The 72089-nt window shown below is 40.5% G+C and overlaps 3 protein-coding genes across 4 annotated transcripts; 2 read left to right on the top strand and 1 right to left on the bottom strand.

The window, feature by feature from the left end:
* The first annotated feature begins 26618 nt into the window (after window positions 1-26618).
* Window positions 26619-36106, top strand: LOC107791752 (2-isopropylmalate synthase B). The gene is made up of 12 exons (XM_016613884.2): window positions 26619-27407; window positions 28402-28615; window positions 28699-28779; window positions 30480-30572; window positions 30662-30748; window positions 32046-32146; window positions 32602-32635; window positions 32712-32786; window positions 33629-33712; window positions 33824-33958; window positions 34759-34904; window positions 35659-36106. Exons 1-12 carry the CDS (start codon window positions 26767-26769, stop codon window positions 35786-35788), a joined length of 1821 nt encoding a protein of 606 aa, XP_016469370.1. The 5' UTR covers window positions 26619-26766; the 3' UTR covers window positions 35789-36106.
* A 3589-nt stretch (window positions 36107-39695) lies between these two features.
* Window positions 39696-40373, top strand: LOC142163160 (uncharacterized). Its single transcript, XM_075220417.1, has one exon. The coding sequence runs from the start codon at window positions 39696-39698 to the stop codon at window positions 40371-40373; it is 678 nt and encodes a 225-aa protein (XP_075076518.1).
* Window positions 40374-42583: 2210 nt separating this feature from the next.
* LOC107791754 (uncharacterized) lies at window positions 42584-53422 on the bottom strand. 2 transcript variants are annotated; one of them, XM_016613885.2, is made up of 4 exons: window positions 53039-53422; window positions 50531-50589; window positions 43454-43635; window positions 42584-42840 (listed from the first exon to the last, which is right to left on the bottom strand). In XM_016613885.2, exons 1-4 carry the CDS (start codon window positions 53193-53195, stop codon window positions 42687-42689), a joined length of 552 nt encoding a protein of 183 aa, XP_016469371.2. In that variant the 5' UTR covers window positions 53196-53422; the 3' UTR covers window positions 42584-42686. The 2 variants fall into 2 exon arrangements, with proteins under 2 accessions (XP_016469371.2, XP_075075459.1); XM_075219358.1 differs by lacking the exons at window positions 42584-42840; window positions 43454-43635 and adding an exon at window positions 43642-49970 and having other exon boundaries at window positions 53039-53121.
* Window positions 53423-72089: the final 18667 nt, after the last annotated feature.

Below are 72089 nucleotides of genomic sequence, written 5' to 3'. Positions count from 1 at the left end.
ATGAGGTAAGTAGTGTAGGATGACAAATAGTGCTTCAACCTACCCAAGTTAGGGCGCAACATGTCCTCTCAAGGTAAGTGTACTTAACCTCATAAGATGTGAACTTCTTGCTGAGATAATAAATGGCCTGCTCCTTCCTACCTGTGAAGTCATGCTAACCCAACACACAACCAAACGAATTATCCAAAATCGTCAAATATAGAATCAAAGGTCTCCCCGGTTCTGGTGGCACCAACACAGGTGGGTTTGAAAAATACCCCTTTATCTTATCAAATGCTTCTTGACACTCATCTGTCCACTTGACCACAGCATCTTTCTTCAATAGTTTGAAGATAAGCTCACAAGTTGTCATAAGCTGAGCAATAAACCTGCTGATGTAATTCAACCTCCCTAATAAACTCATCACCTCAGTTTTGTTCCTTGGAGTGGCAATTCTTGGATAGCTTTGATCTTTGACGGGTCATTCAATACCTCGATAGCTGACTATGAATCCCAACAATTTTCCAGATGGCACACCAAATGCGCATTTTGCAGGATTGAGCTTAAGATTGTACCTGCGAAGCCTTTGGAAGAACTTTCTCAAATCCTTGACATGGTCAGACTGCTTTCTAGACTTTATGATCACATCATCCACATAAACCTCGATCTCTTTGTATATTATGTCGTGGAATATGGCTGTCATTGACCTCATGTAAGTTGCCCCAGTATTTTTCAAACCGAAAGGCATGACCCTGTAGAAGTATGTTCCCCATAGCGTGATGAATGCTATCTTCTCTGCATCTTCCTCATCCATTAGGATCTGGTGATAGCTCGCATAGCAATCCACAAAGGACCCAATCTCATGTTTGGCGCAATTGTCAATCAGAATGTGGATATTTGGCAGTGGAAAGTTGTCCTTAGGGCTCGTCTTGTTGAGATCACGGTAATCAACACACACCCTGATCTTGCCATCCTTCTTTGGCACAGGTACTACATTGGCTAACCAAGTGGGATACTGAATGTCCCGAATGACTTTTGCATCAAACTGCTTGGTGACCTCTTCTTTGATCTTCACACTCATATCAGCCTTAAATTTCCTCAGCTTCTACTTGACAGGGGGGAATGCCGGGTCAATGGGCAATTTTTGAACCACCAAGTCAGTGCTTAAACCCGGCATGTCATCATATGACCATGCAAAGACGTCATTGTACTCAAACAATGCTTTAATTATCTCCTCCCTGAGTTGAGGTTCAAGATGGACACTTATCTTGGTTTCTTTGATATTATCTGATTGCTTCTGTATCACTTAGGTTGGGCTTGGGTTTTTCTTCAAAATGACTTAGTTCTTTACTAATATCTTTAAAGGCCTCATCCTCGTTGTATTCCGATTCATCATCACACTGTATTTATTGAATTATTATCTCAGAATTGGATTGACTTTTAAGACTGGGCCGAAGATTCCTCATGCATGTCATGTCATTTAAACCAGCATAAAAAGAACTGTACAAGGGAGAAAAGAAAAACAAAATAAAACTATCAAGAAGGAAGAAAAAACGACATTGCATTTCCTTAAAATTGAAAGATAACAAGGTTTATACATCCAAACGGACGGAACATAGAATTTGAATTACAACCCTGGAATAATCCAGATAAACTAAAAGAAATCAAAGCAAACTACCAAAACTCCTTCCTGGTGGGGAGAGGAGTAGCTTCCCAATTGTCAATCTTTGCACTGGGCCCAACGAATTGCACATCCGCCTTGCTAGAACCCTCTCCAGCTTCCACCATGTTCACCTCGTCGAATAATTTCTCAAACCTTTCAAGCAACTCCTTATCAGGACCAACCACAGAACTGGGAACTATTGTTGCTGGGCGTTTTTTGCTGCCGGGCCTAACAAATGATCTAGAGAGCTGTGGGATGGGCTTTGGGAGGACCTAGGCCCTCTGTTTCAACTTTCTGGATCTTTTTATGTCCGCAATTGTGGGCTTGAACCCCAAACCAAATGTATCCAAGTTTTTAGGGAGGGACACCGGATGTACGATACCTTGCAGAGATGCACCCAAACCTTTGCCCGGTACAAAACCATTTTTCAACTTTTCAACGGCTACCATGACTGATGCAGCAGCTACCCTCAGAGTTGGAACGCACTTCCCTTCTAGAATTTTCTCTACCGATACCGTGTCAAAAACCTGATAAACCCATGGCCCCTTGTCGTCTTCAAACTCTATGAACGGAACAATGGCATCATTGTGGGCACACAAATTATCCTCGCCGTGCACAACAATTTCATGTCTATCCCATTCAAACTTGACCATTTGATGCAGAGTGGACGGGACCGCTTTGGCAGTATGAATCCAGGGTCGACCTAACAGCAGATTGTAAAAAAATAGCCACATTGAGCACCTGGAACTCCATGGTAAATTCAACTGGCCCTATTGTAAGCTCAAGCACTATGTCCCCGACTGAATCTTTCCCTCCACCGTCGAATCCCCGAACGCAGATACTGTTCTTGTGAATTCTTTCACCATCCACCTTCATTTTATTCAGAGTGGAGAGAGGGCAAATGTTCACACTAGAACCATTGTCGACCAGTACCCTAGTAACCACGGAATCTTCGCATTTCACCGTGAGATAGAGGGCTTTATTATGCTCAGTACCCTCCATGGGTAACTCATCATCAAAAAAAGTGACTCTATTTACCGCAAATATATTGTTAGCTATCTTTTCCGAGTGGTTTACTGAGATTTTATCAGGAACGTGGGCCTCATTCAGGATCTTCATCAAAGCCCGCCGGTGCTCGTCTGAATGGATCAATAATGACAATAGTGAAATATGAGCCGGTGTCTTCCTCAACTGCTCCACAATAGAATAGTCCTGCACTTTCATCTTTCTCAAGAATTCTTCTACTTCTTCCTCGGTCACAGCTTTCTTCATTAGCACCGGGTTGTATTTGGAGATCTTAGCTTTTCTCAACTCTTCGAGGGCAAAGCATCTCCCCGATCGAGTCAAACCATGGGTCTCACAAACTTCTTCTTTAACCTCTTTCCCCTTGTAAGTCACTGTCACCCGTTCATAATTCCATGGTACCGCCTTGCTGTTGACTATCAGTAATTGAGTTACCGGCTTGATAATGACAGGATCTGTGCGGGCACCCTCCACAATTACAACAGTCTTGTTCGCCACTCCTGGAACCACCACTTTTGCTCTTTCTTGTTTTACTGCTACATCACTTGGGGTCCCCTTCTTGACCACCACAGATGGTTCGTTGTTTGCCCCGCTCAACCTGATCACTAATTTCTCACTTGTTGACTTTTCAACCGGCCTGGCTTCACTGGATCGAATCATCATGACGGTCTACGAAGGCTTCTTGGGCTCACCTTCCCTATGCACTATCTTGATCATATTTATCTCAAGATGGGCCGGCAACGGATTCTGGTTGATATTGAGCGCCTCCGGAGCTTGGACCTCGATCCGATTAGTATCACTTAGCTCTTGAATAGCTGCTTTCAATTGCCAGCACTTCTCTGTGTCGTGCCCCAAAGCACCAGAACAATATTCGCAAGTCACAGAGTGGTGAGGATTTGGCAGTTTTGGCTCGATCGGACTCAGCATACCCAATTGTCTCAACTTGTGGAACAAATTGGTATAGGATTCTCCCAATGGAGTGAAGGTTTTCTTCTTCTGCAACCTCTCGTTCTTAAATACTTGGTTGGGCCGAAAACCTGATCCATGAGGTTTTCGGTAGGCTCTTAGGGGTGGATAGGCATTTTGTAGAGCTAGGTACATATTTTGTGGGACTGGTGCACACCATTGTGCATGGGCCGGAGGCTGGCTGTATGTTTGGGCATGGTGGACAGAAAAATAGGGGTCTGGTAATGGGTAGTAGTGTTGTGGTGGGCTATATGGGGTATGGGGGTAGGTTTGGTGGTGAGGTCGAGGCTAGTCATAGTAATGTGATGGGCCCTTGGGTCCAAACCAAGCTCCTGAATCAATCGTTGCTACATCCTCTTTCTTCTTCTTTCCAATTACTCCCCCAGTTCCGCTTTGAATGGCCTGAGCGGTTTCCTTAATAGCCGAATAACTCATGATTTTATTTGTCTTGAGCCCTTCTTCTACTATGCCGCCCATCTTTACCACTTCATTGAAGGACTTACCTATAGCTGATACCAGATGACCGTAATAAGTAGGTTCTAAGGCCTGTAGAAAATAATCCACCATTTCACTTTCTTTCATTGGAGGGTCAACCCTTGTTGCATGTTCTCTCCACCTAAAACCATACTCCCTAAAACTCTCATTTTGCTTTTTCTCAAGTTTTGTCAAAGACAGACGATCCGAAATAATCTCGAGATTGTACTGGAAGTGGCAAGCAAATGCCTGGGCTAGATCATCCCATGTGTACCATCTTCCGTGATCCTGTCGAGTATACCATTCTAGCGCTGATCCACTCAGAATCTGACTAAAATACGCCATTAGCAGCTTGTCTTTCCCGCCAGCTCCCCTCATTTTGCTACAAAAACCTCTCAAATGTGCCACTGGATCACCATGCCCATCATACAAATCAAACTTGGGCATCTTAAACCCTGCCGGCAATTGCACATCTAGAAACAGACACAGGTCTTTGTAGGCCACACTTACTTGACCTCCCAATCCTCGCATGTCTCTGAATGACTATTCCAGGCTTTTAAACATCTCCTCTTGTTCGGGATTTTTGGATGGTTTTCCAGTTTCCGTAGGGAGGTCAAAATGAGGAGTGTAGGAATAGGGTACGGGAACCTTGAAAGTGGGCTCCGGGGGGTAATACTAGTTGTCGTGAGTCTGGAACAGAGGCTCACTAGAGGATCGGTGTAATGCAGCAGGTAGGGGTGCCACAAAAATAGGAGTGGCTGGTGGAGGAGGGTACGGGACTTGTTTGGGCGGTGGAGCTTGTAATGTATGGGAAGTGGTGCCATAGCATTGTTGGTAGTGGGGAAAGGCCAGAGATGAGTTCACAGTGGGAGGTTCCTGGGTCTGAGCCAATGGCGGGATAAAATCAGGGTTGGCGGGGTAAATTGGCGGTGGGTGCCCTTTTGCCCATGCTAGGTACATTTCAGCCATCTGCTGTTTCAGCTTATACAACTCATCTTTCAGATTAACCTCCGATTCTTCCACCTCTTTTGACAGATCGACAATACTTGCCTCAAGTTCCTGGTTGGCCATGTTCAGCTTGTTTTTGGACCGGGTGTTGTAGGAGTGAGTTGCCAGAATGCCAATCAAACTAACCACCTGCCTGAACTATAATTTCATCAATAACAAACTTGTTAGCAATTAGGGCTTTAACAGATAAGCAACCACACATTTGAGGAGTGAATGCACCTAGGCAGTTAACCGTTTCTATTATGCATTTGATTGGTTGCTTGCGTCATCCCGGCTTTTCTTTATTTCTATTTGCAACTTCTCTTTTCTCTCTTTTTTTCTTTTTCATTCTTGCCTTTCCTTGCTTGGTCTCTCTTTGTTTTTATTCTCTCATGACTCTTTATTGCTTTGCCATTTTTTCCTTCTCACTGTTCCTTATTTTCTCTCTTCCTTTTCTTTTCGCTCTTATTTTTCCTCTCTTTTTCTTTTCCTCATCTTTTTTTTATCACTCTTTTTTCTTTCTTTTGGTTATGGTCGAATCCTATGGAGATTGCCTACATATCATGACCCCGCATGAATTAGACCGAGCGTAGTTCTGGGGATAAGTGTAAAAATAAAATATTTTGGGATTTTCAAATTTTCATAAAAAGCGAATGCTTTGAGTACAACGACTCAAAAGCTAACAGACTCAAAAAGACACTAACAGACTTTGATGAAAATACAAACTCAAACAGAAAAATGAAAATACAGACTCGAAAACAGACTAACAGACTTCAATGAAAACAACAAATACATCAACGCCTCAACTGCTCCTAGGGCCCGCGGGACATCATTCGGTCTCGCCACGGGCCTACGCGTTAAATCCCCTTGAAGGTGGTAGAGATCTTCCATTATTTGGCGAACAAAGGTCATCGCAGTGGCAAAGAACATGGATCTAGTCATATTCTCACAACTACTACATTTCATCGCGATGTAGTTGGCGATCCTTCTGACTCTCTCTCTTATGACACCCTTTTCTTGCAACAAACGCCCAATCTGCTGGGCCCTGGCTTCCAAAGTTTCTTCGTCTACATGATTCTGTTCTTGAAGTTGTTGCAAATCTCTTTCTAACTATGCCATCGTTGCGTAACAGTGTTCCCTTTCTGGCTTAAAGTCTTTTGCCTGTTTGATCATTTTGTTCTCAAAGATGGTAACCCTTTTCTTCAAATCCACAATCTCATTGTCATATTTCTCTTTTAACTGTTTAACCAAGTGCGCTCGTTCTTCCACATTCTTAGCCAATTTTGTTTGAGCCCTGGCTAGTTCACCCTCTGCTTTGTTCAAATCAAAACCATACTCATCCACCTTCTGCCTAAGGTTCTTTATAAGCTTTTCATCCTTTGTACTTCTGGCGGGATTTTCAGCTGCTGTTTTCATTTCTCGAATCTGGGCTCGAAGGGCCTCATTTTCTTTGGCTAGCTTTTTCTTTTCACCCTCATCCGCCGCGGCTTGCAAACCATTCTTGAATTGGAGATCCCTGACTTGCTTTTCCAGCTTTCCTATTGTGGCCATGTACTCATTCTCCTTGGCCAACCAAGCCTATTGTTCTTGGGACGCCTCAACGAATTCCTGAATGTGAGGCTTTTTGCTGGTCTTTCAGGATCAACCCTTGTGGTGTTCTTCTTTCTATACCAGGCAAAATAGGCGGGTGAGACCTCACCCCTAGATAGGTCACGCACTCGAGTGTTTACTGTCAAATACTAGCTCTCGTTCCAAATAGAACGAACTGTTTCTTCATGAAATTGGCTGTCGGAGCTAACCTCAACGGCATAAACACTAAGATCTTCATCTGGGTGCATCACCTGACACCTTCCCAACTGTCTCATCACCCGGTATGGAGCATAAGGCTGAATGCCTTGAAGACCCATTAGGAGGAAGTAAGGACCGGTGACGGGCATACACACAATTTCTTCAATAGGAAGCCAACCCAGTGTCCATTCTATTTGCCCTGCAGTGATGGAGCGCAAGCAGGATACCCAATCTCCAAACCCTTCTGGTAACTTGAACCCTAAAATCCTTGTGTCGAACTCTTCAATGCAACTTTTCTCTGCGGACCCATAACTCATATACTGGGGGCGGTGACACAGGTGTTCGATCATCCACATCTGTAATAGCAAATTGCATCCCTCGAAGAAATCTGCCCCAGCCTTACATGCTGTGAGAGCTCGATATATCTCAGATACTATCATAGGGGCAAGGGTGATCTTAGCGTTGGTAATCAAGACTTTGACGACTCCAGCCACCCACAGATCGATATTCCCCTCTTTCCGGGGGAAACACCACGAGGCCTAAGAAAGCTACCATGAAAGCGAAACGCCTATGCTCATCCCATTTCGCTCGGTTCCCTTTGCTACAAACCCCGCTTTCCGGGTTGTTGAATCCTCCTACATGCCCGTACCTCTGGTATATAAAACGTAGAATGGAAAAACCATCCTCCAACTCGGAGTACGAGACTCCCTTGCTTATTTTTAGCAAATCCATGAATTTGTGAGAGTTAACGGCTCTTGGAGCGATCAGATACTTATGCCTCAGACCTTCAGTACTTCCCATATAACCTGTTATCTCTTCCAAGGTGGACGTGAGTTCAAAATCTGAGAAATGCAAGACGTTGTGATCTGGGTCTCAAAATGTAACCAACGCCTTTATGATGTTTCCTCCAGGCCTTATCTTCAATAACCCGGCGAGGCCTCCCAAATGAAGATTGACCTTATCTTGCTCTGATTTACCCAGATCCTCCCACCACATATGCAACTCCAAAGGGATCTTGTTCATGACTGTTATTGGCAAACTTTGACTCGTGCTCATTCTGCACATTTATTAGGGTGATTAAGCAAACTCAAGACTCATTTGACTCGAAAACAAAGTTAACACTGTTTTTCTCTCTTTTCTTTTCAAATTTTCATTTCAAAATAAAACCCGGTTTTGCAAATACGGCCTTTCAGCACTTCCGGGGAGAAGATTTTAAGGTTGTGCTTGCTAACCGGCCAAAATGTCAAAAAAGAGGCCAAAGGTGGTTGTTCTTGCAAAAATAGTCTTTCGGCGTCCTTTTGGGGACATTCGACTATTTTCGACAAGAATGGCTTCACCTTACTTATTTCCAATAAAGTAAGAAAATTTTGATGCCTTTTGGGCTATTTTTATAAAAAAGGAAGTTGGACCCGATGGGGGTTGCCTACGTATCCCATATCCGGTGAGAATCAAACTGGCGTAGTTCGAGCAATTTAAAACAAAAAAACCAACTTTTTTTCTTCTCTCTCTTTTTTTTCAAAATAAAACAAATTTTTTTTTTTCAAAATTTCGGCAAAGTTTTAGTACCATTTGGACATTGGTTTTTCCAAAAACAAGCAATTATCTCTCTTAGCCCTCACATTGACTTTCCTTCTCTCAACCTTTCCCCTATAAGCCGGTCAACATGCAAATCCAAAGCAAATGAATGCACAATTAGCAAGTAGGATGCATCAGGGTGGTCTTTTTCATTTCGGGTACACCTGTCCTAGACAGACCCAACCCTTGTGTTGAGTCTCCAAAGTCAAATACACATGATGCAGATAAGCGTTCCTACTAGGTATCCGGCATGAGGCTGAGTTATTCTAGGTTTAAAACCTGGGTGCATTGTTCTAGACCTGGCTTACCCGAGCGGACAACTCGAGCCGAGGGGGGGCTGCGTACTGGTAACCAAAAGATCATCCAGCTTTGCAACTTGTCCGAACCTCATTCTATTTGGGATATGACACTAACAGAAAGAAGTCACGACCAGCGTGCACTCCTCGGGAGAGAGAAGAGAGGGGTTTCGTAGCAGTTTATGTACAGTTCAGATAATATCAAAGCGGTAAAGGCAACATTTAGCACATTAGGCCCAATCATGTAATAAAATCAGATTATAAATAAAGCCAAATATAACAATTATTCTAAGCTCGAATTCTTGAACCCTGAACCAGAGATTCTGGGTTCGATCCCCAGCAGAGTCACCAGAGCTGTCACATCTCCTTTTTTTTCCTACATCCCCCGAAAGGGAGGTATATAAGGTAGTTTTTTCCAATTTAAAGTGACAAGCGAAACGAGATTATTTTATTAAAAATTCAGAGTCGCCACTCGGCATAATTATGGTGTCCCAAGTCACTGGTTCAAATCCCGAGTCGAGGAAAAGGTTGACTCTGTATTACATTCCGCAAACTAGAAATTCGGGTAAGGAATTCTGTTAACCCGGGAGAAGGTGTTAGGAATTCCCGAGTTCCGTGGTTCAAGAACGGTCGCTAAACTGTTATAATTGGCTTAACTATCTGATTTTAAATACTTTTGAACCTATGTGCATTTTTACTCTTAAAACCTCTTATATTCATTTTTTAGGAAGATTGCAACATTATTTAAAATATATTTCGAACCACATCGCATAAATGTACCCGCAGTCCGCAACACGTTTTATCTAACGTTGAGATTTGGATTTGGGTCACATAAATGCGCACCCAAGTTTAGGAAGGTAAATTATTAAAATGACGCGCCTAAAGCAACTACGCATTTGCAACTTCGCGAAGGCCATGGAAATTCAATTAGATGGCACGCCTCGAATTCTAAGGATTAAAACAAAATTAATTAAGCGAGGGTCATGCAATTGTCATTTTTGTTTGACATGGTGCACCTCGAATTATTCTAACCAAGTTTCTAAATTAACTCATGAGGGCCATAAATTGTTATGTATTAAGTGATACGGCTCACCTCAACTATTTAAAGCACTTAACTATTTAAAAAACACTAAGGGTGTTAGGATTCTTCTTATCTTAGAAAATTGGGAACTTAGTTATGGTAATCAATGTTAACAATGAATGGTCAGCGTCTAATAACAAAACCCAGGATTAAACACACCTATGCCTGGACGCCCACTTTGACAGGCTCGGTAGGTTGAATAACTGGGCTCCCAATGAAGTCCAATTTGGTCGCCTAACCGTGGAGGAGATGTAGTGGCAATTGGGCCAAGACGATAGCCCAACACATGATTAATCAGGTACGGTTGCAACGAACTGTATTACTTAAGGAAATCTGGCATTGAGCCATTACTGAGAAAGTTTTAATTCAAATGCATTTAAAACCATAAATTCACATATGAATTATAAGACAGCCCTATTTGCAATAACACCTTTTCAGAAATTATCCACCACTTAGTATCAAAAGAATTCGAGAATTATAATTCAAACTAAGTCCTGACCAACACACTCGAATGAAGTCATACGATTCAAGCTTTAGAGGAAAATCATGTGAGGAATCAAGTTAACTTTGAGAAATAAGCCAGAGATGAACAAACAAGTGCAAATTCCATTTGATATTCCACTACTTTTCCAAAAGGCTCAGTACACTCTCGAAAGAAAAACTAACGTAAGATTAAGAACTTTATTAACACAGATTCTAAGCCATACAGGGGCAGATTTAAACATGACCATTTTCTTAAACTAAAATCAACAAACCCACGATTTAGAGTTAACATGCGTCTGAACACACAACTATGAATTCACAGACCACAAACCAAATGGTTCTAACTAATTAAATCAAACCAGAACCCTTATCTATTACTGGTGCCACCAAGTCTAAACCACTCTAGAATCATTCATATCCCAACAGAACCCAATTCAGCATTTGAAAAGGCTGACAATAGCTTCAATTAAGATTCAAAGCAAAGGGGATACAAGATATATCCAAACTTAACTAAATTAATGTTTAACAAACTCCATAAGAGTTCAAAATCATGAAAAAGATTCAATTATACAGTACCATACTTTAACTATGAGACATTGAATAGGACATCTAAACTTTAACCCATGATTTCATAGAAAGGTAAAGCTATACTACAATAGAAGAAACAAGCTAATATTATGCTCCAAACCGCCAGATTTCCATATCAAACATGAAGCAGACTTTACATAGGTGGAATTAAGAAATATACCTGAAAAATAGAGGAAAACAAGAAGAAAATGAGGGTCAGTAGACACAGCACAGCAGATCAACAAGCAGACTCCAATAGAACAGTGACCCAGTAGGCCAACTAGCTTCCAAACCCAGCTCTTACTCCAAATTCAAACCATTTCAGCTCCAGATGAATCAAAGATGGTTTCAGAAATTGAAAAATTCCAAAAGTCACAGAAAAGAACTTAATGGTATAGTGATTTTACTGAAGTTTTTGCAACCGTTCTTATTTTCTTTGATTTTTCTCCTTCAATTTTCTATCCATTCCAAAAACCCATTCAACTCCCATTAGCAATGCCTTTATAGGTAAGCTTTTAGGGCAGCCCCAAGGGTTCAATTTTACTCAGAACCCCCTTTCCAATTAATATTTTTGCTACTTGGTCCCTAAATTTCTGACTTGTTGGCCAAGTAAACCTATTTTCAGCTTCTAAGAAGCTTCCTAAGGCTGTTATTGAAAGATTCCCTAAGTGAACCACCCAAATTACCCCTTAGTTACCCCTATTATTTACTGTAGGATACCAGGCGGGTAAAAGTTTGACCCAAAGTTCCTATTCTAAAGCTGGGCTAGCCAGATTGGGTCAAGTCCCTTTGTCGGGCCTCTAATTTTCAGAGTCCCCTTATCAACAATCCATGATTCCCAATTTGAAAGGCTGACCCAACATTCCTTAAGAGAAAACCGGGACCCCATTCTTTTAAAACTCAAACAACAACAAACAAGAAATTGACTAACTAAGACCTAATTAACTAAGTGATTTTAACGAACCAGAAATTCATCATGCTTAACAAACTAAAACAGAGTTCTCAAAGAAAGGGAAGAAAGGAGAAAAAAAATACTGAATGGAGGAACAGCCTGAACTCCAAAGACGAATTTAATTCCACCAGATTATTATGAAACTAAGGTAAAGAAAAGGGAGAAGGAGGATAGTAAGATGATAGCAGAAAGAAAACCTAAAGGAGAAAGGGCCTTACCGGATTGAACCTTGAAACTAGACGGAAACACAGGGACTTAACCAAACTTATGTCGATCCTTTGTTCTTTATCAAGAACAAACAAATCGGCATCAGTTTCGTCGAGTCCGGACCTCAAGATTTGAAGGAATAGCACTGCATGCTAACAGGCTCAACGGAAGATGATTTTGAACTTTTGGGGTTGAATTCGGATTTAAGATTCGACGAGTTCAACGTTGATTCAAGGGGTATGGGTTAGGGATTTGGAGAGAGGAGATCATGGGGGCTTCAGGGTGTTAGTTTGGGGTTGTTTGGTGGTGGCGCTGCCAAGTTTATGATGATGGAGAAGAGAGGCGGCGGGTAGGGTTTTGGAGGGGTCTATAAGGTGGGGTGTTATGAGAGAGGCGATGGAGAGGGGGAGAGACGATTCAGACACTTATATATTAAGTGTCCCTCACTTCTAAAAAGTTAGATCAGGCAAACCTCGACGGCTGGGATCACATTTTCACTAAACGGCGTCGTTTGGGAGGTGATGGGTGGGGATCGGGTAATAGGGCGGGTTTTGGGCCATGCTAAACGGGTTTCAGGGGGGGAATGTTTGGGCCTGGGCTAACTCTAAAGACTTGGCCCAAAAATCCATTTCTTCAATTCCCTCTCCTTTCTTTTCAAATTAATTCCTTTTCTTCTTCTTTTTTTTTTCAAAATTAATTCTTTTTATTTCTTTTTTTTTTCAAAAATCAAAATTAAAATTAAAAGGTGCAAAATAACTATTTTTGTGACTTTTTTTTATAAAACAACTAATTTGCTGATTAATCCAAAAATGTAAAATTAAATCCTAAATGCAAATGTCAAGTATTTTTGTATTTTTCATTAATTAAATAAAAATGCACAGACAAATGCAAACAATTAATAGAAAATGCCACAAAAATCCATAAAATTGCAAATAATGAAAAGCAATTTGTTTTCTTGAATTTATGGGAGTAATTCATATAGGGTAAAAATCACGTGCACACAGATGTCCTTACCAAATTTATCTACTGAAAGATCCCGTGATCATCCCAGAACCCGATGTCACAAGTGCATGAGCATCTACCAGTGAATGAAATAAAATACAGTGACTGTCCGGAATACAAGTGGACAGAAATGAAAATGCAATACAATACTCTGAAGGAGACTTTGCTGGCTACGGTCATCTCGATAAATGCAACTCACCTGAGTCTCCGTATCAACCATGCCGCTATACCACTAGCCACACATAAACCTGTGCAACAAAAATGCACAGCAAGTGTAGTATGAGTACGAAAATAATGTGTACCCAATGAGTATCCCGTCTAATCTCGAAGAAGTAGAGACGAGAGATCGACTTCGACATTTACTAGAGGTCCAATAGTAATATATTATTAATGCGAGAAATCATGGATTTATTAAGAACAATAGTAATTTCAAATAAGTCACGAAACTGGTAAGAGTTCCTTTTTATTAAAAGTCTCCGGATTCATAATCCATTAATTAACAATTATCTCAAGTCGGGGAGAGCAAATATCAATATCAATAACTATCAAGGCAAGCAATACAAGCATGCGCAAATCATGCCGAGGTCGTACGGCCCGATCCAATAATATTTAAGCTGTGCACTGCCAGAGAGTCGAATGACGCAAACCATAGATGCATCTATTTAATCTGCCGAGGCGTTCGGCCCGCTCCAGAATTTAAACACGCACAGACAATCAATCAAGAAATCATCAGGAAACAATTATCCAAAGAAAACCAATTCTCTTTTAACAATTTAGAAAAAATGAAGTTTAATTCTTTTTAGAAATCCATTTACCAATTCGATAGGATTTAAGCAATCAACTGTCAATAAAGTTGCAGATATTCCAAGTATAGCATGTTTTTGGGTCCTAGACTACCTGGACAATAGCATAATAGTAGCTACCCACGGACTCTCGTCACCTCGTGCATAACGTATCCTCCACAAATAGGAGCACATAACCAATTATTTCACCTATGGGGACAATTCCCTCTTACAAGGTTAGAAAGGAGAATCACCTCACTCCGAAGATTCATAACCGGCATTCCACGCTCTTCCGAAGACTCAAATCGATGCACAATGCTCCAAAACTAGCCAATAATTATGCAAATCCATTAATATATGTTCAATTCCTCATTACAATCCAATTTATAACTATTCCTAACCCCGACCGAAAAGTTAACAAAATTGCCCTTGGGCCCACGTGCCCGGATTCCAAAAAATTTCGAAGATAAAGTTTACCCATAGCTTCACGAACTCAAATATATGATTTTCTCTTAATTTCATACCCAAAATCGTGGTCAAATTCCAAGAATATCAATTTTCTAGGTTTCCCCTCAAACCCCAAGTTTCTACCAACTTCCCTGTCCAAATCCGTATATAATCATGTATTTAACTAAAAACTAGCATAAATTACTTACCTCATGCTTGGTGGTGAAAATGGCACCTCAAAGTTGCTCCAAAATCGGCTCCAATGGAAGAAATGGGGTTGATATGAACTCAACCCCCGATTTAAAAGAACCTCACTGCCTCCAGCGTTTCCGCACCTGCGGTCTCACAGGTGCGAATCAAACGCCGCTTCTGCGGTCCAGGGCTCCCAGCCCATTCCACTTCTGCGCCCTCTTCTCCGCAGATGCGGTCCCACTTCTACGCCAAAATGACCGCATCTGCGGTCCCAGCCTAGCCGCCCATTTCTACATCTACAGTACGAAGGCTGCTTCTGTGGCTCCGCACCTGTGGCCCTAGTCTCGCAGGTGCGGTTACACCAGCAACAAGCAACTTTAGCCCTTTCAAAAATTCCATTTTCGATCCGTTAACCACCCAGAATCCACCCGAGGCCCCCGAGACCCCAACCAATCATACCAACCAGTCCCAAAACACATTACGGAGTTGCTCGAGGCTTCAAATCATATCCAGCAGCGCTAAAATTATGAATCGACCTCCAATCCAAGCTTAATGAACTTTAGAATTTCAAACTTCTTCATTCGATGCCAAAACATATCAAATCACGTTCGATTGACCTCAAATTTTGCACACTAGTCATATTCGAAATTACAGACCTATTTCAACTTTCGGAATCGGAATCCGACCCCGATATCAAAAGGTCCACTTCCTGTCAAACTTCTCAGAAAACCTTCAAATTTATATATTTAGTCAAATGACTCCAAAATAACCTACTGACCTCCGAATTCACTTTAGATTGCGCTCCCAATTCTAGAATCACCATACGGAGCTATTCCGAGACTCAAAATCTCAAACGGACATTGATAACCCTGAAATGCACTTAAATCCAAAGTTATGAGATTCTTCCAAAAATGCTAACTTCCATAATATTCGCTGAAACGTTCCTGGGTCTTCCAAAACCCAGTTCGACATATGTCCAAGTCCGAAATCATCATACGAACATGTTGGGACCTTCTAATCCTTATTCCGAGGTCGTTTACTCAAAAATCCAATCTTAGCTAGTTCTTTCAATTTAAAGCTTCCGAAATGAGAATTCTCTTTCCAAATCAACTCCGAACTTCCCGGAATTCAATTTCGACCGCGCGCAAAAGTCATAATACCTGAAGTGAAGCTGCTCATGGTCCCAAACTGCTGAACGACGTGCTAGAGCTCAAAATGACCGGTCGGGTCTTTACATTCTCTCCCACTTAAACATATGTTCGTCCTCGAACGTGCTAAGAACTGTGTTGGAGTTGTCCGAAATCACTGTTTAACACCTCGAGCACCTACCCATGCTACCACAACTCAGTTGGGCACCCTAGCTCGATCAATTTGAAGATACCCTTTTTCACTTAGGCAAATAAGCCTTAGAGCCTATTCCAACATCCAAAATTCTCTGCCTGGCCTGTTCCAACATACGCTCACCGAATCAATAACTACACGCAACACCAAAACATGACTGCATACCTTAGCTGAATTCACACCTTGCACCACTTTCCTCACAGGACCACAATAACATTCTCTGATCTATTTAGTCAAAATTCCATGAATCTGATGCCCTCATTGCACCTCATGACATACATAGGTCTTGCTCTAACTCTTACAATACCGCCATGACGGAAAAGATGTGTAGAAATTCATAACCAACTGCCGAATCAACAATTCATTGGGTTTATACTCCTGACAAGAGCCATCACTTCATTCTGAACCAAATAATGGTCTTTGCTCTTTAATATACTTCATATAATCCGACTGCACTGTTCCTAGATCCAATAACCTCGTCTCACTTAGTACGAACTGCTCAGGCAATAAGCCACCCCGGACATGATCAAAAGTCTCATATGATGCCGCAATGTGCCGATAGGCTACCAATTCGAACGTGATACAAAGGAAAACGAACTCTGGAAGGAACTACTCAACTCACGCACTAATATGGACTTTCCTTAGAAAATGGGAAACAAAGCATACAAAAATAGCATATAGAAAATTGTACTCATCATTACACAGTTGCGGCGTGCAACCCAATCCAAATAACATACCCATGGCGGCGCGCCACCCGATCCACACATAGAATTCACATAAGGTGATATACATCGAGCTAAATCGCTCATCACAACAAATACCGAATATCGGTCACAAGCACGCTAAGTGTATAATACCATCCCTGGGGAGACATATAGCGTTATAAGCTACAAACTCAAGCACAACTGAGGTGCGATATACGATCTGAATCTCAAGAGCCATTCTGCTCATATAACATCATCTATACGCAGAACCTCAACACATAAGAATTCACCAAGCCGTCTCATGATCACACGGCGCAATACATCATTACATGAAATAGCTGACGACGAAATAACACACCGACTACTCTTCCATAAGGAGCGCATGGCTGAAATGAACACATCTGGCCTGATATAGAGCCCATTCACATTTAAATCCATCCACAAACCTCAAGCTGATTCTGATCACACCGAACCAGGCTAATAACCTTTCAAAGGTCCATAATCACCCCCTTTTTCTCATAACACTAGAACAACCATCATAACCGGAGTAATCCTCCACAGTCCGCAACCTAATAAACCGTGTGCCTTCCAGGCATCAATTCTCAATTTACGACATCACTACATTCTTCATATTTGATTTAACTCTTCAATCAATCAAGTGGCTACATGCCACACTAATATAACCTTCACGTGGGGCACGCTCCCACAACCTTCCGTAACAGCTAACGGGTCTGTACATCCAAACCACCGGTCGTACTAACGCTGAAAAGTGATCAAGAATCCTTAACCAGGATGCAAAGCTTTTTTCACAAAGCACCAATCTCAGGTGACGCTGAGGACAATACCAACTTACTTTAAACATCGAAACTCCCTTCCTGCTCATCCGAGCCCGTAACATCCTTGTCAACACCGAACTGCAACCTTGATCCTTACTTCAATTTCCATACCACTTACTGCACCCATCATGCCAATATGCGGTAGAACACGATTTTCATCATAACTCTGGAACCACTAATAGGTTAACGCTTCATCATATAAAAACTTTTCACTTAACTCACTTCAGGAGAACCATAGCAAAACACAGGCGAATTCTCATAACCGTAGAATATACAAACCTCTAAGTAGTGGTCTAAGCCACCATAGCCCTTCCGGGATCCGCCTACACATGACAGGCCATAGTAGAAGAATATTTCTGAATAATATCAATTACGGTGGCCGACAATCCTCACACGCACCATCACACACGCTGAAGGAATTGATCACTACTAGCAATATGCCAGTTCAACTATGGCTAATCAACCTATCTTCTTTCCAATTTATTTTTGATGGCCTTTGAAATAATAATAACACCATTCAACACATAGTACACTCCATCCACACTCGTCCTGAGTGACCTTGAATCACGAGACCATGCTGTCTCAAATCCCACGAACCATTTCATACCCCCCAAATGCTACACTACAAGTCAAAACATCATAGGACATTCTGTTCCTCTTCTTATAAGCTGCTACAAAGCTTGCTTCTTAACGGTACCTATAGGCTAGAAATCATTAGGAACCACACTTTACCTCTTTGAATCCACTAGGGCCGTTCTTGAGAGCCACCTGCTATGACTTGGCCCCGAATACAATCAACTCCATAAATCTTCTAGCACATGAATACCCTCTCAACGAAGCACCTGGCAGAATCACTTCCCTTGAAACCCGCACCTATACAAGGTATAAATCCTGAATCCTTCCCCAAGTCTGAACATAAGCCAATAAGGTCAACCATAGCACACCTTTAACAATTCTTTTGCTCAAATTACCACTTATGTTCTTTTCCCGTAGCTGAAATAACTCGTCAATATGCTAATAACCAGAAACCTCGCAAGTAGTTAACCATGCAACCCAATCATAGGCGGTGGGACTCTCCCACTTGGCTTGAAGCCACTTATTACATAACTCTGGAATTCACCAGGATTCTTTATCTTTTATTGACATAACCTTGTGCAATCAACCACTAAAATTCTCAGAATCCTTCTGTAAAAACCCCTTTTTATACTCTGAATCATCAACCACATTCGCACGACTGATCTTTTTGCTGTATAACCAATAGAATTCTTCACAGAAGCTTCGCCAACCATATGACCGTTGATCTACTCACTGGAGATAACCCACCTGTGGAATTTACGTGCTGACATCTTCTAACACTCCTGCACGGGGTACAATCACTACGACATCAATAACCCATCCTGAGTCCGAGCTCACTCTCTAGCTGCACAAGTCCATTCACCCCTCGTGGACATCAATTAAATGTGCGGCAACATCCTTTCAATTCAAAGTTAGGTTGTATCCTTCTTCATTTCAAGCAGCTCCTTTCCGTTATATCAAATCTCCTGCCGCATAGTAGCCCATACTTCAAATTAAGTCCGTAGACCCAGCCACTGAATCCACATACTGCTCTGCCAATCTCCCACTTTGGGCGGACTCACTTCATTAAGAAACTACTCTACCTCCACTTCTTACACCGGGCCTTCTGGAAGTTTAACTGCTGCAGGACACTCCCCACACATCCTTCCTCATCCTTTGCTGCTCAGCTAATGCCTTAGATCGAAATTTATCTCAGTAGAGTTTGAACCAATAGACCGTCATTCACTTTTAAACCTTTCCGAAGATCATCTTTCTCGAGCCGTCAATATTAGGAATACACATTCAATCCTGGACCACCGCACCCCGTGATCTCTGACAGTCGTTTCTCCAATATTATTCCACAATACTCGGCCAAAGGCGAATTGAAGAAAACCATAACACCAACGAACTTAACATATTCAATCACGGACGACGAAACCACGTCGCAGATGAAAATCCCATCACACTTGAAATCACTAAGTCTTGTTAATTCATCACTCCAAATCTGGACATCCTTAGGCCAATTGCTTTTCCTCCGCCGGAAATGAAATATCAGCTGTCTGAATCGTGCACTGAGTAGACTTCCTTTCAAATCATCTACTGCCTCAACACATAGGCAAGTATCCTACTATCAAGTCAATATTGTGCGATAACTAATCGTGAGCATCATAGCAAACTGTGCATAGCCTCCAAGCTCTTAGAAGCACAACTACCAAGCTGAAATGATAGAAAATCCTTCCGCAAGGCGACGATAATAGCCCAACCAACTATACTGGGAGAAACATCTCGTACCACATCTGTAGTACCATTACAATTCTTCAATTCTCGATTTATAACAAGCGCTTCATGTTGCATAAGATTGAGTAGGAAAGAAACAAAGGCATGAGCCTCAAAGGAATCAAACCGCGCGATGATAAACCAAGAAGGGAAGTACTCCTAACAGCCCTGTAGCCTCTCGAAGATAAGTGCAGACGTCTCCGCACCGATCCGCAAGACTCTACTAGACTCGCTCATGACTCGTGAGACCTAAGGGAACCTAGTGCTATGATACCATGTTATCACGACCCAAAATCCACGAAGGGTCATGATGGCGTCGGACACTACTGTCAGGCAAGCCAACCACGATTTACTAGCAATTTCTCATTTTAATTATTTTGAAATCACTTCCTTTAAACAAATAAATAATAAATAATAAACTTCTCTGGATAAATGAGGATGACTTTACCAAATTTATCTACTGAAAGATCCTGTGATCATCCCAGAACCCGGTGTCACAAGTGCATGAGCAACTACCAGTGAATGAAATAAAATATAGTGACTGTCCGGAATACAAGTGGACAGAAATGAAACTGCAATACAATAGTCTGAAGGAGACTTTGTTGGCTACGGTCGTCTCGATAAATGCAACTCACTTGAGTCTCCGTATCAACCATGCCGCTATGCCACTAGCCACACATAAACATGTGCAACAAAAATGCACAGCAAGTGTAGTATGAGTACGAAAATAACGTGTACCCAATGAGTATCCCGTCTAATCTCGAAGAAGTAGAGACGAGAGGTCGACTTCGACATTTACTAGTGGTCCAATAGTAATATATTATTAATGCAAGAAATCATGGATTTATTAAGAACAACAGTAATTTCAAATAAGTCACGAAACTAGTAAGAGTTCCTTTTTATTAAAAGTCTCCGGATTCATAATCCATTAATTAATAATTATCTCAAGTCAGGGAGAACAAATATCAATATCAATAACTTTCAAGGCAAGCAATACAAGCATGTGCAAATCATGTCAAGGTATCCAACAATATTTAAATTGTGCACTGCCAGAGGGTCGAATGGCCCGAACCATAGATGCATCTATTTAATCTGTCGAGGCGTTCGGCCCGTTCCAGAATTTAAACACGCACAGACAATCAATCAAGAAGTCATCAGGAAATAATTATCCAAAGAAAACCAATTCTCTTTTAACAATTTAGAAAAAATGAAGTTTAATTCTTTTTAGAAATCCATTTACCAATTCGATAGGATTTAAGCAATCAACTGTCAATAAGGTTACAGATATTCCAAGTATAGTATGCTTTTGGGTCCTAGACTACCTGGACAATAGCATAATAGTAGCTACGCACGGACTCTCGTCACCTCGTGCATACGTAGCCCCCACAAATAGGAGCACAAAACCAATTATTTCACCTATGGGGACAATTCCCTCTTACAAGGTTAGAAAGGAGACTCACCGCGCTCCGAAGATCCATAACCGGCATTCTACGCTCTTCCGAAGACTCAAATCGATGCACAATTCTCCAAAACTAGCCAATAATTATGCAAATCCATTAATATATGTTCAATTCCTCATTACAATCCAATTTATAACTATTCCTAACCCCGATCGAAAAGTTAACAAAATTGCCCTTGGGCCCACGTGCCCGGATTCCAAAATTTTTTGAAGATAAAGTTTACCCATAGCTTCACAAACTCAAATATATGATTTTTTTCCTAATTTCATACCCAAAATCGTGGTCAAATTCCAAGAATATCAATTTTCTAGGTTTCCCCTCAAACCCCAAGTTTCTACCAACTTCCCTGTCCAAATCCGTATATAATCATGTATTTAACTAAAAACTAGCATAAATTACTTAAATCATGCTTGGTGGTGAAAATGGCACCTCAAAGTTGCTCCAAAATCGGCTCCAATGGAAGAAATGGGGTTGATATGAACTCAACCCCCGATTTAAAAGAACCTCACTGCCTCCAGCGTTTCCGCACCTGCGGTCTCACAAGTGCGAATCAAACGCCGCTTCTGCGGTCCAGGGCTCCCAGCCTATTCCGCTTCTGCGCCCTCTCCTCCGCAGATGCGGTCCCGCATCTGCGCCAAAACGACCGCATCTACGGTCCCATCCTAGCCATCCATTTTTGCTTTTGCGGCACGAAGGCCGCTTCGGCGGCTCCGCACCTATGGCCCTAGTCTCGTAGGTGTGGTTACACCAGCAACTTCAGCCCTTTCCAAAATTCTATTTTCGAATCATTAACCACCCGGAATCCACCCGAGACCCCAACCAATCATACCAACCAGTCCCAAAACACATTACGGACTTGCTCGAGGCCTCAAATCATATCCAACAGCGCTAAAATCATGAATCGACCTCCAATCCAAGCTTAATGAACTTTAGAATTTCAAACTTCTTCATTCGATGCCAAAACATATCGAATCAAGTCCGATTGACCTCAAATTTTGCACACAAGTCATACTCGATATTACGGGCCTACTCCAACTTTCGGAATCGGAATCCGACCCCGATATCAAAAAGTCCACTTCCGGTCAAACTTCTCAAAAAACCTTCAAATTTCTATCTTTAGCCAAATGACTCCAAAATGACCTACGTACCTCCGAATTCACTTTCGATCGCGCTCCCAATTCCAGAATCACCATATGGAGCTATTCCCAGACTCGGAATCTCAAACGGACATTGATAACCCTGAAATGCACTTAAATTCAAACTTATGAGATTCTTCCAAACATGCTAATTTCCACAATAGGAGCTGAAACATTCCCGGGTCTTCCAAAACCCAGTCCGGACATACACCCAAGTTCGAAATCATCATACGAACCTCCTGGGACCTTTGAATCCCGATTCCGAGGTCGTTTACTCAAAAATCCAATCTTAGCTAATTCTTTCAACTTAAAGCTTCCGAAATGAGAATTCTCTTTCCAAATCAACTCCAAACTTCCCGGAATTCAATTCCGACCGCGCGCACAAGTCATAATACCTTAAGTGAAGCTGCTCATGGCCTCAAACTGCTGAACGGCGTGCTAGAGTTCAAAACAACCAGTTGGGTTGTTACACTTACGGTCAACTTTACTCCTTGCCTCAAGTGCGGATGCAGCCTTATAGGAATCAGGTAATGCGTCTCATCCTATTTATTTTAAAATATAATAGGTTTCCTGCTAAAATTAAATGCGGTCATAAAGTTTAAATTCAGGTTATGTCCCTGACGTACCTAATACGTTAAAAAAGGGACAAAAATTATAGGCCACACATTGAACATTAATATCTCTAAATATTTGTTTATATACAGACATTGGAATATAATTTATTTTCCTACGAGTTTTGGCAACAATATCTTTCAATTAGTGTTATAGTTTAGAAATTAACTTTAATGATGAAGAGGTAATACATGTATGTTAATCTTTTGTAAATGTTTTTTGTAATTTTTAACTGTCCAAACACTTACTATTTTTTTTATACCAGCACAACCTGATACATGCTACAATCAGAAAGAATCAAGTAAATAGGTACAAAAATTTGATGTGTGAAGGTTTAGGTTATGTTAATAAGAACTTTAAAGTTACTGAGATTTTTGGTGAATATAGACCACAGACAAGTCCTTTTGAAATTACTTTCTTACAATTCGCTCCGGAAACTACACAAAGGAATTGTTAATATTCCTATAAACAGATTTGAATTAATAAAACCATACATGATTAGCTGAAGGCTGAACAATAATACCTTGTTATCAGGTTCATATATTACTATCAATCTTTGTTGCTACATTTTGTTTAATTCCAATATAATTATGAAATAACTCCTTTTTTTAGTTCATATTATAGATGTGGTTGGTTTTCTATGTGCCACTGGTGACATGGAGAGTGTTGGAAATAAGTGAAAAAATGGGACATCTAAGTTGTTACCGATTAGTAAGCATCTCATATCTTTTTAAGCACCTTTTTTTTGTTTTCTTCCTAAAAAGTGGATTAATGCTTACCTTAATTCTGTTTTAAAGTTGTTTAAGCACGTATCTTTATATTACATTTTGGATGAATCATATGTATTTTAACTCAACTAGATTATGTTTTTCTTTTTCCACAAAAATAACTTTGTGGGAAGAATTTGAAGAAAAGTTTGAACCTTATCTATACAATGGCTCTGGCCTTTACATTGGCTATTGCTCGATCAAACTAACCTCATCACTCTTCCTATCAACACCACATTAGCACTTTAGTTGCCACTTCTTTGCGGCATGCATGTTGACATCTCTACCCATTCAGGTATTTAATGATAAAAGTCTATATTATGAAAAAACTCTCTCTTCTTTAAATTTAAGTTCTGTACTAATACATCTTAATTTATATTGTCATTTTCTGAAGGACTACCTCCTAGGACAACAACAACTCAAGTTTCCTTTGGATATTAAAAATAATTTAATTGTTCATAGTAAGAAATTCTTTAACTGTCGTATTAATGGTTTTATTATGTAATAAATAGCATGCACAAATCTATATCTCATTGTTACTTCTCAGAAATTTGTATAACTTGTGATATACATCTTAATCAAGATATTCTTTTAAACTCATTTATGAATTTCTGTCCTTACATTTTTGCAACTTTGCGCGTCTTGACTTAAAAAATTATATCTGTATTTTATTTTTATCAGCAGACATTATAGTGACAACAACATATGTCCTTCCTCCTCATTGGATGTGAGAATCTTAATATTTCTACACATTAGTACTGTTGCTGGCTTCATAGAAACTGTCATTTATTACCCAACCTCAAAGACAAATCGGATATGTGTAGGACAAGTCGGATAGGTATACATGCAAATTATATATATATATATATATATATATATATATATATATATATATATATATATATATATATATATATATATATATATATATATATATATATATATATATATATATATATATATATATATATATAGCTTATGAATTTGCTTTAGAAAATTGCCTAATAGTGTTTTATTGGAAGAAACTCTATTTTTCCTTAAAGTTCAACGTGTATTTTAATCTTTTATTCTAAACAGGATATAAACAAGGAAGCTACGACTGCTAGGATTACCTCCTTATCGAACGTTTGAATTGGATGAGCTTTAAGAGGCCACTAAAAACTTTGATTTGACAAATCTAATCTGAGGCATATAACCCAGTCTTATACTGCCATTTAGTTAGTATTGTTGGATATTGCTTTGAATGATGTCAAGATGACTTAAATGTTAGCATGTATACTCTTTGAATTTGTGCCAAATGGGACGTTGCGGGGGTCATATCAAAATCTTGAGATATAGATATTATCTTTATTGGCAACATTGATATGAGAATCTTAACTCCAACATAGGTGCAAGACAAGACAAATAGTCACAACTTAAATCGAAAAGGTATACATAGAACATCATTCCCCAAAAGGAGTTTCGTTATATGTAGATGTAAGTATGGGACATATGAATTTGCTTCACAAAATTGTCTAATCGTATGTTATTGGAAGAAACTTTACACAATGTTATTAATTTACGTGTGAAGCTATTTGTCCGAGGCTGATTTTAAAAAAAAACAACAAAAGTCAATTGATTAATGTCGTTTTACTTTCATTTCCATCTTACCCGAAACTTGACAATGTGAACACTTAAAGAAAAATTAAATTTATTTTTCTTCAGGAACAATGGCTGGTAAAGTTATGAAGTCTGCAACAACAGCAGTTGGAGAAAATCAATATCAATGGCACCAGAAGTTGGCAAAATACAAAGACGAGCTCTCCAAGGGAGTTTCAGGTTATTGGAAACTTGGGTCATGGAAATCACTATGCTCGCCATCAAGCTCACTTAAGCAAAGATGTTCTCCTTGTTGGACAAGATTGGCCATATGATCCAGAGAGAAAGGAGATGAAAGCAAAACAAAAAGAACACAAGTGTGGCAGAATATCATTCTGTCAAGGCTTTCATTCTCCCAACAACTTTAATGAGGACATACCTACGACGTTTGAGAATCTACAATTTAAAAAGGTAACTTTCCAGTAAGTTTGAAGAATATTATGCTATAAAACTATGTTTGATTAACTTATGTACTAACTACTACGTGAACAACCTATAATTCTTTACACAAAGGAAGGACAAAAATACTACATACAAAATAAATAGCATAATTAGACATCAGTTAAAAAAGTCATGCTTCATATGAGTTCTATTTGGAACAAGATTATGTAGATCACAAACTGATTGAAAGGTGAAAGAAGGTGTTTTTTGGCAACATCCTCTACATCTTAAGAATCTGTTTGTTTCTTATATTTAATTCTTTCCTATTTCTTGTATTTTGACATGCAACCTTGATACGAGCGTCTCTGCATGTAATATCAACCAAAACTCATAGTATTTATGAGTGTGTACATTGTCATGTCCCCAAGCACCTTAGGAAAGTTGTTGTACTAGAGTGTGTACATTGTGGATATCAAGGTTGTGCAAATGGGAAGTAATTGTTTTCCCCTAACTGTATGTTATGAAGTTTGATTTTTCTATCTCGAAATACTATGGCTTTGTCGTATTTTTGAATTTTTAAGGCATTAGAAACCTTTGTTTGTGGCAATCTACCTGGTATACATGACTTGCTTTATTATGGTTATAAAGAACATTATTGGACTTAAGAAAATAACTATATATATTTTTTTATTGTGTTTTCTTACTACTTTATTATACGAATATCCATTACATTAACATGTTCCAAAAAATAATAGCATTTTCATGTTTTTCGTATCTACCATCTTTTATGAGATATATTTTCTTATGAAAAATTATATTTATTATATACTAGTTTTCATTAAAAGGGAGAAATGAATAGGTTAGTCTAAATTAGTGGGCAGCCACACCTGCAAAAGACTTGTAATTAAGTTTGAATTTTATAATCAAATCCTTCTAGTATTTCTTTTTCAATTAATACATTATTTAATTTTTTTCTTAAATTTTCTTTAGTGAAATTTCACTCTCTCCTGCGCCGCCACTCACACCCTTCATTTTTGACTCCACCATTCCCAACTCTCCACACAACTCGACTCCTCTGTTCTTCTCTTCTCCTCCAATGGCGTCTATCACCATAAACCATTCATTTTCCCGTAACCCTAACATCTCATTCCATCCCCAAAATCCTCTCATTCAAACCCAAGCTCTCTTCAATTTCAAACCATCAATCTCCAAATGTTCCCCTATTATCCACTGCGCAATCCGCCGTCGACCCGAATATACCCCGAGCCACATTCCCGACCCGAACTACATTCGCATCTTCGACACCACTCTCCGCGACGGCGAACAATCCCCAGGCGCCACAATGACCACAAAAGAAAAACTCGACGTTGCGCGTCAGTTAGCTAAGCTTGGTGTTGACATAATTGAAGCCGGTTTTCCTGCTTCTTCTGAAGCTGATCTCGAAGCTGTGAAATTAATAGCGAAGGAAGTTGGAAATGGTGTGAATGAAGAGGGACATGTTCCGGTAATTTGTGGACTTGCGAGGTGTAATAAGAGGGATATTGATAAGGCTTGGGAGGCTGTGAAGTATGCGAAAAAACCGAGGATTCATACGTTTATTGCGACTAGTGAGATACATATGAAGTTTAAGTTGAAGATGAGTAGAGATGAAGTTGTGGAGAAAGCTAGGAGTATGGTTGCTTATGCTAGGAGTATTGGTTGTGAGGATGTTGAATTTAGCCCAGAAGATGCTGGAAGGTTTGCACTTTACACTTCCATTTTGAACTTTATCGAAAAATTTAATGTTATTCAACTTTTCAGGTATTAAAAATATAAACTTTGATGTGATAATGTCCCTGTTACACTAACTTACTTTTTAACCATTACTTTAATATTTTTTTCGATGTCAGTAGTATAATATACATTTAGTAAGAATATTTCATCAATTAACATTTAACTTTGGGCTATCATTTCACTAAATATAACCACATCCCTGCTAGAATTGTTGATTCTGAGGGTTTTTTCGTGAAGCGATCCTTATTGAATTCAGGCAATCCAGGAATTTGCCAATCTTTTTTTGTTGATAAAGTAATCAAATTTTATTAAAAAATAGCAAATATCTTCCCATTTACATGAAGTATGCCCAAAAGTAGAAAGCTTTCAAAATAATATGATTTTCTAGCAACAACACGCAATCATCTATGCTTATAGGGATCTCGCGGTGTGCACCAAAAAGAAATAAGCTTATAAGATGCTATTTTCTTATTTCTCTTGTGGATGAGTCATGGCCATTATGGTCTTATAGTTGAATAGACAGTTTTATGCTTAAAGATAGTGTTATATAGATTCAGATATTTACATAAAAATGATTAACATTTTAGCTGGTGAATGATCCTTCAGAATTCTGTAAAGTTTCTGGAGATGATCTTGTCACAAGGCTATTGACACTAAACTGGCTTTTAATGAACTCGCTTGTTCACTTCATTCTTCTCTACTAGCGTGTGTAAGAGCGTGAAATTTATGCTCTGTTAAGTTGCCTTTTCCTATTAAGGAGTTGTCTGGTATGATGCTTTGAGATCTCAAGTAAGAGGTTTAAACTACCTACTATTTTCTATTGTCATGTATAAAAGCTCGTGGACTAGTTAAGTGATTAGAATTGGCAATGGTAACCACTTTCATGCATTCTGTAGCTTGGATTTGTTGCCGTCATTGTATTTTGAACTGAGCCTTATTTCCTGTTTATTCCTCTCAGATCCGATCCAGAGTTCCTCTATCATATCCTTGGAGAGGTCATCAAAGCTGGGGCAACAACCCTTAACATCCCTGATACTGTTGGATACACTGTTCCCAGCGAATTTGGAAAATTGATTGCTGATATAAAGGCCAATACCCCAGGAATTGGAGATGTGATCATCTCAACACACTGCCAGAACGATCTTGGGCTTTCTACTGCCAACACCTTAGCTGTATGTAGTTCAATGTTGTTTAGAACCTAGTGGTTTATACCAACTTATAAGCTGTATGTTCATTAAAGCGTGTTCAATTTCAGGGAGCATGCGCAGGTGCAAGACAAGTAGAAGTGACCATCAACGGAATCGGTGAAAGAGCTGGAAATGCTTCTTTGGAGGAGGTATGTGAGGGTTCTTCAGTGAGAAACTTCAGCTCTCTTATGTGCATGATTTGAGCTCCAAAATTTGAGGGGTGGTAAGAGGTGGAATCACCAAGTATACAACCGGACTATGAGTTCCCCTCTATTCTTTCTCCGTCATAAAGATGGGTCTTTAAAATATTTTCCCATAGCACTGTAAGGTATTCTCTGCACAAAAGGAACTATTCTACCTCTTCCGAAACAAAATTAACATCTTGACTTTAAACTGATATTTTTCTTTTCGAGAAAGGTAACAATGTATTATCATCAGCACAGCACTATATTTACAGTTCAAAAACAGCAAAAATGCTCTTGTTCATCTTACAAGGACTCTATTAACTCAAGTAAGGCTGAGCATCTTCCAAATATCTCTCTTTGCACAAAAAGTGAAACAAAAGTATACAATTCATCTTGATTTTAAGAGTAGAAATTGTGTATTATCTAACCTTCCTTAGAGGATCTTGTGGGAGCCACATGTTATTATTTTTGTTTTTAGGAATAAAATCAAGAAAAAAGGGTGTTGAGAATGGTAGAAGTGAGTACATCCAACCTTCTGAATTTGTAAGATATGTTTAAACTTATTTTAAGGACATCATTTTTTGGGGTGACGCGGAAAAGAAGGGTTGAGTAAGGACTTCATATTTAAGAATTAAGACGGGGAAGACTTTCTTTTTGACCATATCCTCTGTAGCCTTTAGACGCATTGGTCCATAGGTGTGACACTATGATGATTGAAGGTGATAAAAGCAGAAAAAGTAGACCTTAAGTCACTTAGAAGGAAGTTATATCGAAAGTCCTCCAATCTCACGGATTCAGTTTGACTAGCTATGAAATAATACAACTATAAATAAAGGATCTATATAGGCAATATCTAGTTTGATTTAATGTTTAACTGTTATTATTACACTCCCTTAAAGTAGTTTTTTCTCGATCATTTTTTTTTTTCTGGTTAAAAGGCTTGTATGTCCCTGTAGAGATAAATGTGAAACGTAGACACCTCTGGTTTTAGATAAACCTACTTTGTGTTAAAAGTCAAAGATTGAACAAAGTGAATGGGTATAGTAGATTCATATGGCTGAACCCAACTAATTTGGGATTGAGGCATAGTTGCTTGATGATTTCCTTTTGTTGAAGTTAGTATCTCCTATGCCTCACATTTGGTTGCCTTTCCACTTTGGATTGACTATTTTCCACAATTAAAATTTTGCCACTCACTTCTACGGTGCACAAGTTTTCTACTTTTCTTCTCTGAGGCTAAGAAAAGAGCAAACTTTATAGTGACTACAGATTTTCATATATCCTTTTAAAAACTATTTAATGTCACAGCGAGACATCCAATTTTGGATGAAGGATGGAATTTCATGTGCTATCATAGTATTTCTCTCCCTCTCTTTCCCTATGTTAGCTTTTTCACTATTATTTATTAGGTGTGGTTTTACTTACCCTTTATGGCTCGATCGACCATCTATGTTTCTAACTATTTGAAAACAATAGTTGCAAATTTGCAACCATATTTTGAAGCAAATTTCTGCTGTTGGTTGTGATATGTTCTGTTGAAACGGACAACTACTGACTTGTATGGGATTCTTTTGTCCTCTGTGTTGCTTGTTCTGTTTGCTTTTCCTCTTGGGCATTTTGGGCTTTCATTTTCTAACCTGTTACCTTCGACAATGCCGGAATAGGTTGTAATGGCCTTAAAATGTCGTGGAGAGCAAGTACTAGGTGGCCTGTATACAGGAATTAATACACAACATATACTCATGTCAAGCAAGATGGTTTGTCCCCTGCTATTTCATAGTCTCTGCCGATATTTTACTGGTTAATATCTTTCTGATGTGCCTTCTGCTGACCCTTTGCTATGCAGGTAGAGGAGTACACCGGGCTTCATGTGCAGCCACACAAGGCCATTGTTGGAGCTAATGCGTTTGCTCATGAAAGTGGCATCCATCAGGTCTGCGTAATTTTGCTCTAATTCATTGTTGAAAGAGACAAATGTTCTAAACCCTAAACAGTTCTTGAAAGAGGCAACTCAATCCTCTTATTAGTTCATGGGCATATTTGCTTGAATGTTTGTTAATTTTTGCTTTATTCTGCTTTGACTAAGCACAAAATTTTGCTATTTAAGTTGAAAATAGATACTCTATTCATCCAATTAGTTCTGTAACTTGTATTACCTTGCTTTGAGCAAAGACTTTTTTTTTTGCACTATTCCATCGGGTACTGGGTAAGAACAAAAGACTTTTTTTGCACAAATCCTATAAACAGTACAATCATCCGCAGAGGAAGAAAACAAGTGAGCATGAACTATATTATCTTTTAACTTCGCGTCAAAATAACAGATATTTCAGAATAGGTCTGGTTCTGGTTACTAGTTTGCTGAATCTGACATCTACAAAAGCATAATATGGGAGCTGTTTTAAGAGTAATTTGCCGATATACACTGAAATAGTGAGTTGATGCAAGAGATTTAAGAGAATGAAGTAGAGGGAGAGAAGGAGAACGGAAGAAGGGAAAGGGATTATTAGATGCTTGTGAAATTGTTTCATTAAGAGCTGCTGAAAGCTCAAGGATACACAATATTCTTTTTATTGGCTCAGTGACATGTCTAAAAATTTGGGACAATGTGAAGGGTATAGCTTTCTTTGCTGGTATGTCACAGCTTTTCAGTTACTGTCACTGAAAAGTTGGCTCTGTTAGCATGAAGGGTTGTTCTCCAAGTTTTAAGCAACAACTCACAGCCAATAGAAATACTTTTAAATTAAACAGAAGCCTCAAAGTACCAAAAAACCACTAGAAAGTAGCTCCAAGTATTCCTTCTTGGGGCATTAGATCATTGTAGACATTGGTGAGCATATTCCAGGAGGGGCAGAGATCTTATACCTCCTGACATAAAATAGCTTCTTTCAAGAGTTTGAATCCACTTACTCTTTCATTTTTCAGATTATCCATTTGCTTTTGGCCCTTTTCACTTTAGTTGCGTAGTTATTATTCCTATATTTGGATATCTATGAATAAATCTGCCACATATCTGGTTAGAGATTGATTAGTTGTTCTGTTTGCACTGTTTTTGATTCATCTTGAACTGCATAAAGTGTTTCAGTTAAACATCTTTAGTGTCTCCCCCTCCCTTTTCTTCCTTGCGTCAAAGCTGGATTCTCTACCTTTTTATTATTGTATGGTTGTGAAGTTTAATTAATTCAGTTTTTCTTTTTCAAACTCTTCTGCTTAAACTACTTTGTGCTCTCTAGGATGGAATGTTAAAACACAAAGATACATATGAGATTATATCTCCTGAAGATATTGGGCTTAACCGAGTTAATGAATCTGGCATCGTCCTTGGGAAACTCAGGTATGTGATTTTCCAATCAATGCTTGTTGCTATGATGGCATAAATGTTAGATTTCTGTGCTCTTCGAGCTTTTGCTTATTATCCGTTGATTATTAAACTTGCTTAGATTTACTACATCCTTTTTGTTGCTATGAAGGATATATTTCTTTAGTACTTTAGTAAGGCTCCCTGATCAACATGCTGTTGCTGTTTCAATAATGAATCGCATCTTTGTTGTTTTAAAATACTGTAGAGGTCTTTAGGAACTTCCTCTCTTCTCATGGAGGGATGAAGTAGAAGAAGCTTATTGAGTTTGCCTCACTATAAAATGTCAGAGCCACCATTGCATCAGATAATATCATCACAGTCTGTACCTTTGTCCCTCCTATGCCTCCCTCCGAACCTGCACTATTCATCATTTAAATCTAATTGCTTCATTCCTATAAGAAATTGATATGTTGAACATTTTTGTGTAGTGGGCGTCATGCTTTGCAAGCCAAAATGCTCGAGGTAAATTGTATGCCCTGGACTTGAGTTTCTTTCTTATATTTAAGAGCATGAAACAAATCCTTTAATCCTGATGCAGCTTGGATACGATATTGAGGGAAAAGAACTTGAGGACCTCTTTTGGCGATTCAAATCTGTGGCCGAGAAGAAAAAGGTGAATTACGTTGTTGAAATTTCCATTGTTGTACATATATTTACATTGTCATTCAAATGCACGTGGAAATGCCCTGTGGTGCAGTTTATTAATTTTGCGATGTTGAGAAGCTTTTTTTTTTTGGGGGGGGGGGGGGGGTTGATGGGTGGAACATTTTCTCCTTCATAGATTGACCTTGTGGATAGAACACGGACTAAACATGTAATTATGATCCCCCCCCCCTCTCTCTCTCTCTTAGTAATCGATCTTACATTTACCAAGTATGTCACAACTCACATCTTTTTGAGCAAGACGAAGTATGTTGCATATTCTAATTTTATTTGTTGTAGTGTTTTCCTTATCTCTGTGTCGGGGTTGTATAATCACTCGTGTGAAACTGGAAACAACTGGGTGTGTAAGTACTTCTAAAATGTTGTAAGGTGAGACGAATTAAGTATGAGAAAAGGTGGAATTGAGAGAGAGAGAGAGAGAGATGAAGAAAATGGAGGGTGGATGTGAATGAAAAAGTCGGTGGTAAAAATCTTAGAAATGACACCTGAAAATTGGTATGGTCCAACTCCATGTTGGTTATAAGCTGAAGTGTAAAAATTTTCCTATTATACCTGGTATATTATAAAATACCCCTCTTCTCGAGCTGGGGTTACTGACAAATTAGTGCTAGGACCTTTTAAATCATCTTTTCCTTGTGCAAACTTTCTTCTGCTCATTTGAAAGGGTTATCTGGCTAACTTTTATCAGTTCAATTATTGAAACTAAGGTTAAGCTACTGTGTGGATCTAGTATGATGTTGGTATCGTGGGTATGTTTTTTGACCATCTACTTATCTCCTACTGCTCATTCAGAAAATTACAGATGATGACCTGATAGCATTAATGTCAGATGAAGTTTTCCAGCCTCAATTTGTTTGGCAACTTGAAAATGTACAGGTAAATGTCATTGTTGACTACATTTACATCGGTTTTATTTAATTTTCTGACTTAGATCTGGATTGGGAATGATAGTTCAGCTGATCAAAAGAGTTCCTGTTCGATGGACAGGTTACATGTGGAAGTCTTGGCCTTTCTACGGCAACTGTTAAGCTCATTGACGCTGATGGTCAAGAGCATGTTTCTTGTTCTGTTGGAACGGGGCCAGTTGATGCGGCTTATAAGGCAGTTGATCTCATTGTAAAGGTCTGAAATAGAAATCGAATTTCCTAATAATCTTGTCATTAGGACTCGTTGATTGCAAGCTGATCTGTTGGTTAATGTTCAATTTTGAAATGCTCATTCGGTAGAATCTCTCTTTTATGCAAATCATCAAAATTATACAGATACTGATTTTGTGTTCTCCCCTGGCTATATATGCGTCAGGTTGGATATTTGTTGAGCAAAGTATTCGAAAGCACATGATTTTGGATTTAATGTCTTGTTGAGTCCTCTTACATGTATCCTTTTTGTCATCATCTGTTCTACAGAAAAAAATGCCTTCTTTTCTGACCGTTCTCTTGTTGTGAAAGAGGTCAGGTCAGCCCAAGTATATGGAGTTGTACTTAAAAACTATGACTAGAGTTCCATTTCAAAATTAATAACCACATATGAAGTCCTTTCTTAAAGCTAGTCCAACCCTAACTCAGCATCCAGCAGACCAGCACTGAATTCAACAATGACATACAGACGGCCAAATTCCGCGTAACAAGTGCCTTCTATTTTACTCTAATGCATTGTGAAGAACCTATCGAGAGCCATTTCATCATGTTCCACATAAATGATCAACCTACTGGCTTTATAATAGTTTCTAAAAATACGTGAAACTGTGTTAAATAACCATTTTGAGTGAAAAATCTACATTTTGAACTTGTCTTACAAGCAGATTTGGCTCTAGGAGATGGTATTTGGCTCTAAAGCAGTAGTCAATTTTTGGTTTTCAGTTATTCATCTTTTTTTACTGTTTGTGGGCTCTTTTATGAATGTAGTGTTCACCCATTATGCAGGTACCTGTAGCACTCCTTGAATATTCCTTGAATGCAGTCACGGAAGGTATAGATGCCATAGCTTCAACCAGAGTTTTAATTCGTGGGGAGAATGGCCATACATCAACCCATGCTTTAACTGGAGAGACTGTACACCGTTCTTTTAGGTATGAAATGTACCGGCCATGTTGTTTCATCTAATCTTATTTGCCATCTTTCTTTGATAGAACATAGGAAATACGGAGGGTGTGTTGGTGAATTTTGGAATCAAGGACATGACACGGAAGTGAAATGAGCCAAAGTGATATGTTTTTTCTATAAAGCTAACTATGCATAACCCAGATTTAGGGCTAACACATGAATAGAAAAATGCTGTATGAGAACTATGATCGATAGCAGACGTGGATATTTAAATGGAAGATATTTGCATAGCATGAATATATCAGCTGAAGCATAGCCATAGTAGACATCAGATTCATGTTTCTGCCACTGCAACATCTCTCCCCTCCTCTTCGGAAATACTGCTCCCAACAGTTATCCCTGTACCCCCAGGTCCTTTCTCCAATCTTTATTTCGTCATTTGACTTATCCAGAGGGAAGACCTGTGTCAGTGTATCCAGCAAGTTGGGGAGTTAAACTTCATAGTAGACCGACATGATTGGCTGGATGTCAAACATGTACCCGGCATATTTTCGACCTACATATAGCTAATGCACATACATTATGTTTTCTGGCGAGTCCGTAAATTATTGTTTTTTACCGTAAATTATTGTTTTTTCTTTTCTCCTATTAGAAATGTCTTATACGAGTTGTAAATTCTGGCTTCCAGTACAGACTCTGTGCTGATGATTTGATTGATATTTGGGATATGTTGCTTTCTCAACCAAAAAAGTCTTATATGTCTACTCTCTTCTTCCACAGTGGAACCGGAGCAGATATGGATATTGTTATCTCCAGTGTCCGAGCCTATATTGGTGCATTGAATAAGATGTTGAGTTTCAGAAAGCTGGTATCGAAACACAGCAAACCTGAAGGCAGTGCAGTCGTATAGACATCCGGTATGATCGAGTTTATGGTTCTTATGTCTCTTGTGACTGTGCTGCAGCTTTATCAATTGTACAGAAGTGGGGAGGCTGTCCAAAGAATTTTGACCTACCTGTATTCTCATTTTTAGAATTGTGGCGGCCAAAGAGATGTCATACGCCCTATCGTTTCTCCAATCCCTCTCCATTCTTCTGCATGTTGATGTATTACCTGTTGTTTACATCTTAATTTAAGTGCCTGTTAGTGCTTGAAGATCATCTAAGTTTTGTGGTATATCTGGTAAACATAGACACACTGTTCATATAAGATGTGTTTGAGGGGTGGGTATCGGTTGGTTCAGAAGTTCGGTTCGATTTTTTTGGTTTTCGATTTGCGATTTTAATAATCAAAACCAAACCAAAGTATTTTTGGTGCGTTATTTTCGGTTTTTATTTTTCGGTTTTAGGCTTGTCAAATTGGACTTCTTTCTTAAGCAATAAATGAGCCTCAAAATTAAATTCTTACAAAGTTTATGAGGCTCAATGCATGTGCCTAGCAAATTGTCCTACCATAGTCTGCTATAACATAAAATTTAAGTAGAAAATAATAAAATATGCACTAAGAATATATGCTTATTGTATTTGCTAAGAATCTGTAATAATGAGTATTTTTTTATTGTTGAATTTGCAATTTAATATTTTCTTAGTAATAGCTCTTATGATTTGCACATTAACGGAAAGTAACAGAAGAGATTTATGTTATCATCGGGGAACCAATAGATATCATAATTTATTGAATAATGATCATGGTGGTTATTAATTTTTGGGTAGCGTGACTTTGGGGTTGAATGAGTTTCTGAAAAGTGTGGCATTTGGAGTTTGGACTTCAACATTCACTAACAATTAATAAATGATTGGCCCCATCAAACATTTCCGGATCAATCTGAATTCATTGCAAATATAACAAATACAGACAATGAATTATAAATAGATGAAGAAAAGTTCTAAAACGCTGTTTCAACAAAAATGACAGTCACTATGAGCAAATCAGCAGTAAAATATACTACAAATTACAAAAAGTGAAGAGTAGAATAAAGAGTAGAAAAGAAAGGAGTAAGAAAGGAGCGCACAGGTAGGTAGCAGGAAGAAGGAGACGCCTGATGTTGTAAAAATTAGGGTATATGTTAAATAATTTAAAAAATATGAGTATAGGTTAAATGGGGGCGACCAAATGGGGAGCCACATGCAATTTTTACTAACATGTTAGACTTAAGAGTAAAGATGAGCTCAGAGGCTATAGGATCCATACTTAAAAAAAAAATCAGTTTTTCGGTTAACCGAAAAATCAAAATACTAAAACCTAACGCCAAACTTTTAAAAAATATAAGCCGCAAACTGACCGAAAAACCCAACAAATTGAACCGAATAACCCGAAATTATCTGTTCGGTCGGTATTATATGCTCTTGCTTTACTAAATTATGGAATTTCATTCTAGGTTAATTGCACAAACCTCTTTTGAGTTTTCCCCTAATCCCATGGGTTTTACAAATGTTTCTGAAATTACTGGAGTCTCTTGTTTTAAAATTACATTTAGCGATATTCTTACACTTGCAACTCCCTAACGTTTTGCCATTTAAAGATGTGTTATAGCCCGTTTGGCCAAGCTTCTTAAGAGGTAGGTCAAAAGTGTTTTTTTTTCTTTCAAAAGTACTTTTTCCCTCCTAATTTGAGGTGTTTGGCCAAGCTTTTTCTTGGGAAAAAGTGTTTTTGGAAAGAAGCCGAAGCAGTTTGTGAGAAACAGAAAAAAGTAAAGCAGAAGCAGAAGCAGTTTTGACTTTTCTTCTTACTAAAAATACCCTTAACAAAATATAGTATATACCAAAGTAATCGTTAAACGTAATACTTAGGATATTAATGTATACGCATTTCTTCTTATATAACTTTCTAATATATAGTGACTTTAGGGGTGAATGCTTTTATATTTATTGAATGATTTTTAATATATTTAACTTATATTAAAATAATTAAGTACTTTTAAATTTTATTTTCATATTGTACTTAAATAAAATGAAATGATTTAATTATTGCATGTAATAACAAAATTTTGAGATTATTTATTTACTCATAATATTAACTATTAAGTAAATCTATTCATGTCCTTATTCGTAATTTGATACTTAAAAGTATTTTTTGAAAAGCTTGGCCAAACACAAATTATTGCTCAAAAGTACTTTTTAGAGTGATTAGACAAACACAAAATACTTATATCCAAAAGTTCAAAAGCTCTTCTCAAAATAAGCTGATTTCTCCAGCTTGGCCAAACGGGCTATTAATCTAACCAAATTTACTAGTATGAAATTCTACATTTACTATTACAGAGTTGGATAATCGTGAAAAAGGCCTCGATAATTCCTAGTCTTTAAATTATTCAATCTAATATATACTTTTAATCCATGTTTGGAAGCAAAGGCTCAAAATTGCTCTACTCTTCTCACTCTCTAACGTTCACCTGCTAACGGTGCTCATCTCCATCGTCGCTCAATTGTCGGCGAGTCACAGGTAAGTCCACCCTTCCTTTCTCGTTCCTTCTCCCTTTCTTTTCTCTCTTTCCCTCTCTTGCTTTTCTTTCTCTTTCCTCTTTTTTCGTTGTCCTTTCTTCTGGTGTGACCGGTGCCGGCAGATTTCCGGCGAACACCGGCGACGACAATTCCCCCTTCGAGTTCTTTCCCCTCTTCTATCTTCCTCTTTTTCCCCTCTCATCTCTCCTTTCTTTCCCCTACGCCTTCTCCCCTCTATATTTTCTCCCCTATCTCTCTTTCCCCCTTCTTTCTTTCTCCTCTCTTTCTTCCCTGCTACCCTCCCCCTCTTTTGCCTTCCCGTTTAACTTTGCTGCCCACTGTATAGTGGCAGTAGAGGCAGCGGGACCATCTTTTTCTTTTTTCGTCTCCTTTTCTTTGTCTAGGTCAATCAGAATAGTGCTTAGGTTCACGGAGGCGGCGATTTCAGCAGTTGCACCCAGCGGCAATGGTGGTGCGTGGCGGTAACCGATGTCAAGTTATATTTCCAGGTTCTTTCCATCGGGAGTTGGTACCTCCCGATTTCTTGTATCTTTCTTTATGCTAGTTAAATTGTGACTATTTAGTTAGCATCAAGCATATTATTAGAGCATTTGTAGTTGCTACCTGTTATTTCCTAGTTTGGGTCTGTGTTAGCGTTTTCTGGAGTTTGTCGTAGGTACTGTGGTCTGGGATGGTAGAGTAAGGTCATGTCCTCGAGGGGTGCCGGGGGTGAGAAGTGGGTTGGGGAGGGGGTCAGTGGATGGGACGAGAGGCAATGAGGGTAAGGGGAAAGAGGGAGCTTGTAGATTGAGGATCGGGTCGTGAAACATAGGCACGCTGACGGGTAAGTCTATTGAGCTGGCAAAGATTCTCCAGAAGAGGAATGTTAATATAACTTGTGTCCAGGAGACTAGGCGGGCAGGGTCGAAGGCGAGGAATGTGGACGGGTATAAGTTGTGGTACGCTGGAGTCGTGAGGGGTAAGAATGGAGTGGGTATCTTGGTGGATAGGGATCTTAAAGAGTCTGTGGTGGAGGTTAGGCGAGTGAATGGTAGGCTAATATTTATTAAGTTGGTGATTGGTGAGTGCACCCTCAATGTAGTTAGCGCTTACGCGCCGCAAGCGGGCTTGGAGGGTTTGGACGAGATTGTGCAACAGTATTCCACCTACTGAAAGGTTATTTATTGGAGGAGATTTTAATGGCCATATTGGGTCAGCTGCTGGTAGTTATGGCAAGGTACATGGCAGCTTTGGCCTTGGAGTTAGGAACGGAGGAGGTACTTCTTGTTAGACTTCGCCAAAGCTTTCGAGCTGGTGATTGCGAACTCGACTTTTCCAAAGAGGGAGGAGCATCCGGTTACTTTCCAAAGTTCGGCGATGAAGACTCAGATTGATTACTTTCTCCTCAGAAGGTGTGATAGAGGTTTGTGCAAGGATTGCAAGGTTATCCCGGGAGAGACCCTCGCGACTCAGCATAGGCTCTTAGTGATGGACGTCGACATTATGATGAAGAGGAAGAAGAGGTATGCTCGTGGCCGACCAAGGATTAGATGGGGAGCTTTAACCAAGGATAAAGCCCAGGAGTTGGATGTGAGGTTATCCGCTATGGGAGCTTGGAGGAGTAATGGAGACGCGAGCACTATGTGGTCAACGACGGCGAACTATGTGAGAGAGGCGGCAAGAGAGGTGCTAGGGATATCGAAGGGTTTTTTTGGAAGGCACCAAGGTGACTGGTGGTGGAATGACATAGTCCAAGGTAAAGTGGAGGCAAATAAGGTAGCGTACGCGAAGTTGGTAGGGAGCACAAACGAGGAGGAGAGGAGAGCGAATAGAGAGATATACAAGGTGGCAAAGAAGAAGGCAAAGCTGGCGGTCATGGAGTCCAAGAATGCAGCATTTGGCCGCCTATACGAGGAATTGGGGGAGAAAGGCGGGGATAGGAAGTTGTTTCGGCTGGCTAAAGCGAGGGAGAGGAAGGCCCGCGATCTGGACCAAGTAAGGTGCATCAAAGATGGGGATGGTAGAGTATTGATGGGAGAGTACCAGATTAAGTAGAGATGGCAGACGTACTTCTATGGCCTTCTGAACGAGGAGGGGGACCGGGATATAGCGCTAGGGGACTTGGGGCGTTCGGAGAGTCTCCGAAATTTTAGATATTGCAGACGCATTAAGGTGGAGGAGGTCGTGGGGGCTTTGTGTAAGATGAGTAGGGGTAGAGCGACCGGGCCAGATGAAATCCCGGTTGAGTTTTGGAAGTGTGTGGGTAGAGCAGGATTGGAGTGGTTGACTGGGTTGTACAATGTAATTTTTATAATTTTTGGGACGAAGAGGATGCCTGAGGAGTGGAGGTCGAGTACAGTGGTACCGTTGTACAAGGACAAAGGTGATATCCAGTGTTGTAACAATTATAGGGGTATCTTACTTAGCCATACCATGAAAGTCTGGGAGAAGGTGGTAGAGGTGAGGGTGAGGAAGACGACGTCTATATCCGACAATCAGTTTGGGTTCAGGCCGGGTCGCTCCACTACGGAAGCTATCCACCTTATTAGGAGGTTGGTGGAACAGTACAGGGATAAGAAGAAGGATCTGCACATGGTGTTTATTGACTTGGAGAAAGCATATGACAAGGTCCCCAGGGAGGTGCTCTGGAGATGTCTTGAGGCAAAGGGCGTGCCAGTGCCTACATAAGAGCAATCAAGGACATGTATGATGGAACTAATACTAAGGTTAGGACTGTGGGAGGCAACTCAGAGCATTTCCCGTTTGTTATGGGATTACACCAAGGCTCTGCACTTAGCCCGTTCTTATTTGCCTTGGTGATGGATGCATTGACACACCATATTCAAGGGGATGTGCCATGGTGTATCTTATTTGCTGATGACATAGTTCTAATTGATGAGACGAGAGTCGGTGTTAACGAGGGATTGGAGGTTTGGAGACAGACCCTCGAGTCTAAGGATTTCAAATTGAGCAGGTCTACAGAGTACCTGGAGTGCAAGTTTAGCGTTGAGTCGAGGGAAGTAGGTAGGGACGTGAGGCTTGGATCACAGGTCATCCCCAAGAGAGATAGCTTCAAGTATCTTGGTTCGATGATCCAGGGGGGACGGAAAGATCGACTAGGACGTCACTCACCGTATAGGGACGGGCTGGATGAAATGGAGGCTTGCATCTGGAGTCTTGTGTGACAAGAAAGTGCTACCGATTCTCAAGGTAAGTTTTGTAGAGCTGTGGTTAGACCGGCCATGTTGTATGGGGCAGAGTGTTGGCCGGTTAAGAACTCCCATATCCAGAGGATGAAGATAGCAGAGATGAGGATGCTGAGGTGGATGTGCGGGCACGCTAGGATAGACAAGATTAGGAATGAAGATATTCGGAAGAAGGTGGCGTGGCCCCTGTGGATGACAAGATGCGGGAAGCGAGGCTCAGATGGTTCGGGTACATGCGGAGGAGAAGCCTTGATGCTCCGGTGAGGAGGTGTGAGCGGTTGGCCGTGGTGGGTACGAGAAGAGGTAGAGGGAGGCCTAAGAAGTATTGGGGAGATGTGATCAGGCAGGACATGGTACGACTGTAGATTTCTGAGGACATGACCCTTGATAGGAAGGTTTGGAGGTCAAACATTAGGGTTGTAGGTTAGGGGGTAGTAGAGCTTTCCTTACTTCATACCGGGGGTGAGACGGGGTTGGATTAGGGTTGATCTTAGATGACTTGCAGTTTATGTTGAATCCACACTATCGTTGCTGTTTATCTTAGCCTCGGGCCTTAGTTACTGGTTACTGTTATTGCATGTCATTTATCTTTTTGTTGGTATGCTTCTGTTACTATTACGGCTTCTACTGGAGTTACTATGAATTGTCTTTTCTTGTTTTCTGAGCCGAGGGTCTATCGAAAACAGCCTCTCTGCCCTATCGGGGTAGGGGTAAGGTCTGCGTACACATTACCCTCCCCAGACCCCACTTTGTGGGATTTTACTGGGTAGTTGTTGTTGTTGTTGTTGTTATGGATTGTGCCTTCGATATGCTTTCAAAAGAGTATTAAGAACCTTTTGAGAAAAGTTGTCAATTTTTCCAATTTATTTTTTCAAACAAACACCTCTTGGCGTTTATTTGTTCAGAATTTCAATTCCTTTTAATATGATTACGACTATTAATTTATTCTCATAAATTTTCTTTTTTGAGGCTTTTTGGAGGCAGAGCTACTCTTGAACTGTAATTTGGTAATGACAAATTAAGGAGAGAGTGGGAGGAGTTGGTAGGAAAGAAAGTTGAAAAAGAAAAAGAGCAGGACCATGAAATCTAATGACTACATCAAGCACGTAAAAAGCATAAAATCCAGTTCATAAGTTGCTAATAATTGCATGTTACGAGCTCTTTACTTTAAAAACAATCTCCGGGAATAAGAGATTTCTGAAACTTGATGCAGGTTTAAGAAAAGCCCATGCTTCCCGCCGCTCTTGATATCCGATGATGGTTTAACCTTCTCTTTCAAGAACTGCAATATGTGCTCGCGTTTCCAGTTATCAATTCTGCAAAATGTACCAAAGACATTAGATAACCAGAGAACTTGCTGTTATTGCACATTAGTGCATAGGAAGATGCAATGCAGGGTACTAACTAATCTTTGTTTTTTTTAACTTGGGCCGACCTTAGGCGGGCACACCTCCTAAGTGCAAAGGAAGTCACCAGCCTAGGTCATGGGCCTCCTTGATCGCCCATTGACCCCGTCTAGGTAAGTCCTAACTGACCTTTGTAGAAAGTCAAATAAATAGCTGAACTCCAGGAATTGCAGCTTTTGCTGCTCCTCATACTCAGGCTTCCCAAGGGTACAAATCAGAATGCCCTTAAGGGATCTCTGAAATTGGTCAGCATGTGACACACTCATGACCCAAAGGTTGATCTTCTAGAGGCAACTAAAAGACTGCTTATCAGTGTGCTCAATACAGGTATGTTTCCCAAGCATGAAACAGAAATTCATATGAAAGAGCACGATTTCAGAAAATGTATCAGAGCACAAGGATCCTGATGGGCAATACTTCTCATGCTCAATGCACTTTAATAAAGACAACATAGAAATAGGAAATCGGCTGTGAAACACACATAACACAAAGGAAAGAGGGGAAAAGGAGACAGGAAGATGACCTAATGGTTTCCATGTGCTCTCCATGATCATCCAACATGATCAACTTTAGCGGAGAATTATATGCATATTGAATTTTTACGCAAGGGAACTTATCCTTTTCTTCTTCAATGAACCCAACGACTTCAGGATAGAAAACCAGCTTTCTCATGCAGACTTCCAAAATTGCTCCAGAATAAACAACCTGCAATCACAATCAGAGTAGATTAGAAGTACCATTTCAGAAAAAAAAGGGCATCATTTCAAGAGTGTTCATGATTTACTCTAGTCATTAGTTGACTGTCGTGAGATATGTTACGCGGCGCCTTCCTGAGAGTCCTTGGAAGGGCGACGTAAGGCTAAGCAACTGATGTCAGTGCAGTTGCTGTCCGCCAACTGAGGTCCCCTCCGTACGCTAGACTAGATTGTCAGTGCCGTACGGGAAAACCAATGTCAAGAGCAATTGAGAGAACATGAATGAGAATTGAGAATGAAAGAAAGCTTGATTGCATTAATGAAAGCTATTACAGAAAGGCAACGCGGTGTCGAGGGGGAGAGACACCAGTACAGAGAATTGTTTGCTTGCTAGAAAGTTTGATTGCTTGATCCCCCCTAATAATGCTTAAAAAAATAATCCAAAGCTACAAGACTAGACTTGATTAAGCTAGAGAAACATAATGGAAGTACATGGAATAAAACTACTCTATATTTACAATGAAAAAGACTTAGTTTGTTATAAGGCAGAAAACAGGTCCGTTGTCAGCAGCATAGTTTTGGCATCAGGGTCTGCGCGCGCGGCGCTGTTGGCATCTGCCTGCGGTTGGGCGCTGGCGAGGGATATCGGTGGGGCGGCAGAGGCACAGGCGCGCTTGTCACTTGGCGCGGCCAAGACCACGGGGCCGTCCGTGGCGCTAGGCATTGGAAGGCTTGCTAGGACGCCACAGGGCGCGCCCAAGGGGTCATGGGGCACGGCTGGAAAGCCACCCATGACATTCTCCCCCACCTGAGTTGGCGACGTCCTCGGCGCCTTACTTGCAAGATAATCTTCAATTAGGCTCTTGTAGGCTTTGAGGTTTGTTCCCCTCTCCCAAGTGTTCTCCTCTGCATCACAGCCCTGTCATTTCACCAAGAACTCTTGGTGATCTTTCCTTGAGGCATGAATCACTCTATCATCAAGGATAGCTTCAACACGCCTTTTCCCGGTTGAATTGGGCCCTCGAATACTCGGTATTGTGAGCTGGCTCCTTGAAGGGTCCTCCGTGTCTTCCCGAAAAGGTTTCAGGAGGCTGATATGGAAGATAGGATGAATTTTCCACCAAGCTGGGGTATCCACCCGGTATGCAACTTTCCCAATACGCCTTTCAATGGACAAGAGTCCAATGTATTTTTGCAATAAGCGAGGGTCATGGACCCCCGCAAATAAGTAACGCTTTGGAATTTTGACCATCACTTTGTCTCCTACTTGGTATTCAACAAAGCGACGATTCTGATCAGCATGCCTCTTCATCCGCTTTTGAGCCTTGACAAGATAGCTCCGCACTATCTCCAAATTTTGCTTCCACTCTTTAGAGAAGCTAGCAGCTCGAGGAGATTTAGACATATTTGGTGCATTGACTGTGTGTGGGAGTAGCGGTTGCTGTCCGGTAACAATTTCAAAAGCGCATTTGTTTGTACTAGAGCTCTTTTGTGAATTGAAACACAGTTGAGCAGCATCCAGAAGCTTCACCCAATTCTTCTGCGATCCGGTTACAAAATGACGGAGATATTCCTCCAACATACCATTGAACCGCTCCGTCTGGCCATCAGATTGCGGATGAAAACTTGAGCTGTGACTCAGCTTCGACCCAAGGCACTTAAGAGTTGGGTCCAAAAGTTGCTAGTAAAGCGTGAGTCACGATCACTAACAATGTCTTTGGGTAGGCCCCAATATTTGACGACATGAGAGAAGAAGAGTCGAGCTGTATCTTCTGCTGATATATATTGTGGGGCAGCAATAAAGGTAGCATATTTGGAAAACCGATCTACCACAACCAAGATAGTTGTTAGATCTCCGACCTTGGGCAATCCGGTGATGAAATCCAGGGAAACACTTTCCCAAGGTCTCTTTGGGACAGCTAGTGGTTCCAAGAGTCCCGCCTGTGTTAAGCGGTCTGACTTGTCCTTCTGGCATACTAGACAAGTCTTCACATACTGAGCAACGTCATCGGTCATTTGAGGCCAATAATATGCACGGCGGAGTAACGCCATGGTGCGTTCTTCACCGGGATGGCCGGCCCACAGAGTATCATGACATTCCGCCAGAAGAGTCCTTCGTAGGTCTCCTCCTTTAGGAACATAAAGTCGGTTCCCTTTCACTTTCAGAAAACCATCTTCCATGTAGAACTGGCGAGTCTTGCCCTGTCCTACCAAATCAACCAAATACTGTGCAGCAGGGTCTTTGATGAGTAAATCCTGTATCTGGTCCTTGATGGAGGTGGCTACTTCGCTTCCCCTTAGGGTGGCGAGCAAGCACACCAATGCTAGATCAGCTCTCCGACTGAGCGCATCAGCAACATGATTGGTCTTCCCACTTCGGTACTCCAGGTTGAAGTGGAATTCAGCTAGGAGTTCCTGCCACCTGGCCTGTCGACCATTCAACTTCGGTTGGGTCATGAAATGGCTAACAGCTGTGTTGTCTGTCTTGACCACAAACGGGGTTCCCAGAAGATAGTGCCTCCAGAGGCGCAAGCAGTGGACGACAGCCAATAATTCTTTCTCATGGGCGGCATAGCGCCGCTCTACATCTTTTAGCTTTCGACTCTCGTATGCTACAGGATGCCCTTCTTGTAGCAGGACTCCACCGAGGGCATAGTCAGATGCATTTGTTTGTACTTCGAATGGCTTGGCCAGATCAGGAAGGGCCAAGACGGGGCTACTAGACATAGCCGCTTTCAATGCGTTGAAGGCCTCCGTTCGCTTGGGTCCCCATTCCCAAGGCGTGACCTTCTTGAGGAGTTCTGTCAATGGTACTGCAATGAGGGAGTAGTCTTTCACGAATCGTCGATAAAAATTGCATAGACCAAGGAACGCCCTCAAGGCGTGGATATCCTTAGGCGGCGGCCAATCTGTGATTGCCTGAATCTTCTGCTGGTCCATCTTGATCCGCCCTTCCTCGATGACATGTCTGAGGAAGTCAATTTGCTTTTGAGCAAAGGAGCACTTAGATAGCTTCGCATATAGTTCATGCTCCCGCAATCGAGCTAGGACCTTCCGCAAGTGCATCAGGTGTTCCTCCAATGTTTGGCTATATACCACAATGTCATCCAAGTAGACCACCACAAATTCATCAATGTACTCTCGGAAGACTTGGTTCATCAAAGTGCAAAACGTAGCTGGGGCGTTAGTCAAGCCGAATGGCATAACCAGGAAATCGTATGACCCATATCTTGTCACACAGGTCGTCTTGTGCTCATCACCCTCTGCAATCCGAACTTGCCAATAACCTGTCTTCGGGTCTATTTTGGTGAACACCGTCGCACCACCCAGTCTATCGAACAAGTCTGCCATTAGCGGAATAGGGTACTTGTTCTTCACAGTAATTTTGTTTAGAGCCCGATAGTCCACACAGAGTCGTAGACTACCATCATGTTTCTTTTGGAATAGCACAGGGGACCCATATGGGGACTTGGAGGGCACGATAATCCCTGTGTCTAGCATTTCCGTCAATTGCCTCCGAAGCTCGGTGAGTTCGGGTTGTGACATTCTGTAAGGCGTCCGGGCGGGTGGCTTCGCGCCCAGCACCAACTCAATTTCATGGTCCACAGTGCGCCTAGGCGGTAGTCGCTTTGGCATGTCTTGTGGCATGACATCTTCAAACTCTAGTAGTAGCTCCTTCACGGGTTCAGGAATGGGACCCGAGGAGCGTTCTACATCTTCGATGCAGAGGGTTGCTAGGAACGTGGGTTCATTTCTTTTGACCCCCTTCTTCAACTGCAAGGCCGAGATGTTTTCAACGGCCATCTTCATGGGCATGCACGGGATAATGCAGGGCTTGGTCTCGTTTGCTTCCATCATCAGTAACATGTCAGCATACGGTACAGGCATGGTGTTGGTTTGCCTTAGGAATTCCAATCCAACTATCAACTCGAAGTCATCTATGATCACCACGCGCAGGTTGAATTTTCCTTCGTAAGGGCCAAGCTTCACCGGTACTTCTTTGGCTATTCCACCCACTGGCTGGGGAGGTGAGTTGATAGCCTTGACACGGCCTCTACCTTTCCCTACAACTAGACCAAGGCGCTCCACCTGAGTCGAGGCTAAGTAGTTGTGGGTAGCACCCGTGTCTACCATGGCCCGAATGGGCTTGCCATTCACCTTCATCTCAACGAACATTAAGGTCCTCTCGTGCTTAAGAGGAGTCTCATCATCCGCCTTCTTTTTCCCTTTCTTGGTGGCTGGACATGGGTCCTTCTTCTTACGGATACCAGCACTAGTCTCTGCTAATGCCTCAGAAATGGAGCCAACAATTGCATTGAAGGCACCTACTGGTTCAGTCTGATCCGCATCGTCTGAGTCGTCATCCGTCCCATCATCAAAAGTCTGATGGGCGTTCATCTGTGCCTGTGGGCACTCATTGTTCCAATGTGGTCCGCCGCAATGACGGCATCCTGAAGGAGGCTTCCTCCCCCGATCATTGTTGTTAGACGCAGCACTGTTGCTGCCTGTGGAGGGAGCCTTAGGTTTGGTTGAGCTCCGATCTCCCCCACTTCTGCTAGGGCCACCATTGCTAGACTGGCCCCCTTTGAATCCCGCTCGGGCAGGTGGCTGAGGCCTATCCTTCCGAGCTTCCATTTGATAGTCCCCAAGGCATTCAGCTGCTTGGATCGCCTTGGGCAGGGTATCTACCCGTTGTCTTTGTAGCTCCATACGGGCATAAGGTTTCAGCCCTTCTAGGAAAGTGAAGAGCTTGTCTTTGTCCCCCATGTCGCGTATGCTTAGCATGAGCGCGGAGAATTCCCGCACGTAGTCCTGCACAGATTTGGTCTGGCGGAGCTCCCGTAGCTTTCTCCTTGAATTGTATTCGACATTTTCGGGGAAGAACTGTAGGCGGATGGCTGCCTTCAGTTCTGCCCATGTTTCGAGAGCATCTTCACCGGCCTTGATGGCTTCGTATTTCACCCGCCACCAGAGTTTAGCATCACCCTGAAGATACATGGCAGCAGTTGCTACCTTCTTAGCTTCTTCTAGGCCCCCAACAACATCGAAATATTGTTCGACATCAAAGATGAAGTTCTCCACTTCCTTGGCATTCCTAGCTCCACTGTATGGCTTTGGCTCAGGAATTTTCAGTTTTTGTGTCGCGGAAGTGGGGTTTGCAGCGCCCCCGATCTAGTTTCCACCGCCTCGCAGCAGTCCCTGTAAAGCAGCATTGACAACATTGAGCTTGTCTGTCAAGTCGTCAATAGTACAGCATGACAGTCACCCTGTCTGCCTCTTGTGCCCTGTAAGCTAAATCCTCGGCACGCTCCTGTTGGAGTCCCTCGAATTTGCCAAAAATTTCGGCTGCCTCTGTGGCTGCCGTTTGCCTATCTCCCTCGGAGTCATGACTGATGTTTTCTATGTCAACTTCGGCCTGGAGCACCCTGCGGTCCAGGTCGTCCAACCTTTGCCCTAGGCTGGTTCTTAGTTCAGGCACCGTATCCATGATGGGCAGTAATCCGTCAACCGTCTGTTCAAGGGCCGCAATGCGGTCCCCATGATTCACCATGGTCAGAAATGGTGGTAATGGCAATGCGTTCCCTCGTCCGATGTCGAGCCTAGGCTCTGATACCAACTGTTACGCGGCGCCTTCCTGAGATTCCTTGGAAGGGCGACGTAAGGCTAAGCAACTGATGTCAGTGCAGTTGTTGTCCGCCAACTGAGGTCCCCTCCGTACGCTAGACTAGATTGTCAGTGCCGTACGGGAAAACCAATGTCAAGAGCAATTGAGAGAACAGGAATGAGAATTGAGAATGAAAGAAAGCTTGATTGCATTAATGAAAGCTATTACAGAAAGGCAACGCGGTGTCGAGGGGGAGAGACACCAGTACAGAGAATTGTTTGCTTGCTAGAAAGTTTGATTGCTTGATCCCCCCTAATAATGCTTAAAAAAAATAATCCAAAGCTACAAGACTAGACTTGATTAAGCTAGAGAAACATAATGGAAGTACATGGAATAAAACTACTCTATATTTACAATGAAAAAGACTTAGTTTGCTATAAGGCAGAAAACAGGTCCGTTGTCAGCAGCATAGTCTTTGGCATCAGGGTCTGCGCGCGCCGCGTTGTCTGCGCGCGCGGCGCTATTGGCATCTGCCTGCGGTTGGGTGCTGGCGAGGGATATCGGTGGGGCGACAGAGGCACAGGCGCGCTTGTCACTTGGCGCGGCCAAGACCACGGGGCCGTCCGTGGCGCTAGGCATTGGAAGGCTTGCTAGGACGCCACGGGGCGCGCCCAAGGGGTCATGGGGCACGGCTGGAAAGCCGCCCATGACAGATAGCATGTAATGTACTTGCGCAACAGCTGTAGATAGTATTAGAATCTTTAGGAATTCCACAAACCCCCAAGCAAGAGAAAGGGATGCAAAAAGAAGGAAAGAACGAAAGAAAACAGCGTTCTCCAAAGTGATTTTTGGACATCTTATTTTCTCCCTCGACCTCCCAATAACTTTTTGGTCAAGGTGTTTGTAAAAAGAAGAATGAGTCGTCCGCTTCTCATTTTTTAATAGCTTTATTCATTTCCTAAGCACTTGGGGATTGTGAGCCAAGTATAGAAACCAAAAAGGTAATATTTTCAATTTTCCCAAAACAAGCTAAGACAAAGAAAAAAATGGATGGATGCACGTCCAAGGAGGGGCAGATAAGTGCCTCTTTTGTGTCTTAGTCTTGCCTCTATTTTAATTTGATTATTTTCTGGGTGCTAACATAAGTCCATCTTATCTCTACAATGTATGCATGGAAGCCAAAATTTTCAAACAAAAAATTGGGCAAAACTAGTGACAGGAAACCAGAGGAGAGCCTTCAAAACTCTAAATACAACCCTAAATTAATGCTGCCAAAAAATGATCTTGGTCGCATCTGTACCTTACTCATGGCATCATCAGAGTCTTCTGTGCAACAGCTCAAGCATTCAGAAACCAACTCTGTAAACAATATATAATCAATACTATTTAGCAAGATATAACCATACTGTCAACACTCATATGGAAATTAAACTAGAAAAACATGACAGAAAACACTGATAAACGAGCAGTTTATTTTTTTGTTCTTAATTCCTAATAATCCACAAAACACGGAACAACCAATAAAATGGAAATTGCTCCTGCATCAAAATATGGAGCATGGTTTCTATGAACCTATCAGTTATTTTATTGGTCAATTTTTTGCATTAATGCCATTGTTTCTACTTTCTATCACACTATTCTTTTTCTTTTTCATTGATAAAGTTGTTGTTTCTAACTATGTATGGTCCTTTTCTCCATAAATCAACAATAATTAGTCAAATATAGTGGAGTTCTATCATATACACTGAAGTCATTCTTAAAATACAGAACATGTCTGTCAAAAGTTGATAAGTTCAAACATTTCCAATCACAATTAGACATGGATGACTGACATTGCACGACCTTTTACATACCCATATAATCCTCTCATATTACGCTCAGCAAACGAAACCTCCCGATTTTTCTAGAGGTTTCACCATTTTCTCAGAAAGTAAGATATTTTCTTTTTGCAGTATAAGGATGAGGGCAAAGATATAGAGGTAGCGAATGTGAAGGACTTGGACCACCTAGGATATATATACACACACACACTTGAAAAGGCTTGCGTCATAGAAGCACAAATTTGTGAATTTGTAAGACCAACGATAAGCAAATAAGCTGCTATTTCCCACTACCTTCCAAATGTTTTTCATCAAAGTTCCATAAAGCTTTTGTATCAGTATGTCAGTTTAATACTTATATTGTCTTCCCCTTGAACACTTCAATCTCTATCAAAATCCCACCAACCAGGGAGAATGATGCACTAAAAACTACTACAGGTTTACTATGTGTTGTAGCTATCCTTCAACTCTTCAATATCAATAACATAAAGGTTTATTTAGCCCACACTGATAGGTTTTGTGCAGAGGTTTATCATTAATTAGGGCTCTAGATAGGACTGTGGATATCGGTCCATCGCTGCTTCTTTCCCAGGTTAGAACAAGTCTAAACAGAGCTAGGATTGAAAGTCAAGTATCATGCATTCGGTTGCTTAGTGCATAAACAACAAATCTTAGTTATCCACAGATGTGGGATAAATTTTTGTCTTGGATGAGTTAAAGCAACTATGGAATGTCATTTCCATTTTTGCGCCTGGAAAAGGAGCATTAGGGTGAGAGGCTAGTCTAATAGGGTTGTGTCCTAGACTGCTAGTGGTTATTGTTGTGTCTGCACTTTTCTTCCACTTTTCATAGTACCGAGCTTTTCTACGTGTTATTGTTATTGCTTTTCATCTATCTTCTTGTACTCGTGATGCTGTTATTATTTCTATGGTTTCTGTTGATGGTACGGATATGTTGTTTTTTTCGTCTCCTTGAGCCGAGGGTCTATCGGAAACAAACTCTCTACCCCTTGGGATAGGGGTAAGGTCTGCGTACACTCTACCCTTTCCAGACCCCACTAGTGAAATTTTACTGGGTTGTTGTTGTTGTGCCTGAAAAAAGAGCCGACTAAGCATGAATGTAAAAGTTGTTTTGGATGGGCTACCACAATATGGACGAGAGATTTTTCCTTAGTGCTATTACCTGGTCAAGAATTCTTACCCTGTAGCTTATCAAAAGAATGATTCTGGAGTTGTATATGGCTCGTTGCCACCTGTCCTCCATTATGAGTAGTGGCGAAGCCAGGAATTTATATAAGGGGATTCAAAGAGTTGTATGATGTGACAGCTGGAATTTGAACTTTGGACTTACAACAACTTTGCGCCCCTTTACCACTATGCTAGAATTTTTTTTCATGCCAAAGGGATTAAACAGTTTACATATAATAAAAAGAATTCATTTTTACCCTATTGGTGCAGTAATTTTCCGACAAAGGGGTTTCAGTTGAACCCTGAAACCCCCTTCCTTCTACTTAGTCCCCCACCGATTATTAGGTTCTCAATATAGGGAAGACAACATGACTTGGATTTAGTGCCTAGGCCCTTCTATCCAACTCCTCCAATTCCCTGTTCTCTTTCAATTATAGTGCAATCACCAAACTTTTTCCCCAATTCACACCCGTTCAGCAAGCTAATCAGCGCTGGATAGACTAATTTATACTCCTTGTTTGCCTTAACCTTAAATCATCCCCCTTCTGGACCCATCTCCTCCAACCTAATTCTCTCATTTGAACTAAACATCAGGCCATAAACACCTACAGATCCAAGCTCATCTTCAGCCGCATTGAATACAATGTTAAGGTCAATACTTTCCCTCAATACCTTTTTTATGGATTTATGTTTGTACCCAAAAGTATTAATTAAAAAATACATAAATTACAAGGAGTGAAAAATGAAAATATGTGCATATTAGGTGCAGAGGTAGAGAGAATAAAGGATAGGAGAAAGAACCTTGATCTTTAACATACTCAACAAGAGTTCTACAATCGGAGCACAGAGCTAGACCCGAAAACCCCAGATTTTCACACTCTTTTGTGCTCAACTGCTCTGCTCTTGCACCGTAAACTCCAACAAGGAAGCACAACACTGCTGCGTAGATCAGACCCATCTCTCTCTCTCTCTCTCTCTCTCTCTCTCTCTCTCTCTCTCCTTTGCGGAGTCTCTATTATGATCAGAAGTTAACGGGTCGGTTTGGGGGACCTTTTTAATTTGACTTTTGACTTTACTCTCAGAGTTATAATTGTTAGTTGTGACTTGTGACCATGAAATTAAGCTCAAACTCGTTTTAACCCCTAAAGCTTTAGTATAAAATTTGAGCACTCTTACAAGCATACACATTTGATTTACTAGAACGAGTCTCTTACATCTTTTAACACTAGTTAGTATTAGCCCGGGCCCAATTGCCGAACTTGGAAATTATTATTGTAAAAAAAATTGTCCTTTATATTATAATGAATCTCAGCCCACTGAAAATTGCTTTAGAGTTTAGATAAAGCTCTACGTGATTGCTTTAGACATTCCTTAGATCAAATAACAAATGTTTTGGAAATTGCTTTAGATTAGATAAAGCTCTACATGATTGCATGTTCACATTTATGTGCCATATTGAAACATCCAAAATAGAATATTGTAACTTCCTAATATTTTGTTCGGATATTTGACAGTCGAAGGGTAGTATCTATTATCTTATATTCTCGCCACGACACATGCTTATTTGGCACAACAAATAAACAACCAGCACCAGGTATATGATATACATCAGGAGCACTATTAGCATTTTTCACTTTTTTTTTATGTCCTTTTCATTGTAGCTTTGTCATTTCTAAATCATAAGTTATATGTGATTAAATTATGCTTTTACGTATAAAAATATAATTTCTCCATTTCCGTTATCTTATAAGTAGTACATTTGTGTGGTTTTTTAATCTTTTAGCTAACATTTTCAAGTGATAGGTTCAATTGCATGCATCTACAATTATTAAAAAGTTAAACTAATTTGCTTGTCCGATCCTTAAAAAAATTTAGAATTGACGCAAATTTATTTTGATTTTCGATTGAATAGTATATCTCAACTATTTTAATTATAGTACTCATATTTTAATAAAATAATTTCAGCAATATGTTATCTAAGCACATTTAACTATTCACCGAAAAAGTAATATACTCTAGTTACCTGGTTAGTTAGTAGTAATGTGCTGTCCCGGTAATTTTGACCACAAGGGTGTGTCCAGATCTCTCTATCGTGCGTCAAAAACGCTCTCTACCAACTTCAGCTTGGAAGTACCTTTCCACACCATGGATCCCCCTCCGATTAAGCCACCACTCCCACCAAAACCCCCGGATAAATATAGCCAAATGGAGGTAGAAATGCCTCATCACTCCTATAAGGAAATGCTCTTGGACAAACCAGCGAGCAACCAAACAAACTACGAAATAGATCACCAACCAATTACAGATCTGGACAAAGGGAAGCACATTGAGGGCTCAATTCCCCTCTCACAAGATGGAAAGAGCGTCTTTACCTCCCATGACGCTACTCGGTGATTATCAAAGTGTTCAAGCTAAAGATGCCTCTCCATCTCCTTCGATCTAAGCTAAACGACCTATGGAAGCCATCCGAACAATTAATCTTGATTGACCTAGGGTGAGACTTCTACATAGTAAAATTTAGTTTAGAAGAAAGCATGGTTAAGGCTCTACACCTAGGACCTTGGTTCATTTCTGGAAACTTCCTATCCGTACGTAAATGGGAACCAAAGTTTGTTCCCCAAGAAGCCATACTTACTTCTACTGCCATTTGGATCCGATTACCCCAATTACCAACAGAGTTCCATGACCAGGATATCTTGGAGAAAGTTGGGAGGAAGCTGGGCAAACTTCTCAAGATAGACCAATATACATCCTCTGGGAAGATATGCCCGTATTTGCATCCAAGTTCCTCTGAAAACCCCAGTAAAAACATCAGTAATAATAGGAGACCATAAGCAGGCTGTGATCTATGAATGAAAGGGAACTCTATGCACTATTTGTGGCAGAATAGGACACACTGTACATATTTGCAACTATAGGACACCAACACCCACAGCAACCCACGAACCACAGGATGATCATCAAAGGAAAGCAGCCATTTCGGAGGAAAGTGAATGGAAAACTGTCACCTTCCCAAGAAGATGTAAGCAGGGACAACCAAAAGCAATAAACAAAAATGAAGGTAAATCGAACAAACCACAACATGCTTCACAGACGGAGGAGATACAGGTAAATATGTTCGATGCCAATTCAGGTAAATTTCTCCAAACTCAAACTCTTCGTTATAATTCAAAAAAAATATTCACCACCGAAAAAACCCAAAAGAGGCCAAATGGCCCAAACAAAAACCACACTAGCACACAAGATCTGCCCAAAAAGGTAAAAAATCAGGCCTAAAGACACAACCCAATACAGGTGCCACACGAAAAACGGGGCCAACAACTGACGACCGCACTAATCCCAATCATGAGCCCAGCTTTCAAGGGGCCTCTAGCCCATCTACCAAGACCACAATCACCACGCCTGGTGAAACAGCCAATGGGGCCGACCCCTTTTCCCCAAACGGGCACTCAACTAAGGGCACCACTAACAGCCCAATTCCCCACCCAAACACCCAAACCTATGCTTTCCCTACCAAATTTCCTGAAACGACCTCTAATGGAGAAATACCAACAGTTACCAACAACAATTGAGTGCCCTATCTGGTACCCCCCCCCATTTCTAGATGAAAAGACCACAACCGTCACCTCCATTAGATCCCCAATTAATGAACACCCAACCCCCTAGTTCTAATGCCTAGAAACCCTTCCACTATCCAAAATGTGACACCAAAGGGTTTATTAATGGGAAGATAGTCCCTTAACTTCACACCTCTTGTTACCCAAAGTAGCAAGACAAAAAAACACAAAAATGGCAAAAGAAACACCACCGACCACCATCACCAAACTACCACCACCACCGGACCGCCAATCGGCCTCCTGGTTGGAGGTTGCCTTGTAGGGGCAGGGACTCTCCTAAGATTTCACCCTGGCCAACCACAGGGTGACACTGATAGCGCAAAACCCAGCCCACCTAGCCAGGGTGACAGTGGAAGCACTGAACAAGGCACTGGCAGACTTTGGATCTCTCATATAGCAATCGATAGTCAACAGCGACAGCAACTCCCCGTTAATGGAACCCCAAGCCCTCAACAACCATATTCTACAGGGCTTCCAATCCTTACCCTTCTTCTCAGATCTGATGAAAGAGGACCCAGCAGTGGAGCCAGTCTTCGTCATGATCGATCAGCCAACCCAAAACAACCCATCATCTTCTGCTCCAAAAAGGAAGAGCAACTCACCACCTCTTCAGAATATCCAGAAAGGAATCTCCAAAGCTCTGGAGACACTCAAGAAGAAGAATGCCTCAGAAGAACCAGAAATGCCTTATGCCACACCAAGGACGGACTCACTTCTCCTGGACTTAGTGAGATCGATAGAGTTCAGCACGGAAACAAGCGAGATAGTAGTGGTGCTGTGCCCTTGAACAATGACCAAGTATGGAATGAGCCTAGTCTCAGGCCAAACACACAGTCCATTGAAACCCCTTCTAAACCTAACTCTAATCCTGAGTCTAAAGAGGAAGTCCTCCCCACTCCAAATGTCGGGCCTGCAAGGTCCAAGGAGCCCTCAAGAGGGAACTCACCAATCACCCACAGCTCCAATGATGAACTACATCATATGGAATGTTAGGGGTGGAAACAATGCCGAGTTCAAACGGTATTGTTTAGAAATGGTGAAAATGCACGAGCCTGACATGCTTGTATTGCTTGAAACGAAGATGGCAGACCATCAGTCCCTAGCCCATCAACTCTAGTTTGATATGATCATCCAGTCTCCTGCAGTAGGCCCATCTGGGGGTATCGTGTTTATGTGGAAAGAAGAGTTCGTGATTGTTGAAGAGGTGTCAACTACCCCCAAGGTATCCATGCAATGGTGAAGGTAAGTCCAGACCACCCTCCATGGCTCTTTTCTGCTATTTATGCTAGCAATCTCTTAGTAAATAGGAAACTCATATAGGAGCAACTAATTTCAAAATCAAATAGCATAAAAACAAATTGGTTTATAGGAGAAAACTTCAACGAAGTTTTAAAGGCCAGGGACAAATTTAGGGGTAACCCTATAAACTTGAGTCGCAACAACCTGTTTTGGAACTACATAAATAAGTGTAACCTAATAGACCTAGGCTATAAGGGAAGCAAATACACTTGGACTAATAAAAGGTACAATAACAAAACCTCTCTAATTTTGGAAAAGAATAGCATGTGCTTTGCTAGTGAAGGTTGGATTGAGCAGTACTCTGAAGCTATTGTACTTCACCTCCCTAGGACCCACTCAGACCACTACCCTTTGCAAATTAACCTGGTAGGGCCTCCAATTAATAAATCTTCAAGGCCCTTCAAGTTTGAATCAATGTGGGCTAGCCACCCTTCCTTCCCCAACATCATCAATATTGCCTTCTCTGACCACTCCACCCTTCTTTAATCTACTGAAAGTTTCAAGACTCTGGTAACCAAGTGGAACCATGAGGTATTTGGAAACATCTTCCATCAAAAGAAGAGACTCATGGCTAGAATCTCTGGAATCCAAAAATCTCCTAGCTACCAATTAAGTAGTTACCTGATAAACCTTGAAACTAAGCTAAATACTGAACTCAACCTAATCCTCAAATGTGAAGAAGACTTTTGGAAACTTAAGTCTAGGATCAACTGGCAAAATGAGGGTGATGCTAACACTAGATTCTTTCATACATCCACCCTCAATAGAAGAAGGAGGAACAGAATCCTTTCCCTTAAAGAAGAGAATGGAAATTGGCTTCATAACCAAACAGACATCCATTCAACTATTGTGGGCTTCTTTACTGATCTATACACAACTTCCCACACTGAAGCCCCTTGGGAAACTACTAATCACTCTACCATAGAACCCATCCTGTCCCAAAGCCAAAAAGCTTTTATGGACAGACCCCTTCAAGTGAGATTAAAAGGGTAGTCTTTTCCAATAAACCTTTCAAATCTCCTAGCCCAGATGGCCTCCACCTCTTCTTCTACCAAAAGTATTGGGATATAGTAGGGGACTCTGTCACAAACTTCTGCAAAAAATGCTTTTCCACAAGATCCATGGATAGCACCATGAACCAAATTCTTCTGTGTCTAATCCCTAAATTTTCCCAAGCTTCAATGCTAAAAAATTTCAAACCCATTGGCCTCTGTAACACCATCTACAAATCAATCACAAAAATCATTGTGAACATGATAAAGCCTATCCTCCCCTACATCATTGGCCCAAGCCAAGCAAGCTTCCTATCCAATAGGAGGGCATGTGACAATGCTATCATTGTCCAGGAGTATATCACTCACTTCAGAAAAATAAAGGGGAAGAGTGGCAACATGATCCTAAAAATAGACCTAGAGAAGGCCTTTGATAGGCTAGAATGGTCTTTTATTAGAGACACTCTGGATGCCTTCAATTTCCCCAAGGGCTTATCCAAACTCATCATGTCATACATCAGTACATCCTCCATTTCCATTCTTGTCAATGGGGGGAAAAACAGAGTCTTTCAAACCCTCAAGGGGCATCAGGCAGGGTGACCCTATGTCTCCCTACCTATTCATCATATGCATGGAAAGACTTTCTAGATCCATTGATAAGGCAGTACTACATAACCAATGGCACCCCATAAGTATAAGTAGGTTTGGACCAAAAATATCACACCTATTCTTTGCAGATGAGCTCACCCTCTTTGCCAAAGCCAATGACATGAACTGCAATACCATTCTTTCAATATTGCAGAACTTCAATGAACAATCAGGACAAAAAATAAATCTCACCAAGTCAAGAGTCCTGTTTTCTTCCAACACCACCCAAGATACCTTTCATCACCTCACCAATCATTTGTCCATCAGGCACACAATATCCTTTGGAAAATACCTGGGATTCCCCATTCTCCATAAAAAAACAATCAGCTGCAGACTTCCAATTCATCATTGACAACATGCAATCCAAGTTGGCTGGTTGGAAAACCAGGTGCCTTAACATGGCTGGAAGAACAGTATTGGCCAAGACCTCTTTGAATAGCATTCCAAGTCATGTTATGCAATACATAAGTCTACCCCTCAAAGTCACCAATCAGATTTATAAAATTCAGAGAAATTTCCTTTGGGGCTCCACCCCTGAAAGAAAAAAGATGCATCTGATTAAGTGGGAGGTAGTCACTAAAACCAAGGCTGAGGAAGGGCTAGGACTCCAAAAGGCGTATCAAGAACAAAGCTTCTCTCACAAACCTAGCATGGAGAGCTTATAAGAATACCAATAGTCTATAGGCTAGAGTGCTCATTCACAAACATTGCAACATGTATAGACCTGATAATGCATTTAGACACCCTAAACACCCAAAATCCCCAACCTGGAAAAGCATTCTAAAGGGATGGGAGGTATGCAACAAAGCAAACAGATGGGTAGTCAACAAAGGGAATAGGGCCAGTTTCTTGAATGACACTTGGATCCCTAATCAGCCTGCAATCAGGCATATGATATAAGGCCCTTTAACACAAAATGACCTTCAAGCAAGGTTAACTCAATTCACAACCTGGGCAATTGCCTCAGCCTTGTCCATCAATATCCCCAAGTACTCTGAACCTCCTCAACTCTGTATTCATCCCAAATGCTACAACCAAGGATGATAATCTTATATGGTATTTGACTCCTAATGGCCAGTTCTCAAACAACTCTACTTACTCCTTCCTAAGCAGGACTACAACCAGCCTTCCTGCTGGGGAAGAAGCACCCTTCAAATGGATCTGGAAGCTTCAAGCACCCAACAAAATTAAATACTTCATCTGGCTCCTAATCCATAAAAGACTCCCAACTAGGAGCTTCCTCCACTCTATTGGAATCAACTGTGTCCCTCAATGTCACTACTGTAACAATGATCAAGAAGACATTGCCCACATTTTTTTTGAATGTCCCAATGCTATCCATTTCTGGAATGACATCCTATCCAAATCCATAGAAAATAGTTCAAATCACCCATCTTCAATAGAACCTGTGGCAATCAATATGGAACTCTCTCAAAACTGTCCTTTACAACAACTGCATTTGTTGGGATAACATCATCCCCTTTTGTCTATGGCACATCTGGCTAACAAGAAACAACAATGTTTTCAACAACAAGAAAGAACACATCAATGCTAATAACACAATCTCAAAAACAACATAGTACATTATGCTTACAAAGAATGACTCAACAAAGGTAACCCACCAGATTATGCTAAAGTGGGAACCCCCACCCAGAGGTTTCTACTAACTGAATACAGATGGAGCAGCAAAAGGAAACCTAGGAATAGGAGGAAGGGAATATTCAGGAACCACAATGGAGACTGGATATTGGGCTACATGGCCAATATACCCCAAGCAACAAATACAAGGGCAGAAGTTCAGGCCCTCATTCGAGGTCTACAACTAGAGGAGCAAAACAATCTAGTTCTACTGGAAATAAACAATGATTTAGTAGAAACAATTAATATGCTCTTGAATGACAATATGATTTTTGACCCTCTAATTTGTGAATGCAGATCAATCATCCAAAGGATGGGCAGCATGGTAGTGAGGCATATCTACCGGGAGCAGAACAGAGTAGCTGATGCGTTGGCCAAGGAAGCAGCGAAGGAGATGTTTTTGAACAAATCTTTGACATTATCAGTTCCTCCAATATTTGCCAATGATGTATTTTGGGCAGACATCCTAGGAACTGAGCTAGTTAGGTCTTTTGTGGATTGTAACTTAAATATAATTATGCAAAACATTGCAATTATGAAGTACTTTTGAAAAAAATATTTATCAAAATAAGCTGATTTTAGAAGTTTGGCCAAACAGGCTATTAGTAGTAATGTTGTCATTGTTCTATGATGACTAAATAAACTAAACTATCTCAGGTTTATTCTTTTAGGCAATAAATTATACTTTACGTTTTTTTTATTAAAATTCAAAATATAATTTATATATGAATTATACGTTAACTCTTAAAAGATAAATTTTATGAACTCATGATTGACTGTTGAAAGATTGATTTATGAACAAAATGCTTAACATTGTTATATAGTTATCATGTATCTAAGTTAATGCTCATTATATATATATATATATATATATATATATATATATATATATATATATATATATATATATATATATATATATATATATATATATATTTAATATCACTCTATTAGATGATATTATACATTCTTCATCTGTCGTATTATTGTTATTATTTTTTTCCCATATAAGTACAATTATACATTGTTTAACAAAAATGATTGGTTTCTTTCCAACAAGGGTATACAAGAGTTTGACAGTTGTCCGCTCTAAAGTCCTCATTATATTACAAGTCAATATATATATATATATATATATATATATATATATATGTATGTATGTATGTATGTATGTATGTATATATGTATGTATGTATGTATGTATTTATTACTAATTTGAGTACTCAATTTCGTTTCCTCTAGTTCAATATCACTTTCTGTTCAAGTAGGGTTCTTATCTTCAAATATCTCATATGTTTTTTACTTTTATTTGATTCTTGAGCTATGTGGTATTTTTCTTTTTGAGTGTCTGATCAATCCCGACTAAGTTTTCTCCGTAGATTGTGTGCACCTTGTTTTCTCTCATGTTTCTTTATTTGAATTTGAACTTGTTCATGTCTGAGTGATTGCTTGTTTGAATTACTCCTTTTTGTTAAAGCTTTAGATAAAGAATTATTAGCTCTCTCTAGTTACATTACATAGAAAGTCGAACTTTAATATAAGCTGCCACTTCGTATTTGATTTTACTTAGTAATTCAAATGGGGTCCACATGGGATGATACCATTAAAAGTCTGTTGAAAGGCAGATGGAGCCCATATTAGAGTACGTCCATTGACAATGCACATGAAATGAAAGTTCTGGTGGGCCCCATAATTGAGAAGGTGCACACGATATTGCACTTAGTACATCATAACTAAAGCACGAAAATCCAAAAAATAACATAAATGTCCCTGATCGGCAAGCTAGCACGTTGACGGAGAGCTGCTAGACTCTCACTTATAGAATAGTAGAAAAACTATCGTATAATTAATTTTGGAAAAAAAGTGATAATAGTTTACCCACAAACTAGCACTTCCTTCTTGTACCAAGAAATAGAAAAAATATCATATTGGCCACCTTAACACATTTAGAAAATCTAAAAGAGTGAATGATCAATAATTTGACTTCAATATGTGAATAGGAATAACTCCTTGTTATAGTAATATTTATCCGTAAAATGGTACAGTTGAATTTATACGTGGTTTATAGACAAGTGAATTGATTTGATCCCAAAATAATAAATAAATTAGATAAAAATGTAAGGCTTAGCCTTGAAGTTGAGATAAAACAACAGAAATCTTGATTCTGGGAGCAGAGCTTCTGGAAACAGTAATAACAATACAAATAAGCAAGAAGGTAAAATTGTATTGAACTTTGAACAGAGTATAGTATATGTTTGTGAGAAAATTCGTGTCCTTTACAATGACTATAGAGCTCACTATTTATAGTTGCACCTAACGAACAAGGTCTTATGATCAAGTCCCTCTTTAATGACAATTATGAGGGCCATTGAAGAATGTGTAACAGTAGGAAGTGAATGTCATATTCTCTGTAACGTACGAGATGCTTAATGCTGTAGAATATTCTCCACTAAATGCTACCAGTGGCAAGCATTTATTTCGCCTTTATGAACATCATTCTCTTCGATAACAAATGAGATCGTTGCTATCGGACCCGGCTGTCTTATGTCTTCGGCTCCACATGTTGCTTTCTCATGAGATCATTAAATATGAATATAATTTACCCTATACAGATAGTCCCTTTGCTTTCCGGTGGAATAACTTTGTGTCATCGGAAGGTTGGTAGAGATACATTTTTTGGCGGAAAATTCTCTGACCCCTCTGAAAAGTTTCTGATGGTTGATTAGACGCACGTCTCTCTGCATTTAATGCCCCGAACACGCGTTATCCCACAATTCAACATCATTTTTTACGGTTATCGAGGTAATTATGGACACGATCTTAGCCGCATATTCTTTACTTATACGCATCAAACTTCACCATTTACACTTCATAACTTTCCAAATTTCTCGAACTCTCTTTATTCAACTCGAACTTGTCTTCAACCTTCTCTAATCTTCTTCTTCAGAACAAACCCTTGTCTCTCTTCTAATAACAATGGCCTCTTCTTTCAGAAACCTTAGTTCCTCAAAGAACAAAGGTAAAGCTGATGATTCTACTTCTCCTACGGCGAGCACTATCATTCTAAGGAGTCTTGTCACAACTAAGGACTTTGAAGAGAACTACCCTACCGCTAATCCTCGCACGTGGGTTGTTGGTGTGTACCCTTCCTATTCGCCCTTCCAACATTTCTGCTATGAAGGAAGACTACCATTGCTATGGTTTTAACATCATCGCTCCTGACCTGGCGGAGCGGATGACCTTATGCAAGAAGGGTTTCACGTATTTTTGTACGTATCCCTTCACTCCGGGCCATTCTTTTTGAGCGGGGAACTTGACTTTGTTATCATGGAGTTCTACGTACGTTACTAGGTATGTCTGGCACAAGTAAGTCCTTTTGTGTGAATGACAATTGCTTGTCTTTGACGTCTATGCCAGGAGACGGGAAAGGAGCTAACCCTGGCTCGATTAATGAACCTTTATTCCCCCAAGATTTTTCGTGGCGAAATGATAAATTTCAGCAAATGTGGGCACCATGTTTTGCTATCTAGATTATTACAACAACCATGGGTGGATGGAATGGTTCATTACAGTTGCCACCAGGGACATCATTCCGGTCACGAATCCATCATGTCCGAAATTATGGAACCGTACTCGTAAGTTCACCATTTGTCTTCTCTTCTATTAAAGATCTCCCCATGTTGTTACTGACCCTTTTTCTTACACTTATTTTAGCAACTCGGTGGACACTACCTAAGGTTCAAGGCTTGGACCAGTGGGTCCAGAAAATTTTGGATGTCACTACGCCCGAGACCCGCACGTGGAAAGAACTGGCCCTTAAATATGGGTAGAAGGCCAAAAAATCATAGTAAGTCAAACTCATCTTGTTTTTACCTTTTGTATAAGAAAGTTGATTAACCTTTCTCTATTGTTGAATTCAGGTCTACCGCAGGGCTCAGTTGTCGTCCTCGAGGAGGACGTTTTGGCTAATCATGCTGACGAGGCGAGGCTGCTACAGGAGGTTTTCACCGGAACAAGTGTCTTCAGGCCTGCTTTTGGTGCAAGTGCTTCTTCTTGGAGTCCCCGACCGGAGAACAAGAAACCAAAAAGGAGACGTTCCTCCGCGGCCCGGGGAAAGAATAAAAAGGCAAAAATGCCAGGCACGAGTCGTCTTTAGATGCTGCGGTGATGAGCGCCACGCGGGGAGCCGTCCATAGGCACCGTGGTGATCGATTATGATGGAAAAGCTAGTGATGAGGGGGCTTCTCTACATAGAAGACTACGACCTTCATCAGCTCAACAAAATGCTCAATCTATTGAGTTAGTTACACCAATCGAGGATGATGCCTCAGCACTCTGGGGGAGTATGATATGGTGGAAAATGCTAACTCCCGCTTTCGAGTCCTAGTCGCTATGCCCGGTATCGTGAGGCTGAGTACGAGTTCCTTCTTTCTTCGGTTGATGAGCAACCAACAACCAGCACTGCGCTTGTCGCAACCACTTTTCATCCTATAATGCCATCAGCTTCATCTCCTTCTTTACCAACTCTGCCTTCGCCACCAACAATTGCTACATCATCTCCACCGACTGTAGTTGCCCGAGAGGCAGATATCCCTCCTCCCCAATCCCCAGTTCATGGGAATTTGGGGTATAATTATTCTGCCTCCTCTGAAGATCCCCAAAGAAGGAGGAGTATCACCCTCTTGGTTTCCACCGGATACCATCTATTATCCCGGTCAGTGGAGCTTGCTAATTATCTGAAGCCTTTGGCTTCAAAAAAAGGTAGGAATAAAATACAGGCTCTCTCGGAAGAGTGTTTGTTGACCAATGCCATGCACAATGCAGTGGCGGTATAGTCTTTGTTTCCTCTGTTGTTTCTTCTATCTTTGTTGTGGCATGGTTTTGAGTCTGCATTTTGTTTTTCAGGCCAACTTCTTTGCTTTCGAAGGCCTTCAAAGGCTAATTCTTGATAAGGAGGAACTTACTTCCGAGCGGGATAATCTTTTGGCCGAGCAAGACCAGACAACTGCTCACCTCTCAGAACTGGAAGCACGAGCTGCTGAGGTCATTGGGTTGGAGGTTCTCTTTCATAAAAGCGAGCAAGAAGTAGTGTCCCTTAACCTGGAGATTACCTCGGTAAGGGAACAATTTAACAATCTAGGGCCAAATGGGTTGAAGTCCATAATATCGTTCTTGCTGCATCCGATCGTGAGGTTGCCTCTGCAGAAAGATTGAATAATTTGGAGGCAACCTTAAACTCCAAAACTGAAGAAGTTACTACTGTCGAGGTGAAGTATGCCCGGTTGGAGGAGAAGCATAAGAGGACCATCGAGCATAATAGAGTTTTCAGCTCCATTGTCCACGACCTTGATGTCAGCCTCCGAGCCACCAGATCCGCATAAGATAACCTTTCTACGGAGGTTGACCGACTTAAAGAAGAACTCAAGCACCGAGCGGCTTCCCTCATTGTAAAAAAACATATACTATGTATATCATAAGGAGAAAAACCTTGGAAGAGGCCAAAGCTGGTGTCATTGACTTTGATGCCGAAATTTCTAAGGCCCGTGAGCTGGAGTCAACTGCCAAAAGGGGTTTTCCGGCCCGACTTGGTACTATCCACTCTTCTGTTTTCGATTCCATGTTCTCGGGAACTAAAAAAGAAGCCGAAGGTGATGATGCTAAAGGCCAAAATGGTAAAGGCCAAGATATTAAGCCGGTGGTGGGCCCACTACTCCTAAAAATGCAGATGCTTCTCTTCCTCCGGGTTTAGAGATGCAGTAACTTAGTTTTTGCTTTCTTTTCTTTTCCATACTTTTATATTTGTGCTACTTGTCATGTTTGCTATGAATAAAAGTACTTTTCGTTTAACTGTTGTGCAAATATTTCTCTTTGCATACTTTTCGTTTAAGTATTTGTGCAAGTATTACTCTTTACGTCGAATTGTGCAAGGTTTCGGGTGTATTTTCCCTGAGAGCATTTGGATTCGGGGCATAAGTTTTTTCGAAATCAACTCTTTAACGCGAGGGTTTTATAAGAGAAAGGCCTTTTATGTATACAGTGCTCTTGAAGACGACGCCTCTTGTTCATTACGGCACTAGCATTTGAAGTACTTGTTTAACTTTCAAATGATAAAATTAATTCATCTTTCATACAAGAAAAAAGATAGAAATAAAATGACTTTACTTTATTCCTTTAATTTTCAAAAGTACATACGCATTCATTGTGCTAAAAAGAAATTGCCATTACTTGTGGATAACTTGTACAACTTGTTTCTACAGGACTGGCCGTGCAGTCCCTGGTCCCGATGATATAACTTTATTTTTGGGTTTCGTATTCTGGTTAGTGTGGCAGACATTGTTGTCGTATCCTCATATCATTCCCCTAGTGTTCAAATGCGAAGAATGTGAATTTGAACACTGGAAGTCTTGATCCTTTTGAGATTCCACTAGTGCATGATTAGATAGTCTTTAGTTCAGTAACAAGCTTCACTTCACCTTAGGAACTTTGTTATCGAGCCAAAGACTATCTAACAGCCCCCCAGTATCTTGCACTCACGAATGGTCGGCTAACCTTTGTCCGATAGCAAATTTTACTTCCCGATAAGAACGTTTGATACCGAGCCAAAGATTATCTAATCGCTCCGTAGTGATATGTCGTTTGTGTGCCTTGTTGTTTTAAGGTCTTATTTCTACTGACGAAGCTTTCTTCTTAGTATACTTTCTATCGCTTCCTCATTAAAAACCTTTCTAGAAAAACCCAATTGGGACAAAAACTAGACTAAGAGAAAAAGAATGCAACACATACTTTCAGCGTAGATGAGGCTCATCAGCAATAGTATCTTTTGAGGTGTGCCACATTCCAGTTGCTTGGCAACTTTACTCCCTCTTGATTTTCCAATTCATATGACCCTTTTTTGGCGACAGCTGAAACCTGGTAAGGGCCTTCCCACGTTGGACCCAACTTCCCTACGTTGAGCTCCTGGGTGTTCTGAGTTACTTTCTTTAAAATCAAGTCTCCCACTTTGAAATATCGGAGGTTGGCTCTTCGATTGTAATATTTTTCCATTCTCTGCTTTTGGGATGCCATCCTTATATGCGCCAAGTCTCTGCGTTCGTCGAGCAACTCCAATTTGACCAACATTGCTTCATTGTTCGCTTCTTCGTATGCTAAAAAATATCTTAGGGTATGTTCTCCTACTTCCACCGGGATTAGGGCTTCTGTTCCGTACATAAGAGAGAAAGGGGTTTCCCTCATGCTTGATTTGGCCGTTGTCCGGTACACCCATAGGACTCCTGACAGCTCTTCAAGCCATTTGCCTTTGGCTGCTTCCAATCTCTTTTTGGGATTTTCTATAATCACCTTGTTTATTGATTCTGCATGACCGTTTGCTCTCAGATGATAAGGCGATGATGTGATCCTTTTGATTTTTATGTTTTCAAGGAACTTTGTGACCTTTGCGCCTATAAATTGTGGCATATTATCGTAGGCTATCTCTTTTAGTATCCCAAATCTGCAAGTTATATTCTCCCACAATAAATCTACCACTTCGCGTTCGCCGATCTTCTGATAAGGACCTGCTTCAACCCACTTAGAAAAATAATCAGTTAAAATCAAAAGAAACCATACCTTACCAGGGGACAGTGGCAGCGGACCGACTATATCCATCCCCCACTTTATGAACAACCATGTCGACCAAACTGAGTGCAGTAGCTCTGCCAGTTGATGTACCAATGGTGCATAGCATTGACATTTATCACATTTTTTAACATAAGCCTTGGCATCTTGTTCCATCCGGGGCCAATAGTATCCTGCCCTAATTGATTTTAACACCAAGGAATCCATGCCTGAGTGATTTTCGTAAATCCCTTCGTGGACTTCTCGTATAACATAATTAGCTTCGGAATCTCCCAAATATCGGGCCAACGTGCCGGGGAAAGATCTTCTGTATAATTGACCTCCCTTGAAACTATATTGCACTGCTTTATTGCGTAGCACCCGAGATGCCTTAGGATCTTCAAGCAATTTTCTATGCTCGAGATAGTCAATGATCTCATTTCTCTAGTGCCAGACCAAGTTGGTCGCATTTACCTCGTAATATCTATCTACGTCCAGTACCGAGTGCATAAGTTGTATGACCGTACCGGAGTCCGATCCCTTCATTTTTGTGGATAAAACCCAGATCGGCTAGTGCATCCACTTCCGCATTCTCTTCCCTCGGGATGTGTATAATTGACCATTCCTTGAGCTGAGCAAGCAGAGCCTGAACTTTCACTACATATTCTTGCATGCGTTCCTCTTTAGCTTTGAAGATCCCGTAGACCTGATTTACTACCAATTAGGAGTTGTATTTGATTTTTATGACCTCGGAGTCCAGTGTCACGACACAAACCGATGGGCCACGACGGGAACCTGGTGCCTTACTCAACCGAGTACTAACGTAACATATCTTTCTTATCGTACTATCATTGATAACTAGGCCAACATAGCCACAAGTCGTAATGTATAACTATAAGTGGAAAATATTGTATCAATGAATCACTTTTCTTAAAACATGAATACATATGGGCCGTGAAGGCCTCTAACATATATACAAAATGAACCTCTGTCTACAAAGCCTCTCAGAGTATTTGACATCAATGAGACAGGGTACCGGCCTACCCATAAGTCTGTAGCAAAATTCTGACACGATAACTCAGACTCGGCTGCATTCCGAATGAGGTGGAGTCTTACCGATCCTTTGCTGAATGCTAACCTCGTCTACTATGAGGGCTCGTCAAACTGATTGTCTATACCTACAGGCATGAATGCAATGTCCCAAACAAAAGGACGTCAGTACGAATAATGTACCGAGTATGTAAGGCACATAAAAAAGTATATAAAAGACATGGAAAAAACATGGAGTAAATGATTTAACTTGTAAGTCTGGATAACTCTGTAAATCATGAAATACTTATAGTGTCATGCATATGCGTATGAATGTCATGTCGTGTATAGGTACATATGTTCATAACATCATCAAGCCTCTGAGGGCATTCCATCATATCATCTCGGCCACTATGGGCAAAATCATAAATGTATACCAGCTGATTAGGTGGTGGTGAGTATATAATGCCGTAACCTTTTTCTATATCCCATATACATATAATATACATATATACGCGTATATAACGCCATCTAGTCATGGGTTAGTGTACATGTATAAATGAATGCAATGCATGAGAAGTACGTCAATAAAATCTCTTGTAATGTTATAAAACTATTATGCTTTTGAGTAATATCATGAAGCAAACTTTTTTCAACTTACATATTTTTTTGAGACCCATGAACAGATGATAGAACAATAGGAAACATGGGGAATCAAGAACATAAGCATCTCTAGCATTTGTATGAATATAGTCATTTATGGAAGTTTTGCTTTTTCTCGTTTCATTTGTATCGTATGGATCATGCCAAAAGGAAAGAAGGGATAGCCTTAACATACCTGAGCCGATTCTCTTGACAATCCCTCTAACATATGTCAATTGTGACAAATCACATAATGATGGATCGAAGTAGGGAAAAATCCGTATGATATTATTGAGAAAGATTGTACTGTACTCTCTAAAAATCGCAAAATCCCATTGCGATTATACGGTATAACTTTGTTGCAAATCTCTTAGAATTTCAAATCCATATTAAAGCTTCATCCATTGTCTTCTAATACATATGCATTTTAATGACTTTTGTTGGAGTCTTTATCAAAGAGAGTGTGCCCCACTTTTAGGATGACTAAGCCATAAAACATTTCTTAAAATGTGCCACATTTTTACATGACTTAAGAGTCATTTCTTGGCTTGATCAAGACAACCTTGGGCTGCCATATTAGGAACTTAGTCTTATCCATTTTATGCTTAATTATTCAATTAGCCTAATTACTTAATTAATCTCCCACTAAAAATATATAATTATCCAATTATCCACATAATTAAGAATTATCTCAAATTACTTAAAATACTAATGACTTTTAACACACTTTTTACACTTTACTATTATGGTCATGTGGTACCTTGTATGACGCTAGTCCATAAATACAGGGTATTATAGCTCGGACCGTATTTTATCTCAAATTGTCAAACTTCGACGAAACTCATTTTCTTCGATTTGCTTACCCTCTCACCTTCCCAAATTTACTTATCCCTTATTTGAAATAGCATAATACTTATAATCCCAAAATAATCTCATTCCTGAACTTACGTCGAATAACTTACGATGAAACTTTAACGTACAAAAATGCGAGATGTAATATCTAATTTTCGAGCTTTCATCAATTTGTTTATGGCGTACTTTCACGTATGAAAATATGGGGTGTAACATCATTCCTCCCTTTGGAACATTCGTCCTCGAATATTGACTGATGCACTTATCATTCTCATAACCCATAACTCTTGCGAATACTTTAGTACTCCTCTTGTCATCTAGGCAACAGTTCTGTTAATGAATCCCAAAGGCCAGGGCATTACCCCCTTTAAGACTCTTTCTCACACCACGACTCATGGTCAGAATCCTTCCAATCTTATAACTGTTGCTACCTTTTATCATGCAGCCTGTACGATTCAAACTTTGTAAGTGCGCCTATGAGACTATTCTCTCCTTTTTCCTCCAGCTTTTAGCCAATATCTAGGCCTCACTTTGTCAACATATACAGAGCTTAATAAGATGTCCCTCTGGGAATCTATAGGTATATTAAAGTTCTTCGCTCGGTACTTTGTCGAACTTACGAATATTGTTATATCTTATTTCATAGATCTGGTTATCCATCCATATGACTTTACTGCATCAAGGTAGGTCATATTATACCATAACTCTTACTTCGATTTATCATTACTAAAGTTTGCTACCAAACTCTAGGTTACTTTCATTGCTTAACCTATATTTATAAATCTAAGTCCTTTAATGCTTCTTCATTTCTGTTCATCTTAAGAATGATGGCCTAATATCATCTCATACTTTATAAATTTTATCCATCTATTATTGATTCACTTCAATATTGATCTACAATCTACCACTGATAACTTGAAACCTCTTACGTAATCACTAGGGCTCATGTCTCATCGGGGAACATCTGAAATGATTAGACTGATCCACCTGGGGCGATACCATGATTTCATAACCGTATTTCATAGCATCCCAATGTGATTCACCTTATGTGGGAATTTTAATCCTGTATAAATCATGAAATCCCTTTTTCCCTTCAAATCACAACTGAATCGAAGGCCAAAACGTCATCCTTTATCTATCACAATTACACCCTCATTCTATTACCAGGGCAACATTCCATCTCTTCTAAATGCCATTAGTCTTAGACTCCTTTGAATTCATTCAGGCTATACTGAGCTTTGTATAACTTAGAGAAACCATCAACTCTTCTTGTTTTTATGGGCTTAATCCTAAGGACTTATCCATTCTCGTCACCTTCTCACTCGCCCTTTCTCATCCTTACTCCTATCTTCTAGAACCTTGTTGCTTCACCATACAATAGCTTGCGACCTACACATATCTATTTATATTACTCGTAACTTTTCAACTTGCTTGCATCATAGATTTCCTTATGTCATTCTAGAACATCAAGCGAGACATCACATCGTCTCTAACTCTTCTTTACTCTCTTAATCAGACTTCTCGATACCTAGACCATAGGCT

Source organism: Nicotiana tabacum, chromosome 8 (genome assembly GCF_000715075.1).
Source record: "Nicotiana tabacum cultivar K326 chromosome 8, ASM71507v2, whole genome shotgun sequence".
Lineage (NCBI taxonomy): Eukaryota > Viridiplantae > Streptophyta > Magnoliopsida > Solanales > Solanaceae > Nicotiana > Nicotiana tabacum.
Note: the sequence above shows the minus strand (reverse complement) of the source record. Positions and strands in the feature narration are given on the sequence as shown.

What these genes read in the sequence shown, in the direction of transcription:
- LOC142163160 (XM_075220417.1), top strand. Translation starts at nt 39,696, where the DNA reads ATGAAGACTCAGATTGATTACTTTCTCCTCAGAAGGTGTGATAGAGGT.
- LOC107791754 (XM_075219358.1), bottom strand. Translation starts at nt 48,623, where the DNA reads ATGTATCTTCAGGGTGATGCTAAACTCTGGTGGCGGGTGAAATACGAA.
- LOC107791752 (XM_016613884.2), top strand. Translation starts at nt 26,767, where the DNA reads ATGGCGTCTATCACCATAAACCATTCATTTTCCCGTAACCCTAACATC. An exon ending in TGCAAGCCAAAATGCTCGAG is followed by an intron (nt 32,636 to 32,711) that starts GTAAATTGTATG and finishes ATCCTGATGCAG; the next exon opens with CTTGGATACGATATTGAGGG. An exon ending in GGCAACTTGAAAATGTACAG is followed by an intron (nt 33,713 to 33,823) that starts GTAAATGTCATT and finishes TTCGATGGACAG; the next exon opens with GTTACATGTGGAAGTCTTGG.